Source organism: Dipodomys merriami, unplaced genomic scaffold, assembly GCF_024711535.1.
Source record: "Dipodomys merriami isolate MVZ:Mamm:240054 unplaced genomic scaffold, mDipMer1.0.p SCAF_12, whole genome shotgun sequence".
Lineage (NCBI taxonomy): Eukaryota > Metazoa > Chordata > Mammalia > Rodentia > Heteromyidae > Dipodomys > Dipodomys merriami.
Window position 1 is genome coordinate 28,479,328 of NW_027202493.1, and position 72,089 is coordinate 28,551,416.

The 72,089-nt window shown below is 37.2% G+C and overlaps 1 protein-coding gene across 1 annotated transcript; it reads right to left on the minus strand.

The window, feature by feature from the left end:
* Positions 1-51,945: 51,945 nt before the first annotated feature.
* On the minus strand, positions 51,946-60,095 carry Spcs3 (signal peptidase complex subunit 3). Its single transcript, XM_070016449.1, has 5 exons — positions 59,779-60,095; positions 58,250-58,325; positions 55,851-55,925; positions 52,732-52,847; positions 51,946-52,154 (listed from the first exon to the last, which is right to left on the minus strand). Exons 1-5 carry the CDS (start codon positions 59,919-59,921, stop codon positions 52,022-52,024), a joined length of 543 nt encoding a protein of 180 aa, XP_069872550.1. The 5' UTR covers positions 59,922-60,095; the 3' UTR covers positions 51,946-52,021.
* Positions 60,096-72,089: the final 11,994 nt, after the last annotated feature.

Genomic DNA, 72,089 nt, shown 5'->3' on the forward strand with positions numbered 1-72,089 from the left:
TTACCATTGTACCACACTACTATTGCCTATTAATTATCCTAAATTGCTGGTAGTATAATTAATAGCCCATATTGAACTGCTTTCTGTGGGTTATATTCCACAATATTATTACAATGTCAATGCAATTATTAGTAAGCAATTGACTTTAATGACTCTCAGAGAATCTGTGTTAAAAAGAAAAGGCTGTTATGACTCCTTAACAGGAGAAATTCAGCATGTATTTTGTTCTACTTCTAATTTTGAGGAAGTTTACACATTTTTCATTATGAAACAAATACATGGAGTATATAATAATCTCATTCATTATAGTATTATAGTAAATGAAGAATGACTACCTCTACTCTTCTGTAACATCACAATAAAATAATTCCAATGTAACAGCAAAATTAAAGAATACAAAAGCCTAAGGTTTTGCAAGCAGTACTCTTCTCCATTTACAATGTTTCATAGAATTCAGCCTGAGAAGCTTTGCTGGCTAGAGCCAGGAACTCCAGCCCAGCAACTGAGGTGCTTGAGGACTGGATCATGGACTTTCACCTTCAGCAAGTCTTTAGATGTTGGGAGCATCAACTATATCAATTTTTTTCCACAAACCTAATTATTTTTCTGGTTGTGGGGCTTGAAACTTGGTGCCTGGGCACTATCTCTGAGCTCATTTGCTCAAGGCTAGTGCTCTACCATTTTGAGCCACAGCACCACTCCCCATTTTCTGATGGTTAATTGGAGATAAGGGTCTCAGGGACTTTATTCCCCAGGCTGGCTTCAAACAGTAATCTCAACCTCCTGAATAATCAGGATTATAGGCATGATCCAGCATCACCCAGCCACAAGGAAAAAAAAAATTTATTCATAGGTAGGTGTGATAACCCACACTTACAATCTTAGCTATTTAGGAGGCTGAGACCTAGAGGATCAAGTTGCAAAGTCAACCAGGACAGAAAAATCAGTGAGACACCATCTCCAATTAAATAGAAAAATGGTGGACTAGAGACATGGCTCCAATAGGAGAGCACCCATTATAAGAAAGAAAGTAGAGTATCAGGCTCCAAATTCAATCTCTACCCAATAGCATACCACACACACACACACACACACACACACACACACACAAACACACACACACACACACACACACACATACACACACACACACACACATTTATTTATGCAAGAAATACTAGCTTTTAATGGTGTTTTCCAGGTTCCTTCTACAATAAAATAAATTACCCTAGTCTGTAATTTAGAGCATGGATATTGTATGAAATAAAAGTAATGCTTAGTATAAATTAGAACCTAAAAGATGCAAACTTTGAGTGTTAAGGACCTGAGAAAACAAGTATTATCCAGGTGTACTTGACCAGTGTTCTCACCAAAGTACTCTTGTTCATAGATTGTGTATCTTGGCTAGACAACTTTTGAGAAGAGGAAACTCCACTTTACTTCTGGATCCAATTTTCCAGTGTAATGCTAAGTACAAAGTATACCAATGTTGACCTCACTGAGTGCCAAGAAGTTAAAATTACACTATTAAGGTTACAGCAGAAACATTTGAAATTGCTTAGCAGAGGATTCACTTGTTCCTCTCGCTTTCTCTCTCTCTTTTTTTTTTCTCAGCGGGAATGAGCACTGCTTTTTGCAAGCTGTTCTCTGAGTTTTATTAAATATCAACAGAGGCACAACAATATGAGACAGACTTCAAACATAATGACTGCTGTTAGTTAGAATAACAGGAACTACCCAGGAGTGCAGGAATGGTTTCTGTGCCAGATCCTGGCTTAATCATGATGCAAAGCAAACTGCATGAAAATTAGGGCACTTACCTACTGGAAATTAATATACTTTCCATCATCTCCAGATCCTCCCACACCAATTTCATTTTACAGGATTGAATGAATCTATGGATTATAGAGCCAGCTGAGTAAGTTTCTAGTACTGATTAAATAAGCATTCATCTAAGAAGCCCCCTGCTAAGTTCTATGGTTATAACAGAGGACAAGGCAGGGTCTGGCCTTCTGACAGCCTCAAGCTGATGTTTGAATAAAATGAAGTTCTAAGAAGGGGGAGGTAGATGTAATAATGTGAAATTCCAATAAAGAAACAAGACTTCCAGTTCTGGTTAAAAAAACAAAAAAAGCAGATACATGGGAACAGGGAGTAGAATGTTCCATGGAAAAGAAATGACATCAAAAGGATTCAGCAGCTACTTAGGAGGCAGATATTAGGAGGATTAAAGGTTAAGGCCAGCCAATGCAAAAGTTTAGTGAGACTCCCAGTCTCTCTCCCCCAGCCTAGACCTCCAAAATAAGCTGAGTATGATAATTCACATCTGTAATTTCAGCTTCACAGGCAATGTTGGCAGGGGAAAAGCAGTCTATATCCAGCAAAAGCTAAAAATGGGAGACCTTCTCTAAAAATAACTAAAGCAAAAAAAGGGGGGGTCTGGCTTAAGTGGCAGTGCACTTGCTTAGCAAGAATGAGACCCTAGTTCAAAGTCTCATATCACCAAATAAAAAGGATTAAGGTTAACAGAGAACACAGAACTCTAAAAGTACGATACAGCTATAGGGAAATTGTGTTTGTTTTAAATAAATTCAGCAACCATTTAACATGGTAACGATGCTGAAAAATTTAAGTCTGAAGGGAAATACTTCAATGTATATGGTACATATAATAAGCCAATGTTTAACATTATACAAAGTGGAGGCAAGTTGAAACCTTTCATCACATTTATTCAACACAAACTGTGCTACCAATAAAATGAGAACATAGCTGGATAGATGTAGAGAAAAAAGGCATGAATCAGGTTGTTTCCTGTCCCATGGTAGAAAATCAAAAGAAGATCTGTAGTTGATTTTAGGAAGACATGTCCATTTAAGAATATAACTTACAAACAACGTCGAGTTCCATCCCTATTCAAAGACCTAGAATGCTGAGAAAACATGGAAAGCTTCTCACACTACTCTCGATTTCCCTTTCATGTGGAGGGAAAAGATTAATAACACAAAATTAAATATATAGTTAAATGATGAACTTTAGTTGTCAATTTGGCTAGGTCTCCAATTGTTGACTCCATCAACTCTAGGTGTTGTGATGAAGATAGTTTCTAGACAGATTAAGATATAGATCACTTAACTAAGTTATGCTATTCTAGGTAATCTGTACAGGATTGATTCCATCTGTCAAAAGACTTTAAAAAGCAAAACTAGCTGGGCAATAGTGGCTCACGCTTGTAATCTTAGCTACTCAAGAGGTTGAGATCTGAGGATACAGTTCAAAGCCAGCCCAGGCAGGAAACTCTGTGAGACTCCAATAAATTACTCAAAACAGCTGGAAAAATGCTTGCCTTGAGCAAAAGAATCTCAGGGACAGTGCAGTAACCAGGCCCAGAGTTCCAGCCCCAGTACTGTCAGAAAAAATAAAAAATAAAACGCAAAACTAAGTCTTCCATGAGAAAGAAGAAATTCCATTCATACACTATGACCTTATCTCCTGCTGAAGTTCAAAACTGTTCTTTCTAGTGTCCTATCCTATGGATTTATGTCTTGCTTAGCCATCCACTACAGGTCAGAGAATTCTGTGTAATACATATCTCCTAGTGGTTGTGGTTCTCACATGAAGTATATATATAGTGCCTGACCTAGGTATTAAAAAACAAAGCTGGATAAAAGTGATAAAGTATGAGTCAGGGAAAGATACTGTTAATTTATATATGGTCAGGAAAAGCTTTGATACAATGCTGTACTTAATTGATTGTATTGTTGGTGTTTTTCCTCATCCTTCCTTTATCCAGGCCATTTGCCATGGAAATTTCCAGTGTCTTTTACTAGGGGGAAAGATCTATTTTCCCAGCCATTATATCTGAATTACTCTATGTCTTCTTTTGGCCAGTAACATATGTATAGAGGAGGCTAAAGCAGAAATTTGAAAAGGTCCCTGTCACACGGTCACATGCCTCTTCTTTCTTGGCCACAAAGATAAAGATATGCCTCGGCTAGCTGAAGGGTGAAGGAGGGGATAGCTCCAGTTATTCCAGCTGAGGCTGTACTACATCAGCCAGTAGCCAATTGACTCTAAGATTTATGAGTCTATCCATCTAAGATCAGCAAGAGGTCCATGACTATCCAAAAGTGGAAGGCAGAGACAAGCACCCAAGGAGGATCAGTACATCCCACGCAGATTAGCGGAAACTTGTAAGATAAATTGACATTTATTGTTAGAATGATATTTAGACTGTTACTACGACTCAGTCATTGCTTACTAAGAAGCATCATTGTAACATGACAGCATCGCAGACATGTGCTGTGAAGCCGCAGGGTGTTTGGCATGCCTATGAGACCAGACGATGGCCCTGTGGGGCAGGAGTCCAATGAGAGAGAACAGGATCAGGAGACAAGACAAGTTTAGGAGCAGGTAGTCAAAACATGTAAGGCTTTTTAAGGTAAGAAAAGACTAATTGAGATAGGGAACTGATTAATCTTTTTAATAGAATCGGAGTTCTACTGTTAAACATGGGCATAGGCTGCTGTATGGAGAATGAATTGCAAGGAAGCCACTGTAAAAGAAGCAAAGAAGTAGTACCAGCTTTCAGTGAAACTCACAAGCCAAGATAAACAATGATTATTGCTGTAGTCAAGTTATCACAGTAGAAGTGATTTAAAGAAAAAGGTCAAGTGACTCACACCTGTAATCCTAGAGACTCAGGAGGCTGAGATCTGAGGATTGCAGTTCAAAGCCAGCTGGTGCAGGAAAGTTTGTGAAACCCTTATCTCAAATAAACCACTAGAAAACTGGAAGTGGCACTGTGGCTCAAGTGGTAGAAGCTAGCCTTGAGTCGAAGAGCTGAGGGACAGTGCTCAGGCCCAGAGTTCAAGCCCCACAACTGACAAATATAGTGTTAACCGACCATGTAGTGTTAATGGAATGCCCTCAAGATTTTTTTAATTGATGAATGTGAAAGAAAGAGAAGCAAAGGATTACTCTAAGGCTCTGTCTTCAGCAATTTAGAGTGTAGAGCAACTGAGTAAATTTGAAGGGACATTAGGTATGCAAGTGGAGCAGTTAGGTGGCAACATGGTGTTTAGGGCTCCTTCAAAGTTTGTGTTTATGAATGCAAGAGAAGTCCATTCCATCATGTGGATGCTGTCAGTCAAGAGTGCCCGTGGATGCCCCCAGTGTCTCAGAGAATCAGCAGAAGAAACAGGAGAGCAGGGATGACCTTGAGTAGATTCCCTGAACCACTTCGGAGAGGTACAAGAGAGGAGTCTACAAATAATTGAAAAGAAAAAAAAGAGATTTTCCCATCGAAGCCTGCCACTTTCCTCAGTCTGGGATGAACTTGAGAAGGGAGCGGACAGAGACGATCATGTCACTTTACATTGAACAGTGAAAGTAAAACAATAGCTAATATTTCCATTCTGCACTGATGGAAACAGGATAAGATAGGCACACGTAATGTAACAGTAGCCCTCATAAGAAATCGAAGACCCCAGGAAGTGACAAAACCGAGACGCTCTTACACTCACCGAATAAAGGTAAGTGTGGAGAAGGAACGAAACTATGTGAGGTAGCTAAAAGATAAGCATTATAAGAAGATAGTATAGCTGGAAGACTGCTTTGTTTCTTTCTCATGAAACATTACAGGCATGTTGCAGGGGCGTGTTCTTCTGTTTTCAGAGAAAAAAAAAGAAATGATTTAAAGTGTCAGTCTCATATTTATATTTCAAATACCTTTAGTTAAAAATAATCAATCTGCCAAGGTGAAGTATTTGGGAGTAAGCATCCTTCAGAAGTTTTGGTTTGGTTTTTATGTGGCTTCATTTTCCTCTGACATATTGCTTCAGTTTTAGTAGTGGATTTAAGTGTTTTAAGAAGTGGACTGTTATTTTAACTTTTCTTGTTCTTTTGAACATAATTTCAGAATGTCTACCATCTTAACCAAAGAAGAAATTCTCTGTGGCACTGCTTTCAGGTACACTAAAGAAATTAAATATAGTTTTAGAAATTATTCAGAGCCCATAGAAAGAGAAAGTTTTCTTATTCAGCTTCAGCTACGAAGAGAAAACCCTGGCAATAATAATATATTTTAAGTCATTATTTTTCTTAATCTGAATTCCAGAACTCTTTAACTTAGACAATTTTTCTTTCTAGCTCTATCTTCAATTATGTCCATTTCTGCACTAAAGCTATTAAAGAGCTATCTTTGGAAACCTGGGCATATTCTAGGAGACTGAGCAGCTCTAGAAAAGTTGTCTCAGGAAGCTATTACAATGAAATGGAAAACTTTCTCTGAATATTTTATCTGTGGAAAAAGAACTTTTAATCAACTGTAAGGTTAGTCACATCAACAAATATTATCAACTGTAGTAATTAACAACCCTTCCTGTCTGTACTACTGACGTTACTAGTAGACCACATGCTGCCTGCCTGTAGTCTGTCACTCACTCACCCCGAAATCTTACTCTGTAGTTGATAAGCAGAATAGCTATTGTAAAGGCCTCTCAAAAGTCTCCCAAGAATTGGCTATCAGAGCAAGTGTTCATTAAATCTTGTTATCCATTTGCCTATCACCCGTGAAGATTACTCTCAGTTTTTCAAGACAGCAGAGAGCTGTCTAGTGACTATAAGTGTGGTCCCAGACAAATTTTCGTTTAGAGGAAACAGAAGATGCCGTCAGATGCAGCTCAGTCATATAATCTTCATCAGTGGGTGAGCCCCACCCAGTGGTCTTCAACTCTTGAAACCCAACATCAGTTCTTGAAATCTGATGTGGTACACACGTCAACTTTATATCTTTAACCTTGAAGTTTAATTTACTCTATGTCAGTCATTAAAAATTACTTGGAAATTTGCTTTTAACTAGAGGAGTCACTTCTCTAAATCAAAGAAAGGCGGGCAGGACAGGGCAAAATAGGACAAGTCAAGATGGGAAAAAAAAGGGGAGGGAAAGAAGGAAAGAGAGAGGTGGCTAGGGTAAAGGGGAGGAAAGAAAAAAAAGGGCAGAAAAAAAAGTTTAAGATTTTATGGGGCTAGCCCTGTTTATAGCTCTCAAACCCAGTTAGTTTTAACTGTATTCTCTTTGAGGCTACTAATACAATTATAAGAAAATTATTGTAAGTCTTTACGTAGGGTGAAAAACTTCTTTCATCATTTCTATAAAAATGGATTTATAGTCCAATACTCAAAAAGGACATTGTCTGTTCCCTAAGTATATTAACATCCTGTATGTTTGATTATACTTGATTTGGTTCTTTTCATAGAAAGCTAGTAAAAATGTTATGTGTATATAAGTTGGTCTTTACCAAAATCTTTTAGTCACTAAACTAACAGAAATAATTTCAAAATAAAATAATTTAACTATGCATTTCTTATTTGTTTTGTGGTATGTTCTCTGATAATAAAATATGACAAAAGAGACTTTGTGTTTGGAATAATTTAATTCATCAAAACTGATTGCCTAATGTTCTTAGAACAAAACATGATTTTATTCAGAGAATCCAGAATGCTGCAAAAGAATTCTTTGAGAAACTATAGTTTGAGAGGGGTGAAGCATCTGGAGGTAACTTATCTGACGATGTTATGGTCACTAAGTGGACTTCATTCATTCAGATTAGCTGGTCTACTGTACCATCAATGGGAAATTTAAACTGATTTTTTTTTATTGTTCTTAGCACTTGCACAAAGAGCAAATCCATTTTTAGACATTTACAAACTGACTTGGGTTTCAAGAGTTAAGGCTCTTTGGTAGTGCTTCACAAATGTCTGGCCCATTCCTATCTTACTTGCTACAGTCGATTTAAAAGCATTAGAACTGGCTCTTCAGGGACAACTCTTGAAAGTTTTATCTTCTCAATCTTAAAACTGCCAAAATATTGAAGGATTAATTGCTTACCAGTTCTCTGAAAATACTCATTACATTCAATTCTAAGGATAGGCTAGGAAGTGGCGCCGTGGCTCATGTGGTAGAGCACTCGCCTGGAGCTGAAGAGCTGAGGGACAGCGCCCAGGCCCAGAGTTCAAGTCCCATGACCAACAAAAAAAAAAAAAAAAAAAGGATAGGCTATCAGAAAGAAACCATGGCCTTCAAGTGGTGTTTCCTTATTTCAGGATTACTCTAATGTCATAACATAGATATTGATATGAAGGGATTGATTTATGGTTAAATTGTAATGATATAATTATGATACTAGCAGTATTACCAGTCATGATGAACTACAATAGCCAACTTGTCATTTAGCAACGTTCCATGCAAAATGTCATTTGCAGAAACCATATAAAAGAAAGCATTTTAAATGTAATCGTAGAACACATTTTCATTGATGAAATGTTCATTTCTAAAAATATTTCAGAAGCAATTATTTTCTAGCATAGCCAGCTGCATATCTCATATCTCTGTCCTTCCTTGAAAGTTAAGGAATACTTCTTTAAAAAAAACTTTTCTTTAGTACAACTTGGCCTAGATGCATTGTAGCAACAAATAAGACTACAAATACCTTATATGCATTTGTGTGTGTGTGTGTGTGTGTGTGTGTGTGTGTGTGTGTGTGTTGGTCTAAATTAAGTGTAGTAAGTAAGTAAGAATAAAAAGAAATACTAAGTATTTAGTTCTCATTTCCATTTTAACAAAATTTAAATTTCTGCAGGCTTTGGGCTGAAGCAAGTTTGTTACCATTTATTTCAAATTACTGAAACAAGACAGAAAAAAAATCTTTAAAACATCCCCGTAAAGTATAACCCCTGTTGTCACTATATTTGATCCTGGTGCCCTGCATCTTTTATATACATTTTTTTTCTAATTTGGGAGGGGAAGGGAAATAACAAAATGATGAAACAAGAATACAGGTTGACCCATTGTAACAATGAGACATACAAGACAATATGTTGAAAATGAACTTTACAACTTGGGGAGAGGGGGAAGGGAAGCCTTAAGAAGGTATGGAGGGAAGGGATAATAGGGGAAAACAAAGGAGGGATTAACAATGCTGGAGAGAAAATGAACTCATTACCTTATTCATGTAATTGTACCCCTTGGTAGAGTATCTTTACAATAAAAAATTTAAAAAATAAAAAAACTTTAAAACAATACCTTAAAACCTTAATATGCCTCTTATTATTAAATGTTTAGTTAACAGGATACTGATTGAAGTAGCCAATAACTACAAAAGTAAAAATTCAATGTTAGTTTATATGGATCACCCTACTTTTTCTGTAAAGGGACATGTAGTAAATACTTTAAGCTTTGAGGACTTATCTTCCTTCATAACTGCTCTACCCAAGAGAAATAGGCAACAGACACACAACAAACTTCACTGGAGCTAAATAAAATTTTATTTATGAGCACTGAAATTCAAATATTGAACAACTGTCATATCACAAAATCATACTGTTTTTATTTTTTTCAACAACTTGAAATGTAAAAACAATTCATAACAACAATCAATACGGAAACAAGCTATAGGCTTGTTACAGTGCCAAGATCATGAACTAAACCAAGTCTTCCAGCCCACTCTGCTAAAATGAGATTACCTGTTTGTGCCTCAGCTTTCTCTTGAATAAAATAAACAGATTGAAAACCCATTATTGGCTTTTACATCTGTTGATTGTAGTAAGATATCAGATTTATTATTTTAATAACTATTATTGATATGTAATGATGTTTTGGTAGCTATGTAGTATACTTGTATGTTATCTCAGTTAATCTTCAAAATATTCCTGAAGCTGGCACCTATGGCTCACTCCTGTGATCCCAACTACTCTGGAGGTTGAGGTCTGAGGATTGCAATTCAAAAACAGCCCAGGTAGGAAAGTGTGAGATTCTTAGCTTTAATTAATCACCAAAAATTCAGAAGTAGAATTGTGGCTCAAGTGTTACTGTGCTAGTCAAGCAAAAATGCTCAGGGACAGAACTCAGACCCTGAGTTCAAGCCCCAGGACTGGCACCTAAAATAGAATTTTTAAAAAAAAGCCAGGCACTGGTGGCTCATGCTTGTAATCCTAGCTATTCAGGAGGCTGAGATCCAAGGATCCAAGTTCAAAGACAGCCTGGGCAAGAAAGTCCATGAGGATCTTATCTCCAATTAACCTCCAGAAAACCGGAAATGGCACTGTGGCTCAAGTGCTAGAACACTTGCCTTGAGCTGAAGTGCTCAGGGCCAGTACAGTGCCCAGGCCCAGAGTTCAAGCCATGCCAGTAATCTCAGCACTCAGAAGGCAAAGGAAAGACAATCACAAATTAGAAGCCAAAAAGTCTGGCAATATAGCACAACCCAAATAGCTTAATGATAATGTACTTTGCCAGCCTGCATAAGGCATTGGTTTAATTCTCAGTACTGAACACACAAAAGGAATGAATACTCCTAAGGTCACATAATTAGCATGGACAAAGCTTAAGTGGACCCCCCCCCAAAAAAATTGGACCATGTCAAGTTCTCATTGTAATTGTAACACTTTGTGAAATATATATTGAATAAAACTCTAAACTACTGAACAGTTGTGTTCTCGATGTTCTGATTACCTTAGAAAGCAAATAGAAAAGCTTTTGATGGAAATTACTGCTCTTGTTTTATCCTTCTCAAGACATAAGCTATAATTCTGAAAATAAGCTAGCTAGTGAGGTTATATTTTAAAAAAAAGATACGGGGGTGGGCATAAACTGGAATAGGTAATAGAACATCTTTATCTCTGCTGCATAACTTGTAATATTGAGAAATTGGTAGCTGACACTTAGATTTCAAGGTAACAAACATTACATTTAATTTTGTACCTCATAAATGTAATTCCTATTTTCAATTTCCCTAACAATATGAAAGACTATATTCTTTATGTAAAGATGATAGCACCATGAAACAAAAGCATCAAATCTCAGACAACCTCTCACTGAGTTGAAGTAAAGAAAATTCTTATTTTTGACCTTTTCATCACCCTTGATCACTTCTTTGGGCTTTAAAAAGTCACTTATAGGTAGAGTGCTAGCCTTGAGCTGAAGAGCTCAGGGACAGCGCCCAGGCCCTGAGTTCAAGCCCCACGACAGACCAAAAAAAAAAAAAAAAAAAGGAGTCACTTATACTCTATGGATTTTATTTTAAACATGGAATTTTAAAACTCAAAAGAAGTTTGTAAAGAAAGCATTGTAATGATCTGAAATGAGAATCTGTCATAAATTGAAAGTAAACCAATAATATCATCTCACTTTTACAGAACTGTGTACGTTCATTTAGAAACTATTGTGAGTAGCTTTTATATCTTGGAGGTTTGACAATTTAAAAAAATACTTTTTCCCTAGTAGAGTTAACTTTTTTTTTCTGTTCCTTGGGCTTGAACTCAGGGCTTGGATTCTGTCCCTGAGCCTCTCTGTGCTCAAGGTTAGTGCTCTACCACTTGAGCCTCAGTGCCATTTCTAGCCTTTTTCTGTTTATGTGGTGCTGAGGAATCAAACCCAGAGCTTCATGCATGCTAGGCAAGCACTCTACCACTAAGCCACATTCCAAGCCCATAAAGTTAACATTTTGTTGGGATAGAGAAAGTAATGAATATGTGATATTTTGTCTTTTAATTATTAAAAGGAATATAGGGGAAAACTAAATTGGGGGCACTGTTAACCGTAATTGGGCTCCAAGAAATCAAGCAGGGAGAAGAGCAGAAACAAAGCACAAGAAGTGTGGCTTTCTTGCAGGATGAAGGAAGGAAAGGCAGAGTAATAAGGAATGAGGTCAGAGGGCTGAGAAGGTGGCTCAGTGGTAGAGTGCTAGCCTTGCATGCATGAGGCCTTGGGCTCAATTCCTCAGCACCACATAAGCAAAAGAGCCCGAAGTGGTACTGTGGCTCAAGTGGTAGAGCGCTAGCCTTGAGCTGAAGAGCTGAGGGACAGCGCCCAGGCCTAGAGTTCAGGCCCCACAACCAGCAAAAAAAAAAAAAAAAAAAAAAGAGAGAGAAGAAAAAAGAAATGAGGTCAGCAAGTGTTAACCCGGCTTCAAATGCAAAGCATTGACATCTTTTCTGCAGAAAAGTAACATGGTCTGACTTTGTTTTAAAAAGAATCATTCAGGTTGTGGGTGAAGAATCCACAATAAAAGGATTAGGCCAAATGCAATGATAGCAAGGGATTGCAAAAGTCCAAGTAACAATTTACAGTGAACTGGGTAAGTTTTATTGTAGTGGAGTAATAAATGGTGATCAGACTCTTCTAGCAATATGACACAGAAACAACTGCCGTAAGTTTCTGTTGGTTGGTGTAAGGAGTGAGGGAGATGAGGATAACGAAGAACTGTGGCCTGAGAAACTGAAAGGCGAGTATGTCTTCAAGAAAATGAGGGAAGATAGAGGGTATCCAATGGGTGACACTGAAGAGCCTGCAAATAAAAAGGTTGATTCTGAAAGTTTGGAAGCCTACTAGGTATCCAGATGGATGTCAGTTATGAAATGGGAAGTTCTGATATCAATGTTCCACAAAGGCTAGAGATACAAGTTTGGCCTTTGAAAGATGAGTTCACCTATAAAATAGACATAGCTAGCTAGCGGGGAAAAAAAGATCTGGTTAACTCACAGAGATTCTACAAATGTTGAGAAGGTTGAGAAGAGCAAGAAATTAGAAGATGACAGCCAAGGAGACAGGAGGAGAATGTATACAAAGGATACTGGAAACCAAGTGAAAGAAAAGTTGCAGAAGCTTATGAACTCTGTCAAATACTGCTTATAAGTTGAATAAGATGAGAACAAGATATTGGCCACAGAGTTGTCAAGGCTCTGAAAACTTTAATAGGGGCCCATGTCAGTATATGGCTAGGAGAACTGCATTGGAGTTGGCAATTGTTCAAGAGATGGGAGAAGCAAAGGAAGTACAAAACACATTTATAATCGAAACATGTAAGGAGATTTGATGCAGAGAACAGAGGAGAAAGAAGGTAGTAATTCTAAGATGGGAGCTGTTATAATGTGGTTGTATAAAGAATATTAATGCAGAAATGAGAGGAAGGGTTTCAAGACAGTGATCGCACAGTTGCTGATAGAGGATAAGTGTACAGTGCCTAAGGAAAGGATTGCCTTCGCCGACGTGGTAGTGAATTATGATGATAAGAAGGAAGAGGACGTACCAACAGAGGTAGGTGTGATGGCAAGATCTCGCCTGATTTCTTCCATTCCTCCAGAGAAATGGAAAGCAACATCATCAACTGAGACTACTTGGAGAAGAGCTTAAGGGGTTTGGGAGAGATGAACTGTTGGAATAACAATCTAATATAATGGGAGAACAAAAGAATTAGGGGAAATTTCTTGCCAGCACTGAATCCAATAGAGATCAATAGACATTACTATTTTTTTTTTTATAAGTGTGGTTGTGATTGTGTGTTTTCCTTCAGTGCTGATCAGCTTTCTGGGCACAAGAGGATTCAGAGAATAAGATTTAAAGGAAGGGCTCAGAATTTTCTGGGGGAGAAATATGGAGTTGACAGGGGGAGTAAATTAGAGAAAAGTTATTGACATCTAGGATATTTCAGAGAAAAATATGGGAAAGATAAGGTGTAGCAGTGAGAAAATGAGATGTTTGATGTTGAGATTAAAAGAGGGACAGAGCTGTTAGTACTAACAAATTCTAGAGCATGACCAGCAGTAACCAAGGAATGTTGGAAAAGCAGATTGCTAAAGATCAAGGAACTGAGAGGCAATTTCTCTTCAGTCATGCAAGGCTGGCAGAAAGAAGCTGTCACCAGGAGGAAGTGTCATCTGTGATCTTCCTTGATTGTTTTGCTAATTGCTATGGAGCATTCTTCTTAGGTCTTGACAGTAGCAGATTCAAATACAGGAAACCCTGTGGTCAACTCTTGGCAGCTGTGACAGTGGAAATAGAGAATAAAATTAGAAAAATACAGTAGCTCCTACTTATATTCTAGTGTGACATGTAGTGTGACAATTTTATATTCTGAAGATGGCTTCACAGGTTACTTACTATGGCACGTTTGGCATTTTTTTTCTTAGGAAAAAGTGTGTATGCCTCATGGTTATCAAGAATAATATCAGAATAATATCAGAAACATTCCTTTTACATTCCTGATAGGTTTCTTCTGCTCCCTCATTCAGAAAAAAGGAAATTTGCTTTCCACTCAGATCATAGAGTTAACAAACTTTTATCAGGAATTATATAGGGAGTGCTTTACCACTATATTAATTAAACCCTGTCCAACAATAATCACCTCTTTTGAGAGCAACCCATGGGTTTTAAGAGTATAGAACTTCCAGGGGGGAAAAAGCATAGCATTTCCATGAAAGAGAATTAGAAATATTGAGTGGAAAGTTGAAAGATGTTAATCCTTAGAATGTACTGAAAGTTATAGGAGAACACAAAGCTAAAAGAAAGAAGAAATAATGCTGACTGAAAATTAAATGACCACAATGAGGGGAAATTTCATCAATTCCAAAAACTGACAAAAGACTCATTAGCTCAAAGTAGAACACCTGCCAAGATTTGACCTTGCTATTTTTATTGATTTGAAGTTACACACATAGAGATGTCCTACTAGAATTAATTCCAATCAACAAGAAGGTATACATAGGCATTGGAAGGTCATCATGAGAAAAATGTAGACATGTCCTATCACAGATATAAAGAAAACTCCTTTTGCAACATTCTTTGAGGTTGGGCTTAAATAAGAATTTGACACCATGTTCTAGATTTTTTTTTAAAGAAAGATGAATTAGGAGAGTTTGAAAGCTCTAAAAATGTAATTATCTAGGCAACTACCAATTATTCCAGTGCGGTTAAAAAAATGAGTTGAAATGGAGAAATAATTGAGTTCAGCAGAGTGCTCTCAATGAATAAAGATGATAATAGATGAGTACAACAGCAGGAAGAATAGCTCATAGGCCAGATGTAAAAAACTGGGTGAGATAAATTAGGAAAGTGAAACCCTTAAGTGTGCTAAGGGCTAATGCTAACAACTGCTAAGGAAACAAGCAAGATAACACAGGTGCTTCCTAAAACAGATCTTTAAATGTTAACAGAAAATGGATAGAAAACACCTTAGATTTTTTTCAATGTTATTCACTTCTCTCTTACTTCAAAAATGGCATTCATACAAAAGTAAGAAGTAAAAGACAACTTGTTTACATACTGAATATTAACCCAATAACATGAAGAGTGTTGGAATTTAGGACACTTACTATGCACCAAACAGCACTTACCGATGACTTACTATTTCTTCATAAGAAAGAGATCGAGTGGTTATACCTTAACCAAAAGGGCCAATCTTTGTATTGTGAGATCTATTGCAGTGTTCTATGTCTCTAACAGTACAACCCAATAGAAGTTTTTCTAGTCAAGATGTCTAACTTGAATCTGATTTTAGAACTAATTTCTAATTAACAGAAAATGTGAGAGTTAGATCAACCATATTTGGGCTAATCTATCAAAAGCAAAACAAAACACAAGTAGTGACATCCTTTTCCCCCTTCTCCCCAAGCAGAGGGAAAACTCATGTTCACAAATGAATTTAAGAGGGCAGGAGAAATATTCTAGTCAAAAAGAGACATAATGACCAAAAGTAACACAGGCACTTAAATACTAATCCAAAAATATTCACGCATGCCACCTTTTCCAAGTGAGCTGCATATGCAAATCAAGCCACCCCCACTTTTCAGCTACTCTAGAACCGTGGGGGCAAGAGTCACATATTGCTGGGGCAGATGTCTAATGCCAATGTGGGCAACAAGAGCCTATCCTCTAAAACTGTCCTGTAATGCGTTTAGTTGTCTACCAGTGCCTGAGAAACCAGAACACTAGTTCCAGTGTTCTTAGGTGCAGTGACTTTTGTTGAAATAGAGAGAGACGGAACCCAACCTCTCTCTTGGGGCCAGACATTTCTAAGTCGAATCTTGGTTGGGTTACTGGCACTGGATGCAAATAAGCTTGGATAGCGGATATGAAAATGAGAAGTTGGAGCTATGGAAGATGAGTCCTTCCAAGGAGGCAAGTTTTAACACTCAAGGACATGTATGATATCACTGGGTAATAGGTAACAGGCAGCAAGAATCTAAGAAAAAATAACAGTGATCAGAATGTCATGATGATATCACATTTAATGCTTTTTGGGGGTTGTGCACTTATGTAAAATGGTCACTGGGGTGAGATCAACTTATATGCAAATTCTTGCTTTTACCATTGATGTAATCTTAGGCAAGTCACTTTACCTTTAATATTATTTTATTGATGTACATAATAATGTAACTTCAGAAGATTCAATGAAATAGTAAACTCAAAAAGCTCCGCATACTATCACACATATAATATCTCTTCAGTTACAGCTATTTTATTGGTATGAAGACCCATGTCTGAAAAGCTAGTGTGTTTTACTTCTGTCCACCAAGATTTCCCTCAACTGAAAATACAAATAGGATTTTTTTACACAGACCCTTCTGTACAGTTACAGCATTCCTCCAGGGTACTTTTTATCACGCCTTCTTCCCTTATCCCTGCTTACTTACCAACTAAGAAAAATACCACTGTAACTTGATATTGGAGGCATGGCTCAAGTTATAGAATGGCAGCCAAATGAGCAAAAGAGCCATGCAAGAACAGGAGAGCATAAGTTCAAGCCCCGGTACTTGCACAAAATAACAAGTATTATAATTATAATAGGCATTTATAATAGGCAGGATTATAAAGCATATTAAATGTTATATTAAGTATAACACTATACTTTAAAAAATATAGTAAGTATATTGATACTACATTAATACATTAAATTATAAATATCTTTACCATATTATACCCTATATATTATTTAAAATATTGCTATATTACTTATACATTAGTATTATTTATTTATACAGTATTATTTAAAGTATATTAATATTGTTACTATATTGTTATTATTATAAAGTACAAGTATTATTGTAAGTTATTACAATAAGTATTATTGTAATAACTTACAATAATACTTATAATAAACTATTATAAAAATATTATAAATGCTTATTAGTGTTATAGCTTTAATCAAAAGCCAGTTCAATTAGTCCTTCATTCAGCCCTACTGTTGTTCTGAAAATATACTCTTTAAAAGTAACCCCATTTTCTCCTAAGTTTTTTCTTGTACTACTAGTGTTGGCGTATGAACTCAGACCATATTCACTTGGCTTGCTTGGTCAGTTGATGCTCCACAACTTGAGCCACACCTCTAGCCCTGTTTTGAACTGGTTATTTTGGAGACTGTTTCATGGCCTATTCTGCCTAGGTTTGGTTTGTTTGATTGCTATTCCTTTGGATCTCTGCTTCTTGAGTGTCAAAGGATAACAGCATGAGCCACTGACCCTGGTTTTTCTTTTCTTCTACTTCTTTCTGTGATTCCTTGAAATTTTCTTTTGGATCTTGTACTTGTATGGCTTTAAATTCTTTAATGCATTCCAGTTCTCTCAAGCGATTGATCTCTGGTCTGCATTCCATTCTTTATTCAGTCTAGAAACCATACTAATTATTTCAAATATACACATAAGTTAATTGGGGGTGAGCCAAAATCGTTGGGAATGACCAAATAAACATTTGCTCATTTTATTCATCTGAGTGAAATGTGTTTCTTCTTCACCTGACACCTTTCTATTTAGTTTTAACCAGCACAAGAAAAATATCACTTGACTATAAGAATAAGGTTTTATAAAATCATAGCTTTAACTAAATTTTGAATAAGAACGCTTAGATACCAAAAGTAAAATTTAAGATAAATTATATATTATCTTTTTACTTGTGTTTCTATTTATCTTTCTTGAGAAGGTGTTAGGGGTAATGTAATATATTTAAGTTTATCTACTATTTAATAGACTTAATTCATATTTCTATATATTATAAATACAAAAATATAACTACACTATAGATTATGCATTTTAGTATTTTTTATTTTTCTATAAAAAGCTGATCAGAATAATCACAGAATTAAGATAAAAGTACCTTAAGATACAATAAAAAGTATACCTTGATTGTTGAGTGAGTTTCTGTGATATATTAAAATTAAAACATGGCTGTAGGTGTAGCCAGGACTTAGTATATACAGGAATGTTTGGATTCAATTTCCACAAGATCCAAACTAAAGTTACAATCTATTTTTTAAAATTTTTTATGTATTTATTTGTTCATTTATTTTTTTGTTGATTGTGGGGTCTGAACTCTGGGCCTGAGTGTTGTCTCTGAGCTCTTCAGCTCAAGGCTAGCACTCTACCACTTGGGCCACAGTGCCACTTCTGGCTTTTTTCTGCTTATGTGGTACTAACAAATCAAACCCAGGGTCTCATGCATGCAAGGCAAGCACTTTACCAGTGAGCCACCTTCCCAGCCCCCAAAATTACAATCTCTTAAAGTATTAGCTTTTATCAATACTTATTGGGATTGTCTTAGTTTGAGTGTTGCAAACAAATCTTTTATTTTAAAAAATGTACTTTTATTATAAAGCTGATGTACAAAGGGATTCCAGTTACATACATCAGGCAATGTGTATATCTCTTTTTGAACAGTGTCACCTCTTCTCTCTTTTTCTCCTAGTTTTTCCCTCCTGACCCCCTTCCCTCACAAGTTGCATAGTTCATTTTCAACACAGTGTACAGTGAGTATCACTGCTGCATTTGTTCACCCTTCATCCCACCATTTCTGAGCTCGTCCTTACCCTCTCCAAAACAGATAAACTTAAGACAAAAGGTACAGAAATCACAAACAGTATCAAAGGAAAAAAACAAGCAGTGAAATAAGATAGAACCTCTGGTTTCCATTTCTTGGAGTTCATTTCAATAAGCATCATTTTATATGACATATGCCCATAGCTATTGAACCTTTGTAATCCACCTAAGAATATCCCCTGTTGATCTCACAGTGTGAATGTCTAGAGTACTGTATAATTTATCATGTCCCAGTGTATTTCTTTTGTCTTTTACCATTCAGTGTGTTTACTTGTAAATTTATAAGTACTTTTCTTTCTTTTTTTTTTCTTTTGTCTATGGTGGGCCTTGAACTCTAAGCCTGGGTGTTGTCCGTCAACTCTTCAGCTCAAGGCAAGTGCTCTACCACTTCAGCCACAGCGCCACTTCAAGTTTTCTGAGTGGTTGATTGGAGGTAAGAGTCTCACTGAGTTTCCTGCCTGGGCTGGCTTTGAATCATGATGCTCAGATCTCAACTTCCTGAACAGCTAGGATTACAGGTGTGAGCCACCAATGCCCAGCTAAATTTATAGGTACTTTCTAGTTACAACACATGAGGAAAACTATGCAACCCAATGTTTCTCTGTGTCTAGCTTACTTCTTTTAATATGATTTTTCCCCATGTCTTTCCTTTTCCTTACAATTGATACAATATTACTCTTTCTGATGGAAGCATACATAAAATTCCATTGTGTATATATACCCTATTTTCTTCATCCATTTGTCTACTGAGGAGCATCTGGATTGATTCCATATTTGTCTATAGAAGTTTACAGTCCCAGCAACAGTGTAGTAGTGTTCCCTTTGGCCACATCCCTACCAGCATCTGTTATTGTTAGTTTCATTGATAATGGCCATTCTAGTTGGGGTGAGGTAGAATCTCAATGTTGTTTTGATTTGCATTTCTCTTATGGCCAGAGATCGTGAACATTCCTTCATGTGTCTATTAGCCATTTTTACTTCTTCTTCTGAGAAGTGTCTCCGTAAGTCTTTCACCCATTTATTAATTGGGCTGTTTATCTTTAACGGTTTATTTTTGGGGAGGTTTAATTTTTTGAGCTCTAAGTATATTTTAGATATTAGGCCTTTGTCTGCATAGCTAGTAAAAATCTCCCTTGCTGTGGTCTTTGTATTTATCGTGACAGCTATGTCCTAGCAAACAAATCTTAATACTAGTATGTTTGAAGGTAGCGGCTTATGTGATCCATATAAATTTGTGATATCACTGCTTGCCAGTAGAGAAAACTATGTATGAATATAATATATTCCAGGAGAACTGATCATCCTGGAAATTAAAATAAAAGTTTGGACTTCCTCCCCTAAATTAGATCACATATACAGAGTATTAAGTCATATGAGTAAGCCTAAAGATTACCAAAAGCTAATAAGGTTCTGTTATTGTTAGGTATACAGAAACACTGAAACATATTCTGCTCAAAGGATTTGATGAATTAATTAAAGCCGATTTGAGGATTACAAAACCTCAAGACTGCTACATTTCACAAATCTCTTAAAACAAAATATAATTTAACCTTTCAAGCCTTAGCCATGGCAGTTTTCAGTATGACTTTGGTCAAGGATTGACTTCTTATTACTTTTTTAGATTAAATAATCAAAATTAGCAAGTTCTCTGTTGTCTTTTATACTTAATATAATTCATACTTGATGTTAGGGTTTTATATAAGGTTATAGCATGGTATGGATTTTGATTATTCTTTTTTCTGCAGAAATAACATGGAATTTAATCTCAAGTCACTGCTAATCAATTTGCTTTCATAATGCATATAAACTAGCAAGAATCAACTCAAGAAAGTAAGCATCCTTGAGAGTTATTTAGTAAACAACCAAGTTTTTCATCTTTCTGTGTCCATTTCCTAATAGGTAAAAAAAATCTGTGTTTATGTCATACAGATTTAATGACCTAATTGTTGTTCTTTTAAGGCTAGTCTTGGTACATAAAAAGGGCTCTATAGATAATAGGTAGGAGAAATGGACATGTACCTGGCATGGTGGCTCAAACACATGGTTCTAGCTACTTGAGAGATCTGTTGTTTACAGCGATAAGGCAATTCTAGGGGGAAATACTTCAGGAACCTCCATCAACAATCTGAGAAAACACAAATATGAAGATTTTATTCAGCTGCCCCAGGGATAAAGTGCAACCCTATCTTAATTTTTTTTTTTTTTTTACCAGTCATGGTGCCTGAACTCTTGGCCTGGGCGCTGTCCCTCAGCTCTTCAGCTCAAGGCTAGCACTCTACCACTTGAGCCACAGCACCACTTCTAGCTTTTTCTGCTTATGTGGTACTGAGGAATCGAACCCAGGGTCTCATGCATGCAAGGAAAGCACTCTACCACTGAGCCACCTTCCCAGCCCCAATTTTTTTAAAAAAAAAGGTTTGGGGGCTGATAGAGTGAGTGGCTTAAGTAGTAGACTGCTGCCTGACAAGTGCAGATCCTTAGTTCAAACCCTAGGATTAGCAGCGGGGGGGGGGGGGGGGGGGGGGGGCGGCGGGGGAAGACATGGTCCAAGACAAATGTATCAGATCATATTATGAGATTTCAGGTTCACAGGTAGGAACAACTGCTTTCAGTAAAAGATTGTAGACTTGGTGCCAGACATGGTAGTTCATGTCTGTAATCCCAGTATACATGAGGCTGAAGTAGAACTACACGTTTAAAGCCAGCCTGGACTACATAGCAAAACCTTTGTCTCAAACAAGCAAACAACAAACAGAAGTTCAGGTACAAATGTTGCCTGACATTTACTGTCTATATGACCTTGAACATGGCATCTAATCATTCTGCCAATGTTATATTACTCATTTGTAGAATGAGAGTAATCTGGTACTTATTTCACAGGGTTGACATGGTTAAATGAGAGAATATATACACAGTCCCTTGTATGGAAGATAGGACATAGTAAACTTTTCAAGATAGTAGTTACAGTAGTGCAGTAATATTATCAACATTAAATAGTAGAGCAACGTTGTCAGCATGTCAACCATTTGTGATGGAACAGCCACTGGATGTTCCTAAACTTTAAACTGGCTAAGTTGTCATTAAGATTTCATACCTATAAGACTTTAGCTAACCATTCTTGAAAGCAAAACTCTAGAAAAATGATCCTGCTAGAAAAATAAGAGGATATGATTATTAAAAGAATTACTAATAAATTACCTCATGTAGTAATTACATTTATGTCATAGATGAATAAGACAGAAGATCCTCATAACATGTCTGGTGGTAGAAGGCATGTTGTAAAGGTGTAATGAGTTGATAGACACAAATGCATAAGACACTTCCATTGTCTCTCCTTTGGATGCAAAGTACAAAAGATACTGCAACTGTTAACTCAGAATACAATAACTAGCCAATTAAATTAATCCAGTTAAAGAAATGAAGAATCCAGTTAAAGGAAGAATGGTCAGTCAATCCAATAACTTCAGAATTTAATTCAGTCAACATTGCTAAATCAATTTTTCCATCTGAGCAACCTCTTAGCCACACATGTAAAAGCATGGGACATCAACACAATCTGTTACAGGTGTTTAATATTCGGTGCACGTAAATTTAAATTTTGTTTTATTTATCTCAGTGAGAAACCTAACAGGTCCAAAACTTAAATTAATCACAAACTTAAATCTATCCAGTTACTTTTAACTATATTACTGTAAAAATCAAAACTTGATCATTAAAAACAGTTACCTCTGGGCCAACCCTGCCAAATGTTCATGTTGAGACATATACCTTTAGGGAAGTAGTTGGGTCAGCTTTACACAGCTTTACAATCCCTGGAATCCAGTCACAGTTATTAAATAAACAATTGAACTTTGCGTTAAACATGGGAGGTGCAGGAGGCAATAGATACTTGGAAAGACTGTGAAGCTACTTTTTCAGGATGATGACAAGAGGGAGCTTGAGTTAAGCAGAACATACAGAATGAAAACACAGGACTCATTTGATTATGACGCTTGTATAATTGGTTAATTCACTTAGCTTTTTTTCTTTTCAAATCTTTTTCCTCCCTGCAACAGTTAATACACTGACTTAGAGTACTCTCAAAAATGTTTGAAGAAAAGGTAGGTAAAAATAATTGCATTTTTATGCACTCAAAGCTATTCTACTTGAAGAATTTACTTTTTACTGCACTTAAATATAGAAAAAGAAAACTGTCCAAGCAGACACAACCTGGAAGTTCATGCTCAGGATGCCTTCTGATTTGGGAGCTTCCAATGAAAATCTGTGCACTGAGGAGATAGTATGAGAAGAAACCTGCATATGTTCTTCACAGATGTTGGATCAAAGGAAACAGCCTGAATATCAGTCAACATCCTGCTTACCTGCTGGCAAAAGGCTGCGTTCTAAACCTCAACTCATACTCCTAACTTATACAATTAAATAATTCTCATACACAGAAGTTGTAGATTGCTAAAATGATCTTCCTCCATTAGTGACAAATGATCACACTGATCAAACGTCATCTAATATCATCTCTTGGTTTAGAGTTCGTTGAACTACCCTCTGCCATCTCTTACCCAGTAAAGAAGAAATTCCTTAGTTTTTCCCTCCCCCACCTCCACACACACACACACACACACACGTTAGCCTGTGTCCCATATCTTTCTAACATCCACTCCCATTTCAATCTCTATTCAGTATTATCTATAGTTCACGCTGCCTGGATTTGCTTGGTCTACTCATCCCTCCTTCAGGTTCAACTTTTGCATTGTTGCTAATAGAAAAATCTCTCTTGATATGCCTGCCTCCCTTTAGCTAGGAATAGTCACTAACAACAAAGACAATAATAATAATAATAGTGAGGTACTGGGTTCTTGTTATGTGTCGGAAAATGCGTTTTTTTCCTTAGACATATAGGATGGTTGTTAAACTTAGAACTACTATCATCAAAGTACTTGGAACATTATACTAACCTCATTTTGATTGGCTATGCACCCATCCATACCTACGTAATTTTGCTTTTCAATGTTCTTCCTCTGTACAATGGACAAAATCAGAGTACCTCATAAGGCAATCACAATTTAAACAAAGTCCTTGGCACACAATAAGGATCCCATTTTATATAGTTTATTTAAAATCAATATCCATCTCAACAGATGAAGAAAATAAGGATTATGATTAAGGAATTTAAGCTACTAAGTAGTAGAATTAGGAATTAAACAAAGGAATCTCTGAATTCAAAGCCCATCCACTTCACCACAGCATAATCCCTAGGAATTTGGTAAATCCCTTCAGATACCGCTAAGCACAAGATAGCATCATTATTTCCTTCACTATTGAGCACCTTAGAATGGGAGCTGTGTTCTTTATCTCTATGGTAGTATTCATGCATGGGTTGTCCAGCCCCAGCACAATGGCTAGGCCTGTAAAGATGCTCAATGATAGTGTTGACAAATGAGGAACATGGTCTTAAGGACAAGGATGCAACACCAAAAGCATGGTTCTGCATAGCACCAAAAGTTAGAGACAGGCTTGGCATTAGAGAGTTATCTTGTTCTCAAATAACATTATGTGTATCAGCACGTAAAACTATTCTGTTTAGATTCCAAAATTAATAGTACACTTTAGAGATACTCTTTCTGTATAACTTTTGCCTTGTTATTATGTGTTCTGGTGACCATCACAAAAGTTTATAAGATCTGTATAACAATGATTTGAATAGCAAGAAACTCTGGGTTTCCCTGTGTCTTCCTAAGGTGAAGGAAACAGTGTTATCTATTTCTGCCTCCACTGAGCTTACACTAACATTTCAACACTATGTTCCACACACCCCACACCCCAACCTTCTACCTTAATGGACCACGCCTGTTTGCAGGATTTGTTAGGCCTGTTTCCACATAAGAACTAATGTGCCACTTACATCATGGGTCCTACTGGGTGATTAAAGAGATAGCTGTTTGTTGGATGGAGAAGGAATGGATGGCACTCCAAATACTGGTGTCCACTAATGTTGTAACTAATGTTCCTCAAAACTGGGAACCACTGAAGATGAGAAGAAAACTAGGGTAAGTCACAAGCCAGCACAATCCTGAAGTCAGTACCCACGACCACCATTTCTTTGAACTTAGAGCTTGGAATGGTCCAGGAAGTTTCAATAAATCTGTACTTCCAAGTTGATCTAGAAAAACAGCACCTTATTTATAATTGCTCTTTAATCAAATATTATGGATTCTTATATTTGTGTATTTAACTAGAACCTGCTTATGTCAAAGAATTCAGCATGACAGTAAGAAATTATATTAACAAGAACTTGGTTGGGCATATCTAGATCTTTCTTGATAATCAAGAGAGATAGGTAAGTTTGCTTTAAATCTTTCTGTCACTAAAAATGCGTAAGAAATTGTTGTAAACTCTATTCTTTAGCAAAACACTCACATATTTATAAGTAAATACATGTCTTTGATGCTGTGCTTTGCCCTACGGAGACTCAAATACAGAAAGGAGAAAAGCTAGCCACAGAATAAGAAATCATGTTAAGCAAGGTCCAAGATCTAGAGAAGAGTGCCTTTTCTTAATTTTACTAGGATTGGGAAGGTTTTTTTTCTTTTTTTTTATCATCAGAAGGCACATTTGTGTGCTGCACCATACTTCCAGAGATTTTATGGTAGAGAACCCTGGTAAACAGATGGTTTGTTTTTTACACCAATAAGGAAAAGCAACTTGCCAGTGTAAACTTGGTCTACATTGTTTAAAGCATTGGTGGCTTCTCTTATCAGAAATATGCATGTCCAAAACAGAAAGTGGGAGTTCTCAGCCTATCTCTATTCAGCCAAACAAACGCCCTAACAAATTGGTTCACCGTCATAAAGATGGACGTTAAGACTTTTCCTAAACCCAGAGGTGGTTTTGCTCTTTAAAGAAAGGAAAAGGAACAGTGGGACCACGTAGGAAAGGAAACTGCCCGTGAATCCAATCTACAGAGAAATCAATTTCACACGGCCATAATTCAAGGAAATGGGACACTATGTAATGACGTGGACAATCATTTTGCTTCTTAAAATCGGAACTTTCATCTTGGCTACTATAATATTTTTGAAAACAGATTTTTCCCCCCTTCCCTACCGGCTGGAAGCATTTTTTTTTTGCTAAACATGGGAATCTATGCAACTCAGACTCACACTGTGACTCACCGCTATTGTTTGTTTTAACTTTTCTCACCATCTCATCCTGCTTCATTTCCCTTTTCTCAAGACCCCAAACCAGCAGTGGGAAAAAAAAATCAGTGTTTGAAAATATATAATGAACCTATAGTGAGAAATACACCATAATAACTAGACTAAGTTTTTTCTTCTGAATTTACACCAGTGCCTACATGGAAATTCACACGTGTTCAAAGGGAGAATTACATTACACACATACTGATATAATTAATGAATTTCCATTTCTTCTCCTCACGGACTGAAGAAAGAGAACTGTAAATACATTCTTATTTTTTGTTTACCTCTATTGCCTTTCCTTACCTTTGAGAATTGTCCTGTGATATCACTGCTGACAATGTGTTCTAACACATTTTAAATAACAATGACAATAATAAAGCAATATATCAAAAAATATGTCCAGAGCCTGAAGAGGTTGGAAGCTCCATGTATCGTGTTTATTTGACTCCACAAGCCATGATGTGATAATTTAAAGAAAGGTCAACAAGCAAACAATGATGCTTAGCTTAAATGTTTAAAGATACCAATACTTCAGAGTTTTTAAAGACATATTCATTGCTAAAGATGTGTTGCTTGAAGTCATCTGATAGACATCAGAAAGATCTTATCAGAGTGTATTTCTCAATCAAGATCTCATAACATCAGGACACCATTCTAGATTACACCAGGAATGGAGAATTATGTATTTTTATGTATAAAAAGTTGACAATGCAGTAAATTTAAATAGTACAGGAACTCACCTTTGCTCTGAGGTCAGAAATCAGTAATACATCTCATCTGACAAGTGGGAAAACCAAAGTTCAAGTGTTATGACAATATACTCAGCATTACAACCAATGCCAAGCTCTGAGACATTGACTCATTAATAATACTTCCATTGAGGATCAATTTTTGAGTATCAATTTTTAAAGTGATACAACTTTAGAATTAATCATTTATCAATGATGATGACTAGACACATTTTTCCTTAAGAAAGAGAAGCCATAAACATAAAATACCACTCCATTTCCATTTTCTCTGTCCCTATTATGCTTCCAGGAAAATGACAATGCCTTCTAGAAGAAATAGTATGGCCCAATGGAATAAGAAAGAGCTCATGACTAGCAACCCATTTGTCTTCTATATATATGACATAACTAGCAAATGTTCAGAGGTTGAGTTCTTTCCTGTATAAACTCATGATATAAATAACATTACTTCCTAGATTTTGTGGAAGTAGAATTATCTAAGGTAGAAAAAAATATCAAACACATTTTGCACTGCGGAAACATACAAATACAATGCTAGGCTAGATGGGAGTAAAATGCTTGAAGTTTGGATGAAAATGTAACATTAAAAACAACTAGAGGTACTCATTACCTGACACATCATTGGAATCCCTCTGTACATCACCACTATAATAACAATAAAGTAAACTAATTATAAAAAATACCTAGAGCATGAAGAGAAGAAGGGGAGAGATGTGGTCATCAAATTCATTGCATATTCTACAAAATTAAGAAAATCGAGGGAAAGGAGAATGTTGAAAGGGGTGACATTGATCAACATTCATGGTATTCATTTACTACTTTGTTAAGTGGCAACCCCTTTATGCAAGTACTTAAAGGTAAAAATTAAGCTTAAAAAGGAGAAAAAATAACTAGAGAGTAATTCAAAGCTATTTGTTAAATAAGTGTTTACATTTTAGTAGTGTGGAGAGAAGAGCAATGGATGGCTGAAGAACACACTTAGCACACTAAGAGTATAACTCAGCAGTAGGGCCCTTACCTAACATGGCCACAGACCTGGGTTCAATCCTTAGTAATTATTAATACTAATAATAATATATTATAATAATATTACATTATTATTATTAATAATAAATATTCCTGGAGCAGCAACTACAATGAAGAGCATCAGAGTGAGGGAGAAGGCAGTGACTTCATGAGGAAAATGATTTTAGCTGAGTTTTAAGAGAAATAGATTAGGTTGACTAAGAGAATTGACAGACTATGAGGACATAAAGATGCTAGGAACACTACAGCTGAGAAGAAACAGACAAAAATAATTTTTTTTTAACAAAGGAGAATACCATAGACCTAGAGAATCATAGAAGATTCCAGGATGTAGTCAGGTATAGAGCTGGTAAAAGAAACCCAGTTCAGCAAAGGCCTGGAGTGTAGCCAGAAATGTTTGGGTTTGATATCAGAAATGAATGTCTTTCCAGAGGAAAGACATGATAAGCTAAAAGTCATGACTGAGAAGCAAACAGTCTGTCAATTAAGGGTGTGATGAACCATGTTTGGGGGAAAAGGAAAAAAAAAGTTGTAAAGGTATTAATAATTCTATTATCTAATTCTAACAGTTCTAATAATTCCCAATGAGCCGCTGGAGACCTGAAATAAGAAGGATCAGAGGGCGTGGCAAAAAGTTATGAATGATCTTTCAAGTTCAGCCACAGGCAATTACCAGGGAAAAGCAAAGCCATCCACACCTGATTCAGTGCACAGCCACAGCCCGGCAGACTCCAAGGAAAGCTGCAAACTAGGACCCGGATTCCGTCCCACTCCCTGACACCCCTCCTTCCCACCCCCCCCACAACTGCCAGCCAGCCTCTTGCGCATGCACACACGTGTGAGCCATGTTTCCCTTGGGAGGTCTCTTCTTCCAGCCTTCTGCAGAGATCTCTTTATAACATGGAGACTTTTTTTTTCCTACTCTGACACAGTACTGATATTTTGGGGTACCCATCTTTCCTTTTCTAGCTGCTGCTGGCGAGCTTTTGTAGCAGTGACACAATTGCCCTCCACAAAAATACACATCCAAACCTCCCGCAGGGACCATGGGGTGGCGGGGAATGGAGCATAATGGGAGCTGAAGTGTTTTCCTTCTTGCTTATACCACCTTAGAAAGTCATTCAAACCTTGACTGTAACTTCCACTTTGGTGTGTTGTCTGAATAAAACTATGCAACAACCGGCAGTTCAACTCAGCTCCTGATAAGTGGCGCAGTGAACCTTTTTTTTTTTTTTAATATTGAACTAGATGAGACCTGAGCTCTGATCACGTAATTGTTTTAAGCAAATCTATTTTTCATTCCTCAGAAACATAAACCATATTTAACAAAAAAAATTTAGAGGAGAAAACTTATTAATCTTGAAAATTAGCTTTAAGTTCTTTACACCAAGATCATGGCAGAGTTGCAATTTCAAATTGATAGACAACGGATGAAAAGCCTGTATTTCATGGTGCATGGTACTTTAACAAAAGTTTCATAACACTGGCATTTGTCATGCAAATCCAAGAGACAAGAGATCTCTAAATTATCATATTTTAAAAACACTATGGAAAAATAATAAACGATGGGGACCTGAAGTCTCATACAATTCTGACAATGATTGAATACCTGACGAAGCTGTATAAGAGGGGATGTGGGAAAATAAGGAAAGGACTTATTTTCCTCCTTTGTATTCATCTCTAACACTGAATATTCAAGTTCATGCAGAAAGCAGAGTGTTTGTTTCCCTGTGCATCGATATACTGTGATAAGAGTTGTGATTTCTTATGGGAATGTGGCTGAACTGCCAGCGAAGCTCATCAATCAGTGTTGTTCAATGCTAGCAACTTATTAATGCAACCCTGACCCTGGGAAGGCATGTGGCTTCCTTGTTGGCTTCATCCTGCAATTTTCCTTGTGACTCTGGACCATCAATACTATTTACACAGCCCTCTAGTCTCTTCCTTTCTGTCATCATCTGCTCATTTTCCCATGTGCCCTAAACATTGGACTACTAAGTGCTTGGTCACATCGATCTGTGAGCATGCAATCACTTCTAAAGTGGACAACATGGGACCCAATGAAGAGAGCAATTCTCTCTTCTTTGAACTTAAGCACTCTGATGAGTCTGTGGATAGTATGGCTCAGCATCGCCACTTCCAAAGGAAAAGACCTACTGTAAAAAAATGTAGATTTCTTTTTGTTATATAAACTCTTTACATAAGCCAGGCACCAGTGGCTCACACATATAATCCTTGCTACACAAGAGGCTGAGATCTGAAGATTGTGGTTCAAAGCCAGCCCATGTAAGGAGGTCCAAGAGACTCTTACCTCCAATTAACCACCAAGCTAAAAGTGGAGCTGTGGCTCAAAGTGGTAGAGCTCTAATCTTGATGAACAAGAAGCTCAGGGACAGTGCTCAGGCCTAGTTCAAGTTCCAGGACCAGCACAAAACAATAACAAACACCCCACAACTTTTTACATAGGACATTTCCCCAAATTTAATACTGGAAATGATGGGAACTATACTGCTTTCCATAGTGATTGAAATAGTTTCCTTGGCAAATATTTCTTCTTTCATTAATATTTCATAGTTTGGCATTTTTATTTGTCAATGATTGTTACTCTGTGTTTCTCCTGGTGAATGACTGTGATCTAATACATATCCTTACAACTGGGTTTTGTATTTAAAGCTATATAAATTATGTCAAAAGAATTCTTTGTACATTAATTTATAAATTAAGTTTTATTTTGTCTGGTGTCAAATAATGTATAGAGAACAAACATATTTGAAGTAGGTCAGAGTGCAATCAATCACCCAAGAAGCATTCTAACTCGGCCAAAAACAGCCCCCAATAGAAACATCCAGAGGATGGGTGGGGTTAAAAACAATGGGAAAAATGGTGACATTAACCAAGATGTGCTCATAAATTGATGTGTTGAGCACAACTACTTAAGTACAACTATTTAAAGATAAATTTCTATGGTGAAATATAGTTTTTAGCCAAACTGGTTCAATAAAGGAATATGAAGAACAAGAATCAGAAACGCTTACTGAAAAATTATTCCTTGCCTCACACAAATGCAGGGTATTCCAAGAAATAAAGGCTGTCAACATTGCTTCCTTTTAATCAAAATGCTTCTTTTAATGAATGTACTTCTTGAGAATAAACTACTAATCTCTACTAAAAAGAGAAAGTACATTTTTAAGACACAAAGGTCTCTTGAAAAACATCTTAGACTATAAAGATTCTTTGTGTAAATCATCCTTAAGTGGTATTACAAGTGGTTTTCAATTCAACAGATCAGTTCAAGAGTAAGCTGTATCTTGATCAATCTCACCCATTCATCAGAGGAGGGCGAGCTTGGGACAGGGAGAGATACACTTAACTATACTTCTTTGTAAAATGCACTGCCTCACTTTGAGGAAACAACAAAATCTGCCCTTAGCTAAGGAGCTCTACTCTAGGATAACAAATGGATTCCATGACTATTTACTCTTATAGTACAAATGATTTTCAAAACCGCATTATTTCACATACATCTTCACAAATATATATCACCACCACATGATATTTATTTTGTGTTAAACTATACAGTGAAACCATAGCTTACGTTGACATTGAGAAATGATTTGTCTTTCTTATGTGATTACAAATTATTTTTACCACAAATGCAGATTTAAATTCCCTATCTTTCTTGTTTCTGCATTTATTTCCTAGTTACACATCTTTGGAAATCAAGATGAGAACTTTTTTTTGAATAAAATACCAACCTTGCTTGAATGCAAAATGCCTTAAGTCCCTGATAGGTTAATAGGGAGCATTATTATTGTTACAGATCAACAAACTTGTCAGATTGACATGGCTAAAGGTAATTTTTCTTCAGCTGGTTATGGGCAGGTGAAAGCAAAGGTTGATTATCTAAAGGAAATGACTGCCATCTACTGGACTCTAAGAGAAACAAAAAATTGTGCGTAAAATGCTTTAGTCTTTAGAATGCATGATGTCTGTAATCTGTTCTATAATGTCACTATAAATCCTTAGGAAGAGAAAAGTAACTGTGATGGAATAGAGGACAGTGAAAAATTATGAATCCATGGCATGTCGGTGCAATCAAGATACCCACCCCCCCAGAATAGTTATACAACCTCTACTAATAGTGCATTTCTGTTCCTTGGGTCTTTTCAATATCTTTATTGTTGATTTCTGCAGTCTGGCCAGGAATCCGAAATTAATCCAATGAGTGTTGTTAATCCAGAGCCAACCAATTAATTAGCATTGATCATTAAGAGGGTGAACCCAAGTCCTCAACTGAGCTTCTAAAGGTATTTTACACTTTCAGATAATTTCTCAATGTGATAACTATTTACGGCTAGCTTACTATACTACTTCAATTAAGATACAGAATGATAACAAGATGTGATACTTTAACTCCTCTTTACAGAACTTTTTAGTCTTTTAGTCTTTTAATTTTGCTATGTTACCCAAACTTGTCTTGAACAGCTGAGCTCAAACTGTTCTCTCACTTCAGCCTCCCTAAATAGCCATGACTACAAACACACTACCACTTCTGGCTTACCTGCATCTTACACATGAGATGCGTGGGTGCCAAGGAAGTGCAGAAACCCTCCCAAGGTTGCACAAGTTGTATCAGAGCTATAATTTATTCAAACATACATCTATGCAATGGACAGAGGATTTGCAGCTACGTAAGTCAGGTACAGTACATTCTTTTTGAACAATGTTACCCCTTCCCTCTATAATTCATTCTTTAATTCCAGTGGACTCAAAGCTCTGTACTTCCCATTACACAGCCAGTGAGCAAAGGCATTAGACACCACGTTTGAGTCCCAGTCTTACAAAAAAGTATATAATATATATTAGAATATATATAGATATATATGTTTTTAAAACTGAATAAAGACTGATTCTTTATTCATGATGCAGCCCTGCTTCTGGACACTCGCTGTAAGGAAGTACTGAGTGAAGACCTGCAGGGAGTAAAGGAGAACACCACAAAGAGTCAACAGAATCCATCTTCCTTGCATTTTAAAATGTGGTTCCAGGTTCTCTCTTGCTTCCTCAGTCATACCTCTAGTTAGGAATACTGTACAGTGAAGTAAACCAAACTGCGCTGTTGGATCATTATAATTCTACTATAATACACACTTGCAGAATCAATTTAATTTGTTCTACATAAAACTTATCATTTGCTGATTGAAAAAAGCATTGTTTGCTTTTTTCAGACATTTTGTTCTATAATGCCACATGACAACTGGAAAGCCATTACTCACAGGCCGTCTAGTCCCATGTATTAATACATATCTGAAAAGCACTCGACAAACTTTTGCTTTACATAATTTTATGCACTCTTTGAAAAGTCTGGAAATAAAATCTATGTTTTGCCTGAAAAGGAAAATAGCTATGATTTTAACTTAAAATGCAGGCAAGGTGACTAAAAGAAACACCCTATGTTTTACAGTGAAAGAACATTTACTATAAAGTACAATACAAAATATCAGAGATTGTTAACATGGGTTCAATTTCCCAGAGGCCATAAATGTTTATTTTACTTCCAAAATGCATTAAATAGTGTGGTTGTTGATTTAAATATTAATATTGAGGAGGAAAAGAGCATAATAAAATGTCTTCTATAATTATTCAAATTCCTGTATTAAAATATACAACAGGTTGTATCTTGAACCCAATACTACCATCTAGTGGAAATCAACCAGAAATGCTGTAGTTTGACTTCACATTCAGTGAAAAGTTAGTCTTCTAAGTATAATTTCTATTCCATTCTATTCTATTCTATTGTCTATCAGTAATTAATCCAGATGTCAAAAGACTTGTGAAAATTGAAAAAAATCTACTTTTTTAACAAAATTATATTCACTTGGATAGCCTTCTAAGTGTAATTTCTATTCTATTCTATTCTATTCTATTGTCTATCAGTAATTAATCCAGATGTCAAAAGACTTGTGAAAATTGAAAAAAAAAATCTACTTTTTTAACAAAAATGTGTTCACTTGAATATAGTTGAAATAAATATGTGGCATGTGATAATCTGATAATTTAACTAGAATTATACCCTAAAAACCCATCTCTCATAACACAATATACTGATAAATGTTCCTTTTTTGGTGGCACTAGGGTTTGAATTCAGGGCTTCATTCTTGCAAGGCAGGCATACTACAATCTAAGCTATTGATAATAGTTCTATAGTAAGATGAAGCAGTCAAGATGAAATATTACCTCTCTTTGAAAAGCTTCCTGAATCAAACAGATTGAATTAGCATAGCATTGCGAAGCAATACTGGGCTTCCGTTTGTACATGCAATTGTTTAAAAGGTCCTAGTGACAGGTTAAAGATTATCTGCCAGTATCTCTCATTCATTCACACTCATTCATTCATTTTTGTATGTGTGCTGGTTTGGGGTCTTGAGCTCATAGCCTGGATGCTGTTCCTGAGCTTTTGTGCACTGAACTCTTTTGTGCTCTACCACTTGAGCCATAGCTCCACTGCTGATTATTTTAGTGTTTAATTGGAGATAAGAGTCTCACAGACTTTCCTGTCCAGGCTAGATCTGAATGTTATCCTCACACCACAGCCTCCTGAATAGCTAAGATTACAGACATGAACCACTGGCACATTATTGTTTTTAGCCATTTCTTTTGCTCTTAATTCACATGTTCTTTTCTAGTCTATTTTCCTTCTGTTGTCTTCAGTAGTCTTGCACAAACTTCTTGTAGTCTTCTTAATCTGCTGGTAACAGACACTGATTGAACCCCAGTGTTAGAGTAACTATTTCGTTTTTGCTACTTCCATTACTGTCTCTTTCCTAAATTATCCCAGCTACCAGGCTCATGTTGTACTCACTTCTATATGGATACAACTTTATACTGTATTTTTAAGTCCCTTATTGTACAAGGTACTTACAAAATTCTCCTCTAACCTAATTCTAGACTGAAGTAACGCCAAGCTCCCAGAGGTAAGCAATTGGCTTTTTGATAAAGTCTTACCAGAAAGAGCATGCCCTCTTTATCCCTAATAGATACATTGGTTGGACAAAAACAATATAAAAGTTTCAGAAGTAAAAGTAGATTGATAGCTGTGTAGTGTTCTTATTGTATAGATTGAAAATAATCATCTGGCCAGATGCCAGTGGCTCACATCTGTAATCCTAGCTATTCAGGAGGCTGAGATCTGAGGATCACAGTTCAAAGCCAGCCCAGGCAGGAAAGTCTGTGGGACTCTTATCCCTAATAAACCACTCAGAAAACTGGAAGTGGCACTGTGGCTCAAGTGGCAGAGACCTAGCCTTGAGCTGAAGAGTTGGGGGGACAGCACTCAGGCCCAGAATTCAAATCCCACAACTGAAAAATAATAAAAATCACCATCATCATCATCATCATCATCCAACTCAATGATCTAGAAGACTGGACTGATGTAACTAGCTATATTTTCCTCTTCCTCCTCCTCACCAGCCTAAAAATTCCTGGATATTTGTCGTGAGATGAGCTTCCATTTCCCAAGGCCAACTGTTCCATTATAAACATTCAGAATTCTACTACCTTTTTTGACATATGTCATGAGGAAAAAGAAATGTGTTATCAGTCTACTCAAGTGTTCTAGGATAAAGGCAATAGAAAAGTAGAAAACAGTTCACAACTCTAAGCCTGGCTTCCCAGATGTGCGTGGGGGGCCAAAGGTAAGGCAGCAAACCCTGGTGACAACATACTAGCAGTCCCCTGACATGGGACAAAGCTAGGGTTCTCACAAGTTGAAAGCCTGTGTGGTGACTTTGTGTGGCAGGAGAAGATGAAATCACCTTCATGGATTGGAAATTTTGTTGATTGATTGGAGCAAGAAGAGTACTACAGGTACCATTGTGAAGGGCCTGTTGTCTGAGATTGAGCTACTCAAGGACCTGAAAACAGAAACCATTGCTAGTTAAGAAAACTCAAGGCACCCTGTCCCAGTGTCTAGTGGTAAATGATCACAAGAGGCTGTCAATGTCAAGGAGGAGTGCAGGGCCTGGATATCTGTGAGACAGTTAAGAACCAGAAAGACTGCACTGTGGAAGCTATGATGGTTGCTCTCCCTTCCCTTTGTGGCAAGAAGGAAGACCCATCATCTGTGGATTACTGTGAATATTCAGTTCAAAGCTACCTGTAGCCAGCAATTGCTTGGCCTCTAGAGCTGTCTCTCTCATGCATGTAGTTTGCTGCCTTATAAGACTGAGAGCTTTGATGCTTTAAACTTTATAGTCTAGTCTACATAATAGTTTTACCATTTTTGGTAGTTATTACAGCCATGGTTGTAGCCTTAATAAGTTTCTTGTGTTTCTATATCTGGTTTGTTTCAGTACTGTTACTGTTAGGCACTTTACTTTCTCCTCTCTGGGTAGCTCTTGGAAGGGAGTCTTCGATGAAAAGTTGTCTACTAAGAAGCTACCATATAAAACCATAAAAGATATTCATGACAACACATGCTAAAACTGAAACTTGGAAACACAAAAAGGATGAAAGAACAAAGCAATATGACTTCTCTAAAAGTTTCTAACTCTTCAATAACTGGATCCAAAGATATTGTAATAGTTGGAATGCCAAAGAATTCCAAAGTCGTCTTTAAAATGTTCAATGGCCTCAAAGAAGATTCAAATAAACAGATGAGTGAAGTGATTAAAAAAAAAAAAACAATCCAAGACCTGGGCAAGAAATTCAAAATTTGTGAGAGAAGAGAGATGAGAAGAAAACTAAACCAAAACAAACATGGAAAGCTTGGAAATGAAAAGCTCAAAATATCAACTTTAAAAACTCCATTGGTGGCTCACACTAATAATTCTAGCTACACAAGAGGATGAAATTGGAAGCCTAGCCCCGCCTAAACATTTCCAAGACCCTATCTCAACATGCTAAGCAAAGTAGCATGTGTCTTTGTCTTAGTTATGTTGGTAGCATAAATAGGGTAGATCTGTAAGGAAAAGAATTATCATGTTTGCAGACAAGTTATGGATTTATTATGTTCAGACAAGATAAATAAAACAATAAGAAGCCATGACCACATCACTCAAGACTTCAGCGCAACAAATAAGGGATCTAGTCTATATGTCTGTGATGTAGAAGGAGTAGTGATACTGATTAAAAGTAGGAAACAGTAATCTAATGAAATTATAGCAGAAAAGTTCCCAAATGTAGGTAAAAAATCTAACATTCAAGTACATGAGACAATTAGGTACTCTGAATAGATGATAGGAAAAACCTTTTCCACATCATATTGTAGTTTAAATGCCAAGAATAACGAATAAAGAATAGCAAAAGCTACAAAAGGTAAATGCCATGTCACTTACAAAAGCAAACCTATCAGAATAACAGAAGATATTTCCGTGGAAAACCTAAAGGCCAGAAGAACATTGACTGATTATTTCAAACCCTAAAAAACTGTCAACCAACCCATTGCAACAATGAGATGTACAAGTCGTTATGTGGAAAACGAACTTTACAACTTTGGTGGGGGGGGGCAGGGAGGATTGGGGGGACGGGGGAGGATGGGAAGGGGTGGGAAGGGGAAACAAGGAGGAGGCTACAATGCTTGATAAGAAATGTACTCATTATCTTGCCCATGTAATTGTAACCCCTCTGTACAGTATTTTCACAATAAAAAAACTTATAAATGAAAAAAAAATTGTCAACCATATCTAGGGGGAAAAAAACCTTCTTTTTAAATTGAAGGAGAAATAAATACCTTCCATGATAAACACAAAATATTTTTGTAAAACCAGCACTGTAGAAGATATAGGTTGAATTGAACCCCCTTTGTACCACTATGTAAAAACGTTATTTCTAAAAAATCATTCCTTCACAAAAGAATAGCTAATAAGTAGAATTTTAAATGGTCTGAAGACCTCAACTAGAATGGCCACCATCAAGAATACAAATAATAATAGACACCAGAGTAGCTATGGACAAAGAGGGCCCCTAATACCCATAAAGAAATCTCAACATCTGTAGACATAAAGGAAATGCAAATCAAAACAACACTGGGATTCCACCTCACCCAAGTTAGAATGGCCACTATTAAGAATACCACCAATAATAGATGCTATTGTGGATGTGGGCAAAAGAGAACTCTACTACATGAATGGTGAGAATGTAAACTTGTTCAACCACTCCAGAAAGCAGAAAGGAGTTCCTTCAAAAGACTAAACATAGAGCTACCCTGTGATCCATCAATTCCATTCTTGGGCACTTATCCAATGATTACTAACTAGGAGATAGTAAAGCCACCAGCACAACCATATTCACTGAAGCATTTTCACCATAGCTAATGTATAGAATCAGCTTGGCTGCCCATGAATAGACAAATGGATCAAGAAAATGTGGTATATATATACAATGGAATTTTACTCACCCACTAGGAAGAATGATATTACATCATTTGCAAAGAAATGGAAAGACCTGCAAAAAATTAGATTAAGTGAAGGAAGTCAGGGACCTGAGAGACAAAGACTCTATTGTTTTCTCTCATATTCATGAATTACACCAATAGTGTGATTCTTTAGAAAGGCTAAATCATAGCTCAACAACATACACACCAGGAAACAGGTAATTGAGGGGGCAGTGAGGTGAAGGGGAGGGGGATTGAGAAATGAAGAGATGCAGGGCCAGGAGTGGGGGGAGAATGCAGTGCAAATCAATGCATATTGTACAAGAGAAAAGCGAGGAAAGGTGTGGGTTGGGAGGGAATGGTGAGAATATGGAAAGGGGTGACATTGATCAAGACACATTTTATTCATAAACTGCTTGGTTGAATGACAACTTCTTTGTGCAAATACTCAGATAATAAATATATATTATATATATCCATATAGAATGGTGTGAAGAGTGAGAAGTAATGGTGACTCAATAAAATGTTAGATATTTGGTGGCAATGATGGTAAGTTTGTGTAAGCTAAAAACAAGAATAAATGACAGCATGTAAGTTATAAGCAGGTGAGCATAGTTAAAATGTTCTAAAGTCCACATATTGCTGGAGACCGTGCTAGTTCCCTGTGAATAGAACCAAACAATATTTAGAAAAGGACAAAAATCCTAGCTGATGAAGCTTACTTTCTTCATACGTTATATTCTTAAGTATTTGTTGAAGATTCACTAACTTAGTTGAATGCTGGTGAATTCTTGTCATCCCATCTACACAGGATGGAGAGATGAGATCACAATTTGAAGCCAGCTCAGCCCCCCACCACCAAAAATGAGATTCCATCTCAAAAATCAAGCCAGGTGTGGGATACATGCCTGTCATCTAACCCTTATTGGAGATAGATGTAGGAGGATTATGGTCCAAGTCCAATCCAAGAAAAAAGTGTGAGACCCTACCTGCAAAATAACTCCAAAAACAAAATGGGATAGGAGTGTGGGTCAAGGAGTAAAACATTTGTTTAGCAAGCCCAAGATCTTGAGTTCAAACCTTCATACTGCTGAAGACATAAATCATTAACTTAAGAATTTGTGACACTGTGCAGTATTCGATCAAGAGAAATACTGAGCCTTAAATCAATGAATGAAAAAAATGATTAAATAAAACAAATTGATTTTTAAAAAGCATAAAGAAAAATGTCAAGCACCTACATAGTACAAAAGGGGACCAAGGTAAATATTCTGATAATCATTACACCCAGTTGTTAAAATATGAGACTGAATTTACAAAATCCAGTTTTATACTGCCGAAAGAGCTGCTTAAACTGTAAGTAAGGAATGTACGTAAGCCTAACTGTAAGGAAAGAGTGATAGTAAAATGATAAGAGATTACATGTCATCTCTGGCTGTTAGGCATCTTGTACCTCAGACTGTCCAGAAAAATACTGTTTTTTCTTACTGTTAGGGGATTGTTTTGAAGCTGAGTTATGATGACTTTTCAGTTCTTACTTGTCTTGTTGCAGTTTGAGATTAATTGACAACAGAAGTGTTAAGACCAATATATTACTTTCAGTCTCTCTCTGAAAGACATGACTGTTTCTATGATCCTGGTTTGTGAGCCCACATAGCTTGAGGTTAGAATTATTCCTTTCTAATGTAAGCCTCAAAACATTTAAGTGTTGTGTGAGTCCAGCATCAATTATCAGATGAATGCACGCTCATTGTTCTGGGTAACTTTTCTTTGTTTCTCAGTATAGCAAACTAGACTTTAATAGGGATGAGAAGACAGGGCCTGGGCTATCCTGTATAAATAAAATGGTTGCTTGTTTTTACCAGCTATGACCACAGGAGGGAACCAAAGGACCAATTACCAACACCAGAAAAGAAGCCTATGCATAACACTAAGATGACCTGTGAATAATGGAGTAGTTTTTGGTTTTTGGTTTTTGGGTTTTTTTTTTTTTTTGTCCTAAAATATTTTCACAAAACCCTCTGTGTTAACTTCATAGACTGCAGTAGATTGAAATGTTTCATTTAGTAAAAGAAAATCATTATGCTATCTTGCTAATTCTTCACATATTCTTGCCTATTTCTCCTATTCATCTGTACTCTGAGTGTGTCTACTCTATTGACAAATGCCTTTTATTTTGTGATTTCTACCCAGAGCTGCTGGGGAATCTCAGCTGGCCAGATAATGTTGGTGGTCACCCAGTACTTAAGAGTAGGACTTTGAAAGATGACACATAATAGGTAAATAGCCACTGTTCCATGCTGTGAAGAATAATGGAGAAATCACTCAGTGCAGCCAGCTAGACCTGTGTTCAGATGCTCTATCATCTGATCTTGAGCTAACTTTTCTGAACTTTATTTCTTTCCATCTGTGTGTCTCACTCCTCTTGTCTATCCTTAGACTGTTCCAAGAACTCTCCAAGATTCTTGGCCTTCATATAAGATGATGCTAAGCGAAATGAGCCCCAAGATAGGGACACAAGAGGTTTTTTGCTTTGTCTCTGTTGTTGTTGATGTACTATGTGATTTTCTTTTGTTTCTTTTGTATGTTCTTCCCCCATGGTATAACACCTATTGTCACTGTATTTGATTCTGGTGCCCTGCATCTTGTATATACTTTTCTCCCCTAATTTGTGGAGAGGAAGGGAAATAACAAAATGCCTAAATAAGGATCCAGGATGACCCATTGTAACAATGAGATGTACAAGACATGATATTGAAAACAAACTTTACAACTTCGGGGCAGGGGAGGGAGGAGTTGGGGAGGTAGGAAGGGAAAAGATGGTAGGGGAAAAACAAAGGAGGAGGTAACAATGCTTGATAGGAAATGTACTCATTACCTTACTCATGTAACTGTAACCCCTCTGAACAGTATCTTTACAATAAAAAAATATTTTAAAAAAGATTCTTTGTCTTGCTCTTCCTTCAGGGAATACGTTTCTTTCTCCAGATAACAATAGGCATCCTTTTTTCATCTGAGCACCTCAGTTAAATGGAACCCCAAGACGGTATCCTTTCTATGATTATTTTGCTTATGACAGGAAGTATACTTTACTCCTCAGGGATAGCTAGAGATTCTCTCCATTAGACTTAATTTCTGGAGCACAAAGTGTTTTTGGCTACTGTGATCACTGCTCTGTCCAGCAACTAGAATTGTACCAACAAGAGGAAGCCCAATAATATTTGTTGAATAAGTGTAGCCCAAGAATGTTATTTGTAAAATCATATGCTACAAAACATGCAGCAGCAAACTGTAGCTCTTATTGTGATGTCTGTTCTTGTTAGTGTCTGAATTAACTTTTTTTTACACAAGAGATACTGTAATTGATTTACTAGATCAATATTATCCATTTTTAAAGGACATGGAAGACGAACACATGAGCACCTCTCCCCATAACCCAAGTATTATTTCTGAAACTGCAATTGTAAATGAGAGACAGGAATATTCTCATAAAATCAGAAAAGATGCTCATAAGCCATTATCTTTGCTAGATTCTCCTGAAGATCATTTAGATTTTTCTTTACCAAAAAGGAACTGACACAGGAAAATTTAGACCTGGTAGGATATCCTTCTCCCCCTCCCTCCTCCCCCCTCCTCCCCCTTCCTCCCCCTCCCCCCCCCCCCACACACAAACCCATCTTTCTTTTTCTCCCATCCTATTCTTTCCCCCTCTATCAATTATCAGTCCCAACCAGGTAATGTGGTTTACCTGTCTCATTGAAAAGGAAATAAGATGGCCAATAGACACATGAAGAAATGCTCAACTTCTCCGGCCATAAAAGAAATGCAAAGCAAAACAACATTGAGATACCACCTCACCCCAGTTAGAATGGCTATAATCAAGAACTCTAATAATACCAGATGCTGGAGGGGATGTGGACAGAAGGGAACCCTACTGCATTGTTGGTGGGAGTGTAAATTTGTTCAACCACTTTGGAAAGTAATATGGAAGTTCCTCAAAAGACTCCACATAGAGCTCCCCTATGACCCAGCAATCCCATTTCTGGGCATTAACCCCAATGATCACAAACAAAGCCACACTAAACCCACTAGCACAACTATGTTTATCACAGCATTATTCACCATTGCTAATTAATGGAACCAACCCAGATCCCCCTCAGTAGATTAATGGATCAAGAAAATGTGGTATGTAATTATAACATATATACATAAAACGGAATTCTATGTTTTCATCAGAAAGAACTACACCATGCCATTGTTAGGAAATGGAAAGACTTGGAAAAAATCATATTAAGTGAAGTAAGACAGACCCAAAGAAATATAGGTCCTATGGTTTCCCTTATAATGCAATAATATACATCTAGGATAACCTTATCAGATGAGCAGAAAAACTCAAAAGCTATCTATATATGACCCTATAAGATGATACTAAATGAAATGAATTCCAAGAGGTTTTTCTTTGTTGTTGTTTTTAATGTACTATGTGCTTTTCTTTTGTTTCTTTTATATGTTCTTCCCCCTATGGTATATATCCCCTGTTGTCATTATATTTGATTTTGGTACCCTGCATCCTGCATATACAGTTAACAAATTTGGGGAGGGAAAGGGGAATAACAAAATGCTGAAACAAGCACACAGATAACCCATTGCAAGACTCAAAGACACTATGTTGTAAATGAACTTTACATCTTTGGGCAGAGGTGGGATGGGGAAGGTGGGGGAGGGAAGGGACAGTGGGAGAAAAACAAAGGAGCAGATAACAATGCTTGGCAAGAACTGTATTCATTCCCTTCCTCATGTAACTGTAACCCCTGTGTACAGCATCTTTACAATAACATAAAATTTAAAAAAAGAATTTGGATCATATCCTCTAAGATGTATTCCTATATCTAGCTAGCTAGCTCTATTTATCTGTATATCTTTATTTACAACAAGAAATAGGCAAGACTATGAATCTATGCTTTCACATCTACAACAGACAGCTTTTCAGTTTTTCCTCAATGTTTTATGAATTTACCAGTTTAGGGATCACACAGTCGTCAACAGGATTCCACCACAATCAGCTACTCCTTAAGACTGAACCCAGTTCATAGGCACCCAGCCAAGTAAAGTTTCTCACTGTTGGCCTAATCATCTAGAAACTTCACCTCCACAGTCTACTACTAGGCTAGTAGTAGACTCTGCTAGGCGATTCAGTGCCATCTCTCCATTGAACCCTCTTGTAGACATGTATTCTTTATTAAAATGCAGTCCCTTTTTCGTTCTTGGCTTTCTCATAGAGACAACTGGAAAAATCATAAAGGTAGGCTGAGAGCTTTGCACTTGACCACATGGAAGCAAAACAGAAACATTGCCAACAACGCACACTGTCTTTTGAGTAGCTGTCTGCATGTCCAACATCTGTCTCAGGGCATAAGGCGTGCCTGGCCCAGGAGATGCTGAGGATCACACACAGAGGTACAGCAACCTTGAGGTGAATGAAGTCTGGGGGTTACACCCAGGTCATGTTCTTGGTTTTGAATCGAACAGTTGTTATGTAAGATATCACCATGAAGGAGAACTAGGGAAAGAGTAGTACAGAGTCACACTAATTCTGCAACTTCTAATTGATCTGTAAGTTTTTTTTTTCAGGCTCAGCATAAGACTTTAAAAATATATATTGAGTCTCCTTTCCAGCTGCCACTCTTTTCAAAATTGAGATGTTTTTGTTCAATAACTATATTTCTAAGTATCAGTAATGTGTTAAGTCTTATGGGAATACTTCACTATTGGAAAGCCTGTCAACAACTGCTAAGAAGATAAATCGACCAAGTGAGAGAAATAATAATACAGTGGTCTGTGTTAAATAGACATATTTCTTTAGAACTTGGCAAAGATATGAGAAGGTGCAAAGTACTCTATTTTATTGATTGTATAGAACTACTCAGAGAGCCTCACTCCTGCCAGGAAAGCACTTTGTCACTTGAATCAGCTCATATGTATATACATATACACATATATACACATATGTGTGTGTGTGTGTGTGTGTAAGATCTCAGGTGTATTTTCCCCTTCTTGCATAGCTGGGATTATAGAAATGCATCAGCATCACTAACATCTGACTTAATTGTTGAGATAGAGTGTTACTATTTTTCTTGGATTGGTAAGAAAATACACACACACACACACACACACACACACACACACACAACTACAAAAAGCTGTTGGTCAGCAAAATATCTTATCTTTAAGTTTAAAGGTCTAAATCATTTGAGACAGAACTACATCATGCTCCTAATCTCTGGGGCCTTTTCCTCATGATTAGATTTAATTGTGACACATTGCCTTGATCCCTGTAACTGACCCATACCGACATCATTGTTAAGAGTGGAGGGTCTGTCTTTTTCTTTTGCATAACAAGCAGCAGCTAACTTCAAGGGAGCATATCTGTCCATGACCTCTGTACCTTTCCTCATGGCTCAGTTCAGATTTGTTCTCTGCCCTTCTCTACGACCTTCCTCTCCCAACTCTGTAAAACCCCAAGCCTTTTATTAAATTTCAGTATTTTGCAGAATGTCCCCTTACTGTTAGAGCCAAATAAAATCTTCTTCATTGCCCAGTGCATTTTGTCATCACACTTAACTTCTGGCCAAATTTATTTGTTGTTTTGCTCTGGCATTTCTTTTGCCAGATGGTTAAAACGAGGATAAAATTTTCCATAGTTTTGGGGATTATTACTTTATGAACCTACCGATTGACGTAAATATATGTTCTCTCATCTTTAGCAAAACAACAACAAAAAGAAAACCCAAAAAACCATGCCACTCAGTGAACATGTTTCTTACATTAAAAGATGAGATAGCATGGTTCACCTAATGTAAAACTTGTGCTGTTTCCATGTGGAATTTATATCCCCAATTTAGGCTCTGCCAGGTAACATGCTTGAGCCACAATTAAATAATTAGACATGATGCTTGTCACATTCAGTTTCTGTCTAGTCTACTGGGGTTCTGTTTTGTTTTGGTATCAAGAGTTTTGTAATCTAGAATTAATATGTGGTGTATATCCTAATACAACCATTAGCCCTTCTTGAGGTAAGAAATACATGCTTGTTGTATCAAGGATGTCCAATTGCTCTTTGCCAAATGTATTTATTCCAGTATAATGTATTCCAAATATTATATATTCCTCGCCTCCTTTAATATTAAGTACTTATCACCAATGTTGCAGTTTTTACATTAAAGAGCCATTATTTAATCCTTTAAAAATGTGTTCTGAAATGCCAATCTTTGATTGGGGGGAGGGGTCAGTCACAGGACTTGAATTCAGGGCCTGGGCACGTCCCTGAGCAGTTTTGTTTAAAGCTAACACTCTATTACTTTGAATCACAGCTCCACTCCAATTTTTTGAGTAGTTAATTGGAGGTAAGAGTTTTTCTGGGGACTTTTCTGCCCAGGCCAGCTTCAAACTACAATCCTCAGATCTCAGCCTCCCAAGTAGCCAGGATTACAGGCATGAGGTAATGGCGTCTGGCTAAAATGCCAATCTTACAGCAGAAAAAACATAAAACCTGGGTAATATAGACTGTTCCCCAAATCCTCAAGTTCTGCATTTAAAGATCTGAGCAACTGTATTTCAAAAATTTTAGAAAACTTATTGTTGCTTTACAATGGAATAGTCTCAGACTAGATTTGTATTCCTACTAATCTTCTCTAAAGAAGTCTACAACAGCATTTGTATTGTACTAGTCACCACAGATCACCTATAGATGACTTACAATATAGGGAGACTAGCTATGAATGAGCAGCTTATATGCAAATATACCATTTCATGTAAGGAACTTGAGCATCATTGCATTTTGGTATCTGCAGGAGCTCCTAGGGAACCAATCTTCCAAGGACATACATGGTCAACTCTACCTAAAACTTACTAATGACCCTGTTGTTTTCTTATTAATTCACCTCCTATAAGAGAAACAAACCAACCTTAGATATCCTTATTATGAAACCTAGTCCATAAACATCCAAACATCCATCCATCCATCTAGATCTATTTATCTAGTCATTATATAAACATATAGTTAGATGACAGAATCCCAAGTGGCAATAAGAACTTTAAATATTGATGCCACAAGGAAACAAATTTGCACTGAGAGAAGCAAGCACACAAATCCTGAAACAGGAATCTTGAGGACAGCAAGCAAGTAAACTGTGTGAGATGATGGCCCACTTTTTGTCAAGTTTTTTTTTTTTTTTTTTTTTGCTTCTGTCAAAGCAGTGGTGATCCCAGCAATTTGGATGAATTCTCAAATGTTTAAAATAACCTGCCCATGATTGTCATTCCTACTGTCCCCTACACAGCATGGGCAGCTCTGGAGTAAAGTTGGAAAAACACTGAGCAGGAGTCAGCACAGCTGAATTGCATTGTGATATACATAGTAAGGGTGGAAGGACTTTGCTTTTTCTTACGTTCTGATGGAGTATGGGGCTAGAACCATTATTTTTGCCTGGAAACTTCCTTGCCTAATTACTACTTTAAGCTGGGAAATCTATATTTACTTTCAGAAAATCCTTAAAACCTACACACTACAAACAAAATAAAAGGTTTTTTATAAAATATAAGAAATGTTAATGAAAAAAATCAGTTACTCAATGATGGGATTCTGCAAAAGACTGTTCAGTTTAATCTATCAACCGAAGCAGAGATGGCGTGATTTGCAATCCAAGATCCACGCTCCCTACTCTGTTATATAGTCGCTCCTGTGAAGAGATTGTCCAACTAAAGCCATCTTCCCTTTCACCTATGCATCTCCTAAGGCTTGAAGTCAAGGCATGAGTGCTGTCCCTGAGGTTTATCCCCTCACCCCACTGAAGGCGACCACTTGAGCCACCCATCTCCACTTCTAGCTTTTTAGCAGTTAAATGGATAGGTCTCATGGACTTTCCTGCACCTGAAGGCTTGGAACTGTGATCCTCAGACATCAGCCTCCTGAGTAGCTTACAGATGTGAGCCACCTGCGCTTGGCTTGCAATGCATTCTTAACCCTGGAATGTTGACAGTGATATCCTGTGACCCCCCGCCCCTCCCCAAAATTACCAGGTTTGGCCTCTCCGTTTTTCTTTCAGCCTGCCAGCCAGCTCTTAGTGGCTTTAGGTAAGATAAACTGAGGCATGGGTGGGAACTGGACAGTCCCTAGGTGTTATCTGGGCATGATTAGACAGGCACATACGTGCTTGCTAGCTCTTCTCAGCTCAGTGCACTGCCCGTGGCATCTTCCTGTATCAGTAATTTTGTACACCTGTTAAAGATGTCCTAAACATGCGCATGGCCCCGTAGAACTGTGGTCCTTATTGCTGTCATTGCTGCCCTACGGTGACACAAGATGTTAAGAACGTGAGGCCTTCAGTCATACCGTTTTAAGATGCCTGAATAACCAACCATGGCTTTCTTGTATATGCAGAAATAATTTGGCTTCCCAAAGTTACTGAAATATTTTCTTCCCTAATATGACACATCATGTTATTTAAAAAAAGAGGACTCTCAAGCACCAAGCAGAAAGCAGCTATTCCATGGATGTCTGTCTCCTTATAAAAGGCCATTTACAGACTCTAATAACATACATGATTCTTGGTAGGAATAGTCTTGCATTCAGCAGCAGGGAAGCCCTGGCTTCTCAAGGGTGCGATGCTCACAAATGTGGAAAGACTTCTTGGGGCCCAGTTCTAAGATGCTGTGCCAATCCCTCAACACACCTGATCCTTTCCCACCTCCCTCCTGCTCTCTGTACCAATTCCTTTACTGCAAAGGTCGCAGGCACCCCTCAAGTCAGGTAATAGAACAGCAGTAGCAGGGGCATAGCAGTGGCAGCCTTATCAGTCCCTTCATTTGCCAAGCTCCAGATGCCTTTCCAACGACCCTCATGGCTAAGTGGGCAGGGTGCAAGCTACACACATGAAAATGTTTTCACGTCCCTTCAAGCACATGGTTTCTTTGCATATATACTAAGGCACTTTTTTTTTTTCCTGGAAACACCATTAGCCAGGTCTAAAACACAAATTCTTGTTAATATTTCACCAGGGAAGATAAAATGTCAAAAGAGTACAATGAGGGAACCATAGAATACCTGAAGAGAACATTCTGGCAAAGTACCCTGGGTTAAGACAGAGCAAAACAGGACATAACTGACCTCTTATAATCCATAAGCATATTTAGAAACTTACCCTCCAAGTTCATTTTCTACTTTCAAGGAAGTTTTGTTTTGGTTGTCCAAGTTCACTGGCCAGTGTTCCTTCTGAGAACCATCCCGCCCCCCTCCCCACTTAATGTTTTTTCAAATAACTCCCACAACTCCTTAATAAGGGAATAATAAGCCAAACTGGAGCTGACTACCACCAGACGCTCAGTAAATAAACGAGGCTTTCTAGTCAGCTGTACACTTCAACCCACTTCTCAGAGCTCCATGTAAGCAAGCATCCTGAGATAGTTTTAAAGTCAGGTTGGTGAGTGACTATTTGTCACTCTTTTCACCACCAAACATCACTCGGCTTTTATGAAAAATGTGGGACAACAGACCATAGCACCTGATCAGAGCACCATTTACCTACACCAGTGAGTTACAAACTCTGTGGCTGGGTCACACTAGAAGCATGTTGACTTCTTCTTCACCAGTGTTTATTGGGTGCCTATCATGTGACAAGGCACTATACTAGGTGCTGGGGAACATACAACAATCCGACACCCTGTCCTCAAAGGGCTTACAGTCTAGTATTTGCGCATTCAGTCCTCAGAAATAGGTATTTGGGGTGTAATTGCCTTTCCAGCCTCATCCTTTATTTCCCACCAAAAAGCAAAACCCAAGTATACTACAGTTAGTTCAGTAACTTAACAAAAAAGCCTAAATCTGAGAATCCTTTAAAATGCATACTTTTACTTGTAAACAAATTCATTTGTGTTAGAAAAATGCCGAGTATTTATTGCAATTAGGAAAATCCTCAAACACATGTAGTTTTTTTGTTTTCTGCAAATCTGTATTTTTGAAGTAAACCATTTCTCAAATTGCATCAAAAGCATGCAACAACTTTTTGAAAGATCTCTTGAAACCACTGGCAGTCCTGAATAAGGCTGTCAGTAGCAAAGAAAGCTTGAAATGTTTATAATCAAAGGTCATGATATATGGGGTTCCCCCAGACTTATTACACATGAGCACCTCCACACTACATGCCCCAAATTCAAAGTTTTAAATTCACAAAGCTCATTCTTAGCACTAATTAGCAGGCCAGACCCATAAAAAAAAGTGAAACAATTACCAGCAAGGAAATTCAAAATAAATTTGTTTTTTTTTTAACTATACTCTTAGAAATTTCTAAACTGTATCAGATGCTGGTGGCTCATGCCTATAATCCTATTTTTTGAAAAGGTTGAAATCTGGAGGAAAGTCCTAAATACTCCAACCCCCAAAACTGACCAGCAAAACAGATACAGTCACAACTCATATGGTAGTGTCAATTAACAAGCAAGTGGAAGGTCCAGAATTCAAACACCAATACCACACACACACACTTGAAGGAAATCTGAAGTTTAAAATTTTTCCTTTTAGCATAAGAAACAAAGTGTAATTAACTGTGAAAATAAAAAGTTATTTTCTGGGTCCAACGGTAGAATATGTAGAGAATGGGAGTGCTACATTAAATTCCCAATAGCCATTTTCTTTTTTTCCTCAATCATTACTGGGCTCGGATATCTGCTCATAGTAAGTTGTAAATCCCAAATCCTGTCTATAGGGATCTGATGAGTTATTTAAAACACTGAGAACAACACTTTTTATAATGAAGACTCACAATGGTAAACTCACAAAGCTATACTACCCAAAAATGAGCTCCTGGATGCAAGTTCCTTATTTTCATGTTGGAGCACTGAGTAGTTTCCTTTAAGTAAAAACCACAAAAAATCCTTCAAGTAAAACCACACTGATACAGATAGGTCTTCCTACTACCTCTCTGCCCCACCAAACTCCAATACAGCAGGCTTTGTAAATAATTACTGGATTTAACGTCAGTAGTAAATTGTACTGAAGATCCACTTATTAATCCAGAATGTAGGTCTGCTTTAACAGTATAGGCTTGTCGTGCACACCTTCCTAAATCAACATATCCATGTTTTTCTAAACCTTAACACCTGCAGATTTTAAGTTCATATATCTAGTACCTATTGAGTCAATGAAGTTAAATTTTCTAGGTGAAAAATGTAACGAAGTTCAGAGCAGGATGAATTGTGTGTTTTTCAATGGTCTTTCTGTTGTCACATTACTAAGGTGCTTCTCTGTTCAATTACCTGGCTGAACAGATAAAACAAATGCTACAGATTTGTGTGGTGTAAAAAAGACCACCATTTAAGTTAACTAGTAAAACTGCAATGTTAGATACAGAAATCCAGACCCGGACAAGTTTAATGAAAAAACTGGGAGCCAAACTCAGCTTACTATTCATGATAACTGTATTTCTCACTGGCTTAAAAAGCTTCACATGCATGATTTTGTAAAATGTAGTCACAGGGAACCACAGTTAAGGTAAATGTAATTAAACAATGATATATTTTATGTGAGGTAACTAGAAATGTTAAGCTATTCTTAGAAAATATTAGCCCTTTTTGGTTGCTGCTAATAGTGATAGCTACAGTGTTTGGTCCTGCTTTTAAGGGTAATTTGCAGTTACTTTTAAGGATGTTTATTTGATCACTACTGAGAACCATGTCAAACAAGATCACATATTTCATCATGTACTTCATCCCTAAACTATCTTTACATATATTTAGATTTCTGCATATGGTCAGCATCAAATAAACTTATGCAGAGAATGAATTATTACTATGTAAGTTGTTGGCTGCTTGAAAAAGTCATTTCCATACAATATAGGGAAACTTCTAAGAGTGATAAGGAATGTAGCCAAAAAAATGTAATGAAACTGTAAATGAAATCTGATGAATCATATGCAAACTCAGGTATAAGTAAAAAGAATAGCTTAAGAGAACTGGATTGGAGTTCAAGTTTTAACTTCCTTCCTTGCTAACTATTTAACTTTGGATATTTTAATTAACACCTGGGTTTCCATTTCTTCATCAGCAAACAGTTAACATTTATGCCACTTACCTCATTTAGACTACTGAGGATAACATACAGTAAGATACAGGAGAGTGCTTCATAAATGAAAGGCACACCACAAACACTACTACTATTCCGATAATTACTAAAATGTGGACCTACAAAAAAAATTGCAAATGATTACCTTGGCATGCTCACTTGAACAAATTTAACTCAGAAGAGAAACCATGCACACATTCTCAACTTTCGATAATGCTAGAAAACTATACAAAAATATACAAAGGAACATATTTAGAGAAAACACTGAAAGACACATTTGGTTGACTTGAAACTTTAAAAATGAGTTTGAATGATTTACATCATAGAAAGAGGTATTTAGTCTTTTAAGTGGAAAAAGCTGCTAATCATTCAAGAAAAACAAGCATTATGGGCATTCCTAAGACAAATAAAATAAACTATCACATATGAGTTTTGTAAACCAGGCTTTTAACAATTAGCCATACTAATGTTTCCAGTAATTAACATACCCTAAAGAGATAAGAGAATGTCTATACCTAAATCACATCTAATGTGAGCCTGCATGAATGCAAACATATAATTCAATTCTTATAACCTAGAGGCACCTGGGAAAATGTCAACAACTCTTTATGGTTACTCCATAAAGAAAAATAAACAAGGAATATTTGAAATAGATATATTTTTACAAATTCTTATACATAGTTGCCCTACTCCTGCAATATTCCACCTGGTGGCTTTGTTTTGTGTGGTTTTGTGAAACTTGTTTCTGTAGCCCATTAACCTTTTCCTTCTTGTATGCCTTTTTGATGGTTCTTTTTTATAATCCCCCTCAAAACAAGTTTTAAAAAAGTAACAACCAAAAACAAATGAAGATGCAAAGGAAAAGACAAATGAGATATAATTCATTAAGTATAAAAATATGTTGCTTCAAATTCAGAATAATTTAATAACTCTTCGTTATTTCATAGGTATCTGGAAATGGGACAGATACATGTCCTGATCCTGTCACAAGAGGTAGAATTCCAGCATTTGGTACAACGTTCCAAGATAGGGTCAAAGTGACATTCCTGTTTCCCCTATTAAAAAAAAAAATCAGAAAAATCTGTCATTAATCAAGTACTAAGGTATTAATCACTTTATTTACATTTATTTACACTTTATTTATTCTTAAGAGGGTGTCTAATCTGAAATCAGAATTACCTTTTCCTACCATATTAGAATACACTAGCACACCAGAAACTTCCGCATCAACTCCTATACCTATTGTGCTTGCTGCTTTCTCAATGAAGTTTCTCTGACCCGTTTGGAAAGCAGACCACAGTGTAACTATCTTAGTCTTACTGTATACAAGCAAGCCCTTAAATAGAGATGGTGCGCTTTGTTAATCTGATCATTACATTTCACATACTGTAAGAGAACTGGTTACATATCTTAGATCCCAATGTATTTCTTCTCATACCCAATGTTCTTTTTTGCTTTGATCTCTTTCCGCCCACCCTCTTTTTCTGTCATGCTGGGGAATAAACCTGCATTTTTGCACATTCTATTCAAGCTCTGTACTACTGAGCGACATTCCTGGGTCTCTTTAATACTCTAAACCTTCATCTCCTTCTACATCTTATTGACTATAAAAATGTTAAAAGAGCTGCTCACTTGAGACCATTTCCATCATCAAAGAAAAAATATTTTGTTTTCATATCTTTCAACAGCAGCTTCGGATTATCGCCTCTCAAAACAATCTTGTCCCAAAGGACAACTTGGTTCAGAGCCTATATTAAAACATTAAAGAATTAGTTAATTCAGAAGTAGCATCTTATCAGTTCCACTCTTAGTAAGAAAATAGTTGACACCTCAATAGATGCAACTTTGATGGATTTGCTAAAATCCTGAAACATACAAAATGACAATTACAGATACATATAAGAAAGATGGGGCATCTTTTAAATTTTAAATCACTCACTAAGGAAATCACTAAGAAATAAAGGTTTAACACATTTTTCCCTTTATATTAAAAAATGCATTATCATGTCACTGCAAATTTTTAGAGGTAGACAATTATTTAAAGCCACTATATTTCAAAATATCACAAACAAGTTGCAAATAAAAAATTGGGGACTTAAAATGAAAACTCATTTGTGAATGATACTAAATCTCAAGAAATTTTCTCTTAAGCAATCACATACTGGCTTGTAAGGCTGATTGCTCGGGGTGATAAGAAAATTTACTAAGAAGAAACATGAAGAGTTATATCTAACAGTTTACTTTAAAGTCTCTAACTTTAAACACAAACATAAAGACCGAAGAATACAAATTTGAATACACGGTAACATTATATGACTTTTTAAATCTATCATTTACCAAAGCAACAATCTGTCAAATTCCAAATTAGTATTGTTTTACAAGTTATTCTGAGGTAAAACAGCACTACAAACAAAACTTAGGTATTCTTTCATACGGGTAACATTTATTTCAATAATTTGTTGAAAAATGTTTATGTATTTGTTAATTTCATCTTCAAGAATAGCTTTTTTAATATAATACTGTGCTAAATCTGAAGGACAGAGGTCTAAACTTATTTATCCCAGCATTCCCAGTGCCTAAGAAAATACATGGCATATAGCTGGGCACTGGGGGCTCACACCTGTAATCCTAGCTACTCAGGAGACTGAGATGTGAAAGATCTTGGTTTGATGCCAGACCAGGTAAGAATAGTTCTTGAAACTCCCATCTCTAACTAATTTTAACTGTGGAAAATCAGAAGTAGAGCTCAAGGTGGCATAGCCCTATCCCTGAACAGAAAAGCTAAGGGACAGTACCCAGGGCCTGAGTTCAAGCTTCACAACCAAAAAACAACAATTAAAAAGACCAAAAACAAACAAACAAACAACAAAAAAACCAACAACAACAACAACAACAAAAACCCTGGTATAGAATCTATGTTCAAAATAAACATGTAATAAATTAAAGTGATAGAAATTCCAGTTAATTGATAAATTAAATAATGTGCTATCCCTTAAAAATGAGATTACCAAAAAAACAAAAACAAAAAGGAAACCCACCAGATTACCTCCAACTGATGAAAAATACAAAATTATTCAACTAAAAGGATCATATAAACAACATTTTAACTCCATATGTTTCACTGTCATATTTTCTGTCTGTTACATAATGTCTTCAGTAACAACAGTAAAATATAAATTAAAACAATTTAACAATATTCTATTAAAATATTCTAAGATATACCCTATCTGCAACAAATGTTCTGTAAGACTATACTTTCAATCATAAACTAATCATTTGAATGTTTTAATTCAACAGTTCAATGGCTTTTCACTATTAAACTTAAAAATAATGATTTGGTGCTGGGAAGGTGGCTCAGTGGTAGAGTGCTTGCCTTGCATGCATGAGGCCTTAGGTTCGATTCCCCAGGACTAAATAAGCTGAAAAATCCAGAAATGGCACTGTGGCTCAAGTGGTAGAGCACTAGCCTTGAGCTGAAGAGCTGAGGGACAGCGCCCAGGCCCAGAGTTCAGGTCTCATGACAGACAAGAAAAAAATCAAAAAACGAAACAAAAAAACACCCCCAATGATTTATAAAGACTAGTTCACGTACTCAAGACTGATGAGTCTAATATAGTTTTAAAACAAAGGAGAATAGTTCTCAAAAATATTAGATAAGACTTAAAAGACTACAAAAACTTAAACATTACTGATTTTTTTAAACAGAAAAACATAAATATCGGTACTAAGATGGATTCAAAATATTTTAATAATCTTAAGAGGTTTTGATTATGCATCTTGATAATAAGAGTTTGTTACAGATGTCAAATTTTGTTGATTCAATTATGCTGCCAAAGAGCTAATTTTAACTGTGGAAAAGAATATTTTACATCAAACAACACATCGCTAAGCAACAGTGTCACTCCCTCATTCATACACAACTCAGTGTTCAAAAACATCATTTCTCATCTTACCACTGGATGTAGAGCCCAACTTTTTGATCATGAGTTACTTTGAGCACAAACTTGTAAAAATATGCATCTTTATTATGCATATGACACATGTAGTATTATGTTAATATCGTAAGTTTTTTTAACCAATACTATACTTTTTCATTACACTTCTTAATCTTTTTGTGTTTCAGTCCTATAATCAGACTTAACATCAAAACAAAAGAGCAATTTATGAGTACTTAAAACAGTATCTTAATTCTGGGTTTTCTTTACAGGAAATCTTTAATAACGATTTTTCCCCATTTTATAACACTATGGAAAAGTGCACAATATAATTCACTTATGTAATGCTGTATTTATACAAAATCTCAGTATATTTGACCAATTAAATGTCAGATAACATGTTTAACATTTGACCTACAGAATTCCTCCTTCCCTTCTACCAGAATATCTGCATGTTATTAGAAGATGAGTTTCTGACAGAGACTAACTTAAGTACTAATGCCAGTACACAGAGAAAGTATTAGCAAAGCTTAAATTCTCTGCCTTTTACTTTAAATTTAGAAATATATCAATAGACACTCTTGAATTGTTTTCTTTATATATCACCTGTAACTTTCCATGAACATCTTTCTGCATACAATGCTAGAGATAAGACATATTTACCAATGAAATTTACCAAAGGAAAAAGCTTTAATAGACTTATCTCCATATATACTTGCTATTTTTTACTAAGCTATGACAGGCAGTGAAAAAAATTATATTCTTTCATAAAGAGTAAAGGTGTGTAATTATGACAATATACTTACATATACTTACATTATTTTTTGTTGAATATTCTGCTGATAAATAAAGAAATAACTGCTTAACATTCCAATCAAATATATTCTCTAGATGTGAACAAATTAAGGAATATACAAATTACAGGGCAGCACATTTTTTTTTGACGATGTGGGGTTTGAACTCTGGGCCTGGGTGCTGTTCCTGAGCTCTTCAGCTCAAGGCTAGCACTCTACCACTTGAGCCACAGCACCACTTTGCGTTTTCTGGTGGTTAATTATAGATAAGAGTCTCATGGACTTTTCCTGCCTGGGCTGGCTTTGAACCATGATCCTCAGATCTCAGCCTCCTGAGCAGCTACTAGGATTATAGACATGAGCCACAGGCACCTGAAAAACAAAATTTACAATTTAGGGGGGTGGGGGGTAAATGTAGCTGAGGAGGTGGGAGGGAAGGGATGGTAGGGGAAAAACAAAGAAGGAGGCAACAATGCTGGATAAGAAATGTACTCATTACCTTACTCATGTAACTATAATCCCTCTGTACAGTATTTTCACAATAAAAAAACTTAATTAAAAAAAATTTAAACAGATCTTAGTAGTATTTACAATAATCATCCATATCAGTACTAATACAAAAAACAAATTGTTCCAGAACCATACGGAGACACTGTTAAAAAGATTTAAAATAAGCATCTTTATAAGATATACTTGATAAATACAGCCCATTACAAAACCAAACAAAAAATGGTCTGCATTCTCCTCAGTAAATGCAAGCACCACTAATCCAAAATTTATTTTTCTGTAATAACTCACTTAGTCCAAAAGAATGAAGGACATATTAGTTCAAACCACTGATTCACTGCAGCTCTAAGGTTAAACTCATATCACTACCACTTAATAACAATAAAGTAAACATTTCACTAGTCTCAAGTAAATAAAAAAAATAATAAATTGTGTAAGTTGCTTTTGGTTTTATGCCAATCCAGATCAAAACATCTCACTATATAAATTGCTTTGGGAAGAGACAACTGAACATTATTTGGCTACATTCAGTTTGGGGTAGAGGCTCACTCACACAATTGGCCACGAGACTGGTGCCATTATTAACAACTGATCCAACTGGGTATTTGGATTTAAATAGACACATATTTAAATTGTGGACATTTAGTATGTATGTTTACATAGGGAAGCAAGAAACTCATAAATTCACTTATAATTATGTGTACTTATTAAAAATCACTTGTTTAGAACTAAGAAATCTAATACGTACTTTACAAGAACAGATAAAATTTCAAATATTAACAACTATGTCATTAAGAAATTCTGAATTAACTATAGGTGAAGAAATTAGTAATGTACAAATAAGATAGTTGGAATATCAGGAAATTTCAATGGAATTCTCAAAACATACACAATTTTCATCAGACTAGATCTCAAGTACTTCTCATTTAAGTAGATTTTTTTCAACAACCTGCACCAAGTTCAACCTACATTTCTGAGGACATCTTTATTTCTTAAAAGACTCCATTAGAATTAACACCCCATTTACTTCTAAGTCCCAAGAATTCATTTCTGAAAAATTAAAAGTAGTCCCAGGGAAACAGACAAACAAAAGACAAGCTATCCAGCCCTCTGATCTGCTTTAACTATCAGATGGTTGCTTCCCCAAGTGCACAATGTTCACTCTCCAAAATCATTTTTAATCGTAGGGTCTTAGTAAGGCAAGTGAAGGCTGTGGTGATAAAACACCTGATATCCCATCACTCAGGAAGCATAAATAGGAAGGTAGAAGTTTAAGACCTGTTTAGGCAGCAAAAGTAAAGGAGATCCTCTTTCAAAACAAGAAGCTTGGGGAGATGGTGAAGTCCTGTAATCTCTGCTAAGCAGTAGAAGGATCTTGGTCAGAGGCCTACCCAGGCAAAAGCAGAAGACCTGATCTGAAAAATAAAGCAAAAAGGCTTGAGGCAAACCTCATTACCAAAAAGGGGGAAGAGGGGAAAAAAAGCAGAAAATCCTAATATAGTTTAACAATAAGGATTCTAATAATAGCCAACCTTTATGTAATTCCCTTTTTAAATATATTTCTCTCTGCCATCTTACGAGGTGTGTTCTTTGGGACTATACATGAACTATTCTTAATCAGGATGAGCTTGGGTAATATTTTTCCTTATGTAGTCCAGGTCATCTAATTTCATATTCTCTTCCCCAAATTCCAAACTTTCTTGTGAGAATTTTGATCAATGTAAAGTTCCCAGGAAGAATTTACAATTGGTTCAAATAATTTATAAATCATAGTTTGCTGAAAATGTAAATGAGGAAGTACCAATGTTTAAATGACTAGACAGTAGAGTCATATCTACAGTCTTCCAAATTGTTGAATAATATAATGTAATCTATTATAAAACTATCCATAAAACAAAAAGTTTCTTGAAGGATATCAGCAGCGATATCAAACGTAATGAATCCCAGATCACTTCTTTCTCTAGGTCCAGTGAAGTCTTCTACATTTTTTCTAGAAGTAAAGGACACAATTTTTACTACCCTTCATATATAACAAGAACATTCACATAGCAATGTAAAGCTGTGCACAAGTAAAACAGCAGTTCTAAGAAGGCACAAATTACAGTCAGAGAAACCTGCACTGTGGAAATAAGGTTAGCATTCTAATTCAATACAAAAGGTCTTTGCTATTATTTTCATATACATTGAGACTGTTAAGGAAACCCAGGGAGATTTTTAAAAAAACTGCCAAAAATAAAAAAGCTAACTACTTGATGTAAAGCAGACACAAGGGGTAGAATAAAAATACGTATGACTACAGGTGGTGTGGAGAAAGTAAAACAAGAACAGCTGCTACTTGAGAGTGCTTACTGTATGTCAGATCTACTATGTATTTTTCACATTTATCTCAATTCTCAGACAGAGCCTACCAGTTAATTATTACTTTCACCTTAAACAAAAGGAAATTGAGGTGCAGGAAAGTAAGAAACTTGCTCGAGACAAGTTTGCTCAGTGTTTAAAACAGCTCAATCTCTTCGAAGCCCTCCCTGAAGAAGCTGATGGGGGGGGGGGGGTAGTACAGACTGGCACTACCCCAGGCCTAACCGAATCAGGAAAACAGTTATCAACCAATTCATGTCAAGTGAGGGCCAAAGGGACATCAAGCAGGTCGCTGATATCAACACTGTCACCCTGCAATTGTGTGTGTGTGCGTGTGCGTGTGTGTGCAATCTGTGTGTCTGTGTGCGTGTTTATTCCACCCGAGGTCTCAGGGAAGGATGGGTGCGATCGTCCCCGACTTGGCTTCCCGGCAGGGTCTCCAGCCTAACTTCCCAGTCGGCCGCGAGTGGCCCAAGGTTGGGAGCCCGGGGAATGTCAAGCAGGGCAAACTCCGGTTACAAATGACACAAAAGCGAAGTTGCTCGGGGGGGAGGCGGAGGGGGCTCCCGCCCCGCCGCGAGGCCTCCTGCCCGCGCCCCTCATCCCACCCCTCGGTGGCCGACCCTTCCCTCCCCTCCCCAGCCTCCCCCCCCGCCATCACGGCCCGCGGGCCTGGCGCGGACCCCTCGGGGTCCCGGGGCGCGCGGGCGGGAGGCGCCGGGCGGGAGGCGGCGGCGCCGCGGGTTTGCTGCGGTGTTGCTCCCTCATTGGCCGGGGACGGCGGAGGGAGAAGGGAGGGACAGGAAGCCGGCGGAGCCTCCGACCCGCGGGCCGCTCGAGATGCACCTCTGAGAGTGAGCCCGGGAATGGACGACGGCGCCGGGGGCCTGGGTGGAGGCGGGGGGCCGGGGCCGGGGCGTCGGGCCGGGGGCCGGGGTGCAGGCGGGGGGCCGGGGCCGGGGGCCGGGGTGCAGGCGGGGGCCGCGCCCGGGGCGCCGGGCCGGAGGGGGGGGCGGAGGACGGCCCCGGGGTGGGGGGTGCGGACGCCGTCCCCGCCCGCCCGCCCGCCCGACGGCCGCACTCACAGCATGATCCGGGAGACGTGCAGCCGCACCGGGACGCTCCGGTCTTTGAAGGCGGTGGTGATGAAGCAGCCGAAGGTGAGCGCCGCCATCACGCTCAGCGAGAAGGCGAACAGCGAGTTCGCCCGCGACAGCACCGTGTTCATCGCGACCGTCTCTCACGAGCTGCCCACCCCCCGCCGCCGCCGCCGTCGCCGTCTTTCACACAGGAACCCGGGTTCTCCCCGTTCCCGCGGCGGACCCGGCTTCCTGAGATCCGCGCCGTCTGCGGTGCGCACGTTCCGGGGACCGCGCGCGCCGCCGCTACCGCCGCGGCCCCGCCTCCTTTCCGGTTCTCAGACGCGCGCGCGCACCCACGTACGCGCGCGCGCTCCCAGCTAGGACACACCCACGGCGCCGAAGGAGCGCCTTAGCCGTGAGCCCGCCCTTCCGTCCTCATCCTGACGTCGCCGCCAATCAGCGACAGGCGAGGAGGAGGGGCGTGGCTTCGCGATGGAGGAGGGGGCGTGGCCTCACGATGGACCCGCCCCCTCCTCGGCTGCTCGCTCCCGCTCTCTCCGGTGGTGGAGTTCAGGAATGGGGTGGGCTGTTGTCCCCCCTTCCTTTTTGGGTTCTAAACGCAGATGGTTTGGGACTTGTGCTTCGTCGATGCTCCTGGACCATTTCATTTTTTGAGTTAAAAATTGCAGCGAGGCCAAGTAGTTTGGAGTCCTCCCCGAGGGTGCCTGTGTGATGTTAAAGGCAGTACTTTAAAACAAAATGCCCAGTCCTCCCTAGGCTTAACCAAAGCTGCAAATTAGGACCTAAACTCTGGGGCATCTGGGGAGGAGAGGGAAGTGAGGACGCTCCGGCCCCTGTGAAGTGGTCACTTGGACCAGCCTTCCGCGCCCTCACGTCCCACCAGCATCCCTCCGATTCCTTTAAGGCTTTGCTTTCTGCAGACAGCTAAAGCTGTTCAAGGTTGGATACATTGTGAATATTTGCACTTTACATGGGGATTTACAAGGCATTTTCAAGGAATTTCAAAGGCGATCATCATCCTCACGGAGGAAAGGCTTTCCAGCTCAAAATGTATAAGAAGTTAACAAGCAACCAATACATAATGGGATCAGTGTAGCACATGGCCAATCCGTTTATCACATTCCCATTAAGGATCAGACTGCCACTTTCTGACTTTGATTATACCTTCTACCAACACCTTTGTTTCTTCCACAGCTAGGGATTTTGGTAGTGCTAGGGGTTTAAAAAAAAAGTGACTAGTAATCTGTTGGAATTATTTTTTAATTTACATCCACAAAACAACATAAGTGAAACAACCATTCCTGTGATAAAATATAAAAGGTGTAACTGGAACCTAAAGCTGGCTCACGCTATTGTTGAGCCTTTGCTTCTTTGTATCTTTCATTATAATTCAGTTAATTTTCATACAGCCATAGAGGTAGGATCATTATTGTCTAGCACGTGTCAGGAACGGTAACAGGCCTTGAGAATACAGCGCTAGGGCCAACTCAAATGGAACACAACCAAGAAATGAAATCTGGATAAATTATAGACAAAGGCAAGGTCCTTAGTTGAGCTTAACACTTTACCTGTTGTCTTTCGGGAAACCACACTGTTTTAAAAAAGCATTTGTCTATGTAATGCTAGAGCTGCATATAATGGGTTTAAATCCTTTTCTACTCTCATGAAGTTTTTAAATAAAGTCAGTGAAAGCAGGCATAAACAGAAGGAAATTAAGAGACTGGGACTTCAAAGGAGAAAGAAACTATGTCTCTGGTAATTTAAGATGTAGCTGCTTAAGGCGAAATAATCAGTGCTCAGATATTAATAGACATCACCGTCACTTATTTTACTAAGAGAATGGATGCATATTCTAAAATATACTGAGCTACAAGTACAGCTATATCTAAGATACTCAGAAGTCAGATACGTATAAACTACATATAGAAGATTAGGCCCAAGTGGATCTGGAAAAGTGAATTAAGAGCCTACTATAGAAAATGGGGTCATGAAGTTAGGACTTTATTTCAGGAGAATTACACATCAGACGAGAGTAGCATACCTGCACAGACAGCCGTTTATACAGCAGATGAGAAGCACAATGACAGAGGCACAGGAAAAAGGAAGACTGAGGTTAGAGACAACATCTGTATTACTTAACAACTGCTTCGATGAAAGTGCACTCTGTAAAACACAAAAGGGAAGTTGATTTCAAAAGCACAAATGAGATTAAGGTTATCATTATGGCCTCACAGTTTGACCTTGGTTAAGGAAAATGCTAGAGATTCACAAAACGGACAGGATAGGGGTCAGACAGGGAATTTCCTTTTCCTCTTGTAAGTTTCTAATGGTTTCTTTGGTTTTTACAGATATTTAATCATATTAGATGTCATCCACATTAGATATCATTTTGCCTTTTTCTTTCCTATTGTTCTATTTCTATTTGATTGTCAGTGGCTAATGTTACCATCATCTTGCTCCATAAAAGATGCAGATAGCTGTCTTGTTTCGGATGTGAGCAGGGAATGTCAATTAATTTCTTCAGAATTTAAGATGGTGATTTTGAGATGGAAGTGCATATTACACATATATAATATGATATCCATTGCATGTTTATATTCAAGAAATATCATTCATATTTCATTAAGAGAGCTTAAAAGAACAACAAATGCTGAGCTATTTTCAGTTCATTTTCTACAATTTAGAGCCATCAGCATTTTAGAGGTAATCATATAATGTTTTCTCCCCTGCTAACACAATGTGTTATATGAATAGATTTTATATATTGAGCCACTATTTCTGGAATAATTCTACTCAATCAGTATGAAATGATTTTTAATATACTCATTGACTTTCATCCCTCATTTGTAATCATGATATTCATTGTAACATTGATGTGTTTTCCATTTTGTTATAATATGTCTCAAATTAGAAAATGAATTTGTAAGTATTTTTTCTTATCTGTCTATACACTAAAGTGTCCTACATAGCATTTGCATTTATCTGATCTTTAAAAAAATTTTAAATGCCAATGAGATGCTATTTTGCCATTTTAATAATTACTAATTATGTATATTATGCTTTCTACCTATTTCATATATTGCTTTAATTAGAATTTTTAATTGTTTTAAATTTTTCTGAGAACCTTTACTAACTGAGCTATTTTTCTGGCTTCTAACTTGTTAATTTTTATATTTAATATTATCTATTTTTCTATTAAATCTTTTTGTTTAATAGCTTTAGGAATTGACTAATTAATACATTTCTTTTCATTCAAATTATGAAAAAATATTGCTAAAGCCAGAATTTTTGAAGAACAAATTCGACTTTGATGGTTTAATTATTTTTTTCCTTGCTGTGGGAGTCATTCATGAGTGGTATTATATTCTAGGAGTGGGTTGGGAAGAAAAGACTCTGTGGGCTGGCCATTAACAGGAGACCTGTTAATGGATGCCAAGAAAATCATCCTACAAGTGCACTGAGTTTTTTCCATGAAGTCATGAAGGATCCAGTGTCCAGGAATCATTCAAGAACTGCTGTGATTCAAGCTTATGAGGTCTGAGTTACACATGACCCCTGTGGATATTTTTTCTGCGTCTGTCTTGTACATTTGTATCTGACATTTGTAAATTTAGCGAGTCGTAAATCCCACGATCATAGTTCTACCAGAGGTTTCACGTAATTTTTTGACATGGTGTTCCCTAGGAGAAAGCAGCCTATTTCTTTCTTATTTTCTCAGCAACAATATAAAAGAAATAGTCAGTCAATCAAAAAATGCATTTCTTCATTTTCATTGAGACTTTGGATATAAATGTGGATGTGTAAGGGTCTGTAAGACTCTTGTACTCCCCTGTGCCTTGAAGCATAGAGTAAATCTAGAACCCCTCTCCCATTTTGAAAATCCATTTTTGAGGCAAAAACACATTTATACATATATACATATACACATGCATACATCCATAAGCATGTATATATGTACATAAATGCACACATATATGCATATATGACAATGCTTTGCTATGTGTCCCAGGCCATTCTCACACCATTCGTTTTCCTGCCTCGGCCTCCCATATGCTAAGATTATAGGCATGTTTCTCTATGCACAGCTATTTCATAGATATGTAACAGACTTTACATTACTTAAGGGCTTGGGGAGAAGTTGCTAGAATAAAACATGTAGATTCTGGAGATCTGCTCCTATATAATTTGACCATTCATATTAGATTCTGGAGATATGTATTATAATTGACTATTTTCATTAATCTATAAGGAAGTATTGTCTGGTAAATCTTTGAAGTAGTAATTTGCACTAATTAGGGTGGATTTTATGATTATGAGGACAACTTCATGTTGAGGAACCTCAAAATAATTTTTAGCATCAGAGAGGAGAATGGAAAATATTTAAGATGTGGATGCAAACTATGAGGTACCAATAGGTACTCAGGTCAAAACATCAGTATAGTAAGTTGAATAATATGAGTGATTTTGGAAGTGTAGAGCCATCAGAGGAAGACTTCCAGTCCTCTAGAAGATGGGGATGATAGAGGTGGTAAAAGGAATTGGCCAGGAAAATGACACTGTGTGGCAAAACATGAATACTCCACCAGGGTGCCTCAGGAAGCAAAGGTATCATAGCTGGGTTCCCAGCACTTCATTAGAAATCTTTGATTATCTGTGTTTTGATTGACTATCATATCCTCCAGGGTATGAGAGTATTGATGCTGTTGATAGATTCTTCACAATAATTAGGATTGATAGCCAGTTTCCTTAGTATAGTGGTTATCATGTTCACCTCACACAATAATTAGGATTGACTATGTAGATGTAGAATTGACTCATAAGTTAGAGGGAAAGCATCCGTGATTAGATGAAATGACTAAATTAAGTCTCAAACCTTTTTATTTTATATTTTGTGCCAGTTCTGGGGCTTGGACTGAGGGCCTGGACACTGTACCTGAGAGATTTTGCCCAAAGCTAGCCACAATTCCTCTTCTGGCTTTTAGCTGATTAGTTGGAGATAAGTGTTTCACAAACTTTCCTGCCCAGGTTAGCTTCAAAGCATGATGCTTAGATCTCAGCTTCCTGTATATCTAGGATTACAGGCTTGAGCCACTGGGGCTCAGCCCAAAAACATTTTAATAGGAAAGTATTTGCAAATTCATTGGATAATCTTGCAAAAAATGAGTACTTTTAACTCAAAATTATTCTGCATACTTTATAAAGTTTTAAAAATCTGCTTTAATTTGTATACAATACTTAGGTTTTCTTTAAGAATGAATAAGTGCTATCTAATTTCAAGTGAAAATTCAAAATTTTCAGTTTCAAATAATTTCAGATAGTAGAACAACTGCAACTGCTCAGAACAAATAGCCTGTAGCGGGAATCTTTCGTTACTGATTAAACGATTTTGCTTTTTATCGTAACACTTGGAGCAGTGCAAGCACATTATAAATGATGCATACTTAGTAACCTCATTCCTATAAGAAATAATTTGATCTAAACAATATTTTAATGTGAGTATATGTACATGCCAATGTCATCTCATTTTTAAATCACTTGACATAGTGATCAATCACATCTAAATAGAGATAACGTTCAGTTAATAATAATTAAGAAATGCTATATGAAAAGCAGTGTGTGAGACAAAAAGAAAGCCTTCAAAGTACATTTCTGAACACAATGTAAAAGACGTGACATTACTTATCAACATCACACATTAATTGTTTACATTATTTTCTATTACCTGAAGGAAAACAAAAACAGCAGAAAAGTTTAAGGCAATGGAGACATGAAAAAAGATCATGTACCCCAAAACATACTTTTACAAAGAAAATTCATTAAGCATACCTGGAATTGTCACATAGAGAGAGTAAGTCTTCAGTGTTTAGGAAGACGTTGCTTCAGCATTGTAATTTGGCAGAAGAGACTGTTGGAACCATTGATGCAAACCCTACTCCCAAGATGCCTGAGTGGAAGCAACAGCCCAGCCAGGAAGCTGCAGCTGTGCATAACATCTGTACTCTCATCTCTATTGTAGCTCCTTTTCAGAGCTACAATACTTTCCCTATCTTCAAATCTGAGGTCACCCCAATGCTAAAAAAAACACATGTAATATAATTGAAATTATAAATGATGTATGACAGAAACCTAAAGAATAATTAATAAAGGACAAAATGAAGGAAAAAGGTTCTTCCTCACTACCCCGTGTGGCTGTAGCTCTCTCTTGACGGAGTGGTGATCTCTTTGAATAGGTGAAGCATGTTAGTCAAAAGCACTTTTAGAATAATAGCTATGTGCTCACAAGCATTGTGTTGGTCATTTCATGACATTTACCATATATACAATAATACTGAAAGAAAAAGATAGTGTCTCAAGGTTCATAGTTCATACCCAACTGGAGGAAATAGACTTTAATAAAGAAACAAATAGATGATTCAAATTTGTAATTACAAAAGGCCACATCTCGATATTAGAAAGCTGAGAAATGTAATCTTTAACCTAAATCTGTGAACTACTGAAAATGGAAGATAATTGATCTTGATGGACCAATAGCAGTCTTTCTGCTTATTTCTCTTTACCTTTTCTGCAGGATGGGAGAATGCAAATAATTCTAGTTGCAGCTATCTTTAGGTGAGAGAGAAACTTCTAAACTTACATTCCACAATTGAAAGAAAGCACCACAAAGGAAAAGATTGCACAAAAAGACTGGAGCAGAGATTGTTTAGGGAGACTTACAAGGAGGTCATTTGAGGTGTTTTCAAGTGCAAAAATAAACTCTGAACCTAAGTGGCTTAGTGGCTTTCACAATGCATTGCCTTGCAGGCTGAGGGTGTAGCTAAAGGCTAGATCACTTGCTTAGCCCAAAGTTTGATCCCTAGAAGTAGAAAACAAGACACAAAGGGAAGGGAAGAAAAGGGAAAGGGAGGGAAGGGAAGGAATGAGGAGGGGAGGGGAAAGGAAAGGAAAATATAGCTCATTTAAAGACACAACAGATATCCTAGGTGATAGATTCAGGGCCTCAGCCATATCTTCAGGGCTGTGAATTTCTCTTTTTACTCTGCTGTCTACATGGTCAGTTTCCTTTTAAGACTATTGCTTTGTGGAGTTATATTCTCAAAAGAAAATTAGAAGTTTCTCTCTCAAGGATAGTAGCAACTATTATTAACTTTCACTCACGTATTTTCATCATGAGGGAACAAAATAAAGTCCTACCCTTTTTCCTATTGTCCTTTCCCTTCCTTCTACTTTCTCCTGTCTCCTCCCTTCTCTCCACACCCCTCTCTCAGTGTTCCTAATAAGGAGCTTTGGTCTTGTGACAGAATTTTAGCAAGGGGATGTAAGTGAAAGTGTTTTATACAATTTCTGGATTATATCCATTCAGCAAAGTAGTATGTCCTTGTACTTCCTGCTGGAATGTAAATATGAGAGCTGACCTGCAGCACATACTGAAAATGGCAAAGGTATGTTGAACCTGAGTGTTTGACAGCTAGAGCAATCTATTTACTCTCAGTCCTTACCTCCCTACCTTCTCTTAAATAAGGGGTAAATTTCTCTTTTGTTCACACTACCTATTAGAAGTTCTTTTTCTGCCATATGCAGCTCCAGATTAATATTCTCCTCCTTAAGTTATTGCCTGAAAAAAATAAGGACATCGCCAATGAGTCTATTACAATTTGCAGTCTTCCCTGGACTAGGATGTGAATATAGCTTTCCTTGGGTGACGTATTCAAGTTGCAACTAAGATGGTAGAACAAAGAAGAAGATGCTGAGTCACTGACTTACTATTATAATAAGCAAAGAGTAAAGGGCCGAATCCTATCTGAATCCTGTAAACTAAACCCTATCCAGCGTATGTGGAGAATGAACTTGAATTTGGATGTATTCAAAGAACTGAAAGCAAGCGAGCCAGTTTAATAGACAAAGGGAGAAAATGATATAAAGGTTGGCTCAGATGATTCATGGCCTTATCGATAACGTCAGTTTATATGTGCCCAGAAAAGTCCAAATTTAGCCAGATTTTCCTTGAAAAATTGCAGTAATGCTCTCTTTTACTCTCCTTTAATATTCTCTTTTACAGGAAAAATATTCTGGTTTGGATAATATATTCTAGCATTGATTTTGATAATAAATTTCCATGTTAAAGAGTTTGGACTATATTCTGAACATAATAGGAAGCAATATTTTTCCCTACTCTGTGGGAAGAACAGCAGGCTTTTTACAATTGGCTTGTTCTTTATCTCTTAGTTACTCCCTTGTTTCTTTTGCTAGGTGAATTTAGAAAAATTCTTTTTGAATTGGATTGAAAGGTTATTCAGCCTCAAAAGGACAGATAAAAGCCCCTTTCTGCCTCTTTTGATCCATCTGACATTCTCTCCAAGACTATTTTTTACTACCTGCATTTCTCATCTAGCAATGCAGTTAAATATAAGCAATCTTGCTTATGGTACTTCTTTTAAATATTTTTTAATTTTTCTTCACATAGTTATACAAGTGGGTTTCTATTTACATATGCTTTGACGTGTACAGTTCATTTCAATCAGAATCCCCCCTTCCACCATTCCCCTCCCCTATGGAATTCCTTTTCAAATCTTTCTGATGGGACTGATGATATAGACTTCTAATCTTCAAAAAATTAATCTGATGTCTGCTTTGTGACCATGAACAACTGGTAGAGCCTTTTCTTTCTTTGCAAAGTGGATTTATTCATATAATTAGTTTACTAAGCTTGTATTCATCTTCTTGGGCTGCTTTAACAAGATAGCACAGATTAAGTGCCTTAAATAACATTTTTAAAAATCCATTTTGTTTCAGTGCTTGAGGTTCAAGTTGAAGATTCTCCAAGATTGATTTTTTTTCTTTTTCTAGCTTGTAGATGGCAATATTATTCCTGTGTCCTGTCAAGGCCTTTAACTCTATGTGCATGTACCGAGGTAGCTTTCTAATGTCTCTTCTCATTGATGACAACAGTCTTAGGAGGTTAGGACCAATCTTTATGACTTCACTTGTATTCACATGCAGTCTTAGTGGGAGTTAGGGCTCTAATGTATATATTTTTAAGTGACATAGAGAATTGAAGTAACATTTCACTACCAGTGCATTTCCTATTTAAAACCTAGAAATGATGATTTAGATAAGCATAGTTTATGATGAAATGGCCATATATATTATAATAGTCTACAAGAAATGAAAATTTGTAATATGATTTAGTTACTTTCCCTGTGGCAACAGGTAGGGAGCATTGTTCTATATAAAAGGAAGACAAAACTCAATCTTAGTATTATTTGAAAGAATAACCCAACATAAGCAATAATGTGCTATTGTTTTCACTATCTGTCAACTCAGCAAACAGCTTAAAATTTCTACCTCCACCATAGCAGATCCTGTTGTGATACCCACCATTTTTATAGTTTATTAAAGTATATTCATCTGTCGTGTGTAAATAATAACTACACATAAGCTACAGCTCTTGAGCTAAAGTTCTGATCACCAATGAGTAGAATTTAGTGATATCTTCTCTTGTTACTACAACTTTTATTTTATTGAAACCAAATAATTTCAGTGGAAAAGAACCTAAATAAGTGGCCATAATTATAGTTTATAGGGAGTAAGAAGGAGGATACATACATTAAAAGAGTATGATATGTTCATGTGCTACATGATGATGTTTCAGTCAACAGAAGACTATACACAGCTGCTTCAACTATTATAATGGAGTGAGTGATATCAAAATTTTGGTCATTAGACTTAATGCCAATTCACAATAAGCAAGAGCAGGATTTTGGAGAAAAGGAATCAAATGTTCATTCATTTGTGAGGAATTACAGGAATGCAGCACACCTAGCATAAAAACATAAATGCAGTTCCCCATTCCTGCCCCATCTCCTAGGCATTTCAGTCCACTTATCTCCCATTGGCTCCTGTCCAATTGATTAAGTTGTCTCCTGACAAAAAATTTCCTACTTCAGAGGTTAGGAACATAATGGCTCAGAAGATGGCTGCAAGAGTATTAAATTTGAACTCAGCATGGAGAAATTAAGGAGAGTAACAGAAAAGAAAAAGTGTTTAGTCAACTGATTGATGTAACAAAGCAAGCTGCTAGTGAATTCATTTTAGTTACCAGCCTAAGAAATACAGCCTTGAATATCTTCAAGGATCTACTCCCCTTATACTCTTCCCATTTCCAATTTTTGCTGTCCATTTCCATGGAAAAGGAGTTACATTCTTCTTACTGCTACCCACTAGTGATGGCAAGTGTAAGGGTTACATCTGATGGAGGAAGTATCATAGAATGCCTTAAGTGCCCAAATGAAGTATTAGGTACGGGATGTTAACAAAGTGTCACATGAAAAAGTAGGTATAATGATTCTTCGATACACAGGACAGTAATAAAATACATTGAATAGAAAATATTCAGTACCTCTGGGATCCAGGATCCAGAAAAGCGATCCAAACACTTAATCTGTTAGTCCAACATCCAGGTGGTCCAGCATGGTTGTGTGATGCAGCCATGTTTGTTGTCAACAAGTTGCACATTGTCTACCTTGAAGGTGATGGTCAAGTCATAGCCAGTCTTTGTGGACAATATTTTTGCAGAATGTTAAATGGAATCCTCCAATGACTCACGGAAATAAAAGTTCTTCTGTCTTTGATTAATCTGTGTCTTCCTGACTCTGCTAAAAGAACTCAAAAGAAATAGGCTTTATTTTTGGACAGCGAATCCAAAGGCCATGTTCCTGAATGCAATAGTATCTAATTGTCTTCAAAACTAAAGGAGGGGTTGAGAAATTTTATTCAACTTTGGAAATAAAAGCTCCCAATGCTCTATTCTGCCTTTTCTATAGAATGGAAAGTTTACCTAAACCTTGAATTCCTACTGTCAGGGAAGATATATCTTTAAAGCTTTTGATAAGCTTCCTATTGTGTTTCTGACAAGTCAGGAGTTTGCAATTAGCTTCTTGTAGTGCCTTCTTGTACATAGCAATGAACCTAAAATCAAGGATCCAGATTCTATGAAACCCAGCTATTACCAGAAAAATTTTGAGTTGTTTCTTTTGTTCAAGGTAGCCCTGATTTTAAGGCAGACTATTTCTCTCAAACATAAGAGTTCATTTCCCTAGGGTCAGAATGTGTCCTTAATATTGTATCATTTGTTAAAATTGCCTTGAAGGACACTTTTGTGTCAGAAAGCCCTGAGTAGAAACCTTTTCTTCATAATCTCTTAGCTTCATTCAATTTTAGAAGGACTGGCACAAATGACTCTAACTCCTGATTTTCTGGTTTCATCCTCCCAAATGATGGGATAATAACATGTACTACCAATCTAGGCTTGACTCTATTTTGATCCTGATGACATCTGCTCTTCTTTGAACAGTTGTCCCAAATGGTCTGACTGAATCATTCCATTTTTCTTTGTCTCTTATCTCTGGGATGGGATTTGTCCTGAGGAGGAAATGGGAAAGGGCACTTTTCATACCAGGACTAAAAAGAATCTGTCCTGGTTGGTCTTAAATTAGGAGAGATGTAGCAGACAGCTACATCTGGCTGAATGCAAACAACTAAGGGGTTTAGAAAGAGTGGACTTACCCGAAGTCCCTTCCAAAGTTTAATTCTGCCTTCCTGTAGAAGCTATACTAATTTGCTACACAATAGCAATTTATGAGAATGACTTCCTAAGAGATCCCAAAATACTACAGAATTCAGTTGAATCCAAATTATGTTTATGGTAAGACAGAGCAGATTATTTGTTCACATAAATTATTAGATCATTTGTAAAGAAAAAATACAAAGAAATACTTTAAATTCGTCAACCATAGCAGACCCTTGACCTTAAAATGACTTTCTTGTCTTTGGGATTGCAAAACAAATTATAAATTCATTTCAGTTTTTGTTCCCTTCTTGATGTTGATTCCTATTGGATCCCAGTAGGTAGGGAAACCAAGGAAGGCTTGGGTGAGGGTAGAGCCAGACCCTTATTCTGTTTCCTGCCACAGAGTCCAGGAGAGTTCACCTTGAACTTGTATGACAGAGGGATTGGGCACTTTTGCTCTTTATCATTCCTGGCTAGGATAGGAAGCCCCTCAGAGCATCCTCAGGAATTGGTGTGGGGACCTGAAGCCAAAGCTGCACCTAAAGGTGTGAAGTTGGGCTCAGGCCAAAATTAGGATTAAAAAGATTCATTGTACTTAGTTTAGCTAGTTCTTCTTCAGCAGTTTCTTCTAGCGTGTGGCTTTCCTTGCTCATTCCAGCCTTTACTTTTCTTAGTATCAGTAACGTTAGTGTCTGGCCTTTCATATTGTGCCACTATGTGAATACAT

Bases quoted from the DNA above. Each gene is read 5' to 3' on its own strand.
- Spcs3 (XM_070016449.1), bottom strand. From the start codon at position 59,921: ATGAACACGGTGCTGTCGCGGGCGAACTCGCTGTTCGCCTTCTCGCTG. The intron at 58,326-59,778 runs GTGAGTGCGGCC...CTTTACTTCTAG, and splicing joins CACGTCTCCCGGATCATGCT to AAAAAATGTAGAAGACTTCA. The intron at 52,155-52,731 runs GTGAGCAGCTCT...TTTTTTTAATAG, and splicing joins GATGATGGAAATGGTCTCAA to GGGAAACAGGAATGTCACTT.